This window comes from Suncus etruscus (genome assembly GCF_024139225.1).
Source record: "Suncus etruscus isolate mSunEtr1 chromosome X unlocalized genomic scaffold, mSunEtr1.pri.cur SUPER_X_unloc_2, whole genome shotgun sequence".
Lineage (NCBI taxonomy): Eukaryota > Metazoa > Chordata > Mammalia > Eulipotyphla > Soricidae > Suncus > Suncus etruscus.
Window position 1 is genome coordinate 2,418,959 of NW_026060315.1, and position 72,089 is coordinate 2,491,047.

The 72,089-nt window shown below is 36.4% G+C and overlaps 1 protein-coding gene and 2 non-coding genes across 3 annotated transcripts; 1 reads left to right on the forward strand and 2 right to left on the reverse strand.

The window, feature by feature from the left end:
* Positions 1-31,628: 31,628 nt before the first annotated feature.
* Positions 31,629-31,761, reverse strand: LOC126000603 (small nucleolar RNA SNORA51). The gene has a single exon (XR_007492811.1). It is a non-coding gene; the product is annotated as a small nucleolar RNA SNORA51 (small nucleolar RNA).
* A 2,061-nt stretch (positions 31,762-33,822) lies between these two features.
* Positions 33,823-33,955, reverse strand: LOC126000602 (small nucleolar RNA SNORA51). The gene has a single exon (XR_007492810.1). It is a non-coding gene; the product is annotated as a small nucleolar RNA SNORA51 (small nucleolar RNA).
* Positions 33,956-62,547: 28,592 nt separating this feature from the next.
* LOC126000573 (cytochrome b-c1 complex subunit 7) lies at positions 62,548-63,034 on the forward strand. The gene has a single exon (XM_049767793.1). It carries the CDS (start codon positions 62,561-62,563, stop codon positions 62,894-62,896), a length of 336 nt encoding a protein of 111 aa, XP_049623750.1. The 5' UTR covers positions 62,548-62,560; the 3' UTR covers positions 62,897-63,034.
* The last annotated feature ends 9,055 nt before the right edge of the window (positions 63,035-72,089 follow it).

Consider the following 72,089-nt stretch of genomic DNA (forward strand, 5'->3'; position numbering starts at 1 on the left):
ACTCCTGACTATGTGCTCAGAAATTGCTCCTGGCTTGGGGGACCATATGGTATGCTGGGGATCGAACCAAGGTCTGTCCTGGGTCAGCTGCATGCAAGAAAAATACCCTACCACTCTGGCCCTTGAAAGTATATTTATTTTAATGTTTTTAATATCCCAATTCTAACATAGTCAACTGTTTTTCTTTTCTAGTGTCCACTTTCATTTCCTGAATCAGTATTTTGTAGTTATCTTTCTATAGGTCTTTTGCATTTTCAGTTAACTCCATGGTTCTTAATTTTCTGAAGCACAATTGTGAATGAGATTTTTTTAAAAATATCTCTTCTCTTTCATTATTTGTATTGACTAACACCATTGTTTTTTTTTTTTTGAGTTAAATTTTTACCCTGCCATTTTCTACACATATACATTGTTTCTAGAACATTTTTGGTAGTTTTTCAGAAATTACAAACATACTATCCTATGATATACAAATAGTGGTTAGCTTCTCTGAATGCCCTTGATATTTTATCCTTCTGTGATTGCTATGGAAATTACTTCCAGCATTATGTTGAATATGTCTTTTGACATATGACTGTCTTTTGCCAGGTCTTAGAAGAAAAACTATTAGATTTTCTGTTTTAAGTATTAAACTTTCCATAAATTTTTGGTAAATAGCCTTTATTATATTTAGAAAAGTTCCTTCTATTATCATTTATTGAAAATTTTTATTACTGATGTGTGTAGATCCTTGTCAAATGTTTTCTGAATGTCTTTTCATAAGATCACAAGATTTTTATTTTTTCTTTTATTGCTATGGTGTATTACGTTGACTGACTTTGCATGTTAAAACATACTTGCATCTCTGGAGTGAATCATACTCGGTCATGGTGAATATCTACCTTGATAAGCCATTAGATTCTATTTTCTAGAATTTTGTTGAGGATTTTTGCTTCTATGTTTATCAAAAATTTTGTCTAAATGTTTTAAGTATAAAAATAAAGAAGTATATTTATTTTGGGCTGTGATGATGTAAATCCCTTGCTTCGTTTTGGCAGATACCAGACTGTATTCCTAGAAATGCACATAGCCTTAAGAGCATTGCCAAGAGAGCTTCCCTGAGACACCAAGGTTAGGTATAAGTCCCAAATATAAACAGTGATAACTGAACAAAAGCACCATCGGTCTGATAACTTCCATTAGAAGAAAGTAAAGACTAAATTACTTTGAGATATTTCATAACCTTGGGAAGGGTCTTGGGTTTGTTGATTCCCTTTCAAGATGTCTTCCAACCAACCTCAGGCAACATTTCCCATTTTTGACATAAATCATTCCCTGATTTTCTTTAGACCCTTACAAGCGAGGGGTATTAATATGTGATTGCTCTCACATCCTTATTTTAATATCATTTTTCTGTCTAATAATATTTTACATGGCACAGAAAGGGTATATTTCTATTAATCACTTACAAGCATGATCTGCAGATATTTTTATATGTCTTAAATATCATGGGAAACAATTTCACAGACAATTCCCTGTAAATAAATGTATTGTTTTTTCTGTGGGTTAAATTATGATGAAAGGTTCACTTGCACGAAAGCCCCTCTATACTTTTGTGTGTCCATTCAATGAGAATGGGGATCTCTAAATCTCTAAATCCAACCATGTTTTCAGTTTGCTCTATATCTTTTATTTCCTGAATATATAAGGATTTTTATAAAGTTCCATCTGTATTGTTCACTATTGCATTTCAGTAAGTAAATGACTTCAATATTTTTTTTGTGGTTTTTCCTGGCTCCAGGCTCAGAAATTGCTCCTGGCAGGCACGGGGGACCATATGGGGCGTCGGGATTCGAACCGATGATCTCCTGCATGAAAGGCAAACGCCTTACCTCCATGCTATCTCTCCGGCCCCGACTTCAATATTTAATTGAAAGTCAACCATGTACAATAACAATAGAGAGGAAAAAAGAAAAAGAAATAAGCAAAGGAAGAGAGAAAGAACGAATGAATAAAAGATAAATGAGAAAAATAAGAGGAAATAAGAAAAGAGAAAGAGAGAATGAAAAGAGAAATGGAAGAAATTAAGGAAAGAGAGAGAGGGATAGGGAGGGAAGTTAGGATTAAATAAAAGGAATATAGGAAGGTAGAAAGGAGCAAGGGAAGGAGGGCAGAAGGGAAATTCTTAGGTCAGTGTATTTTAGTTAGAGACGATCAGAGAAGCACAGAAACAGAAAGACAGACTGACAAAAAGATCCACCATTTGCTTCTTGTTCTGATGGTCCATCAGAATTTGTTACCATTTCTATCATTCTGTCCGTTTTTTTTTACATTATTGATTGTTTACATCATAAATGTGGGTAACTGTTTTGTTTTGTTTTTTTTTTTTTGCTGGTATTTGTATAAGGCCACCACTGGCCATAACACTCTGTCCAAATAACTGTGGGAAAGATAAATATGTTTCTGTCCAACTTCACAGATTATAATAATTGTCACTGTGCCTTGTTGATTCAAAAATACCAGATCCGTTTCACATAAAACAGTTTATGTGTAGATAGCTAATGAATAAAGTACATAAATTTTTATTCCAATATGTCTTTGCAATAATATGTCTTCTTTCTTGATGAGTGCTTGGAAAGGTATAGATTGACTTTTGTAATCGATTTATTCTGTGTCCCATAAAATATGATCATTCATGTCTTTATTTTCATTTGTTTCTAAGAGTGTTTCCGTTTCCTCCTTGATTTTTATCTCTAGCCAACAGTCTGTTGCATAGTATGTTGTGTAAAATTCAAGTGTTATTTTTTTCTCTATGTGTATTTGTAATTACTCCTAATTTTAGTGCATGAGCATTGTTTCAATTTCTCTCCACTTGATTTTAAGGAGCTAGGTTTTGTGGCCTAGCATGTCATCTATCTTGGAGAATATCCCATATGCTTTGGTGAAGATGTGTTTTTTCAGCCTTTTAGGAATGGAGAGCCTGATAGATGATAGATAGATAGATAGATAGATAGATAGATAGATAGATGATAGATATAGATAAATAGAGATAAATAAATAGATAGATAGATAGATATAAATAGATATATAATATTACATATTGGCATATATATATTTCCAAGCTGCTTAAGGATACTTGCAAGATGTACAGTTTTAGAAAAACAATTACTTTATCTATCTGATTAAAAATAATTAATTATTGGGTAGCAAGCAATCTAGTCACTCAAAGGAAAAGATATAGGTATATTTTTCTACAGATGACAGTCCCATAAAAGAGACTCACTTTAAGAACCCAAGTGAGGAATTCGCTTCATTTTCAAGCATTTCAGATCCATTTGTAAATTTCATAGGAATCAGAATGTAGTTGTTTATATTATTGACTCACTCAGAATTCAATATTGTTATTTTTTTCCTATCTACTATTAGGTAGATATCAAAGAGTGAAACACAGGCAAATTTCTTTATCAGTGGAAAGTAGTCAGTTTCTAAAAGATCAAAATCTTCATTTTTGAGGTGTCTTTTAACATTTGCTCATCTGCTTTTAATGGAATATTCCAGAGTCTGATGTTTATAAATGCATAATTTTAATCACAGATGTTAATCTGGTTTTATCGAACTTTAAATTTCAGCTACACTCTCATTTTGGGTAACTACCACACTGGGGTACAACAAAATTCTCATTCTGGAAATATCTTGTTGTTTTTTTGTTTTGTTTTTTTTTTGGCCACACCGGGCAGTGCTTACGGGTCACTCCTGGCTGTCTGCTCTGAAATAGTTCCTGGCAGGCACGGGGGACCATATGGGACACCGGGATTTAAACCAACCACCTTGGGTCCTGGATCGGCTGCTTGCAAGGCAAACGCCGCTGTGCTATCTCTCCGGGCCCCATTCTGGAAATATCTTAGAAAAAAAGTTCTGATTGCGGGGCCATCCTCAGAGTGATGACTCTGGACCTCTGTTGTCTGTCAACCCCCAATACCCTCTCTCTTCCATAGATATTGATGCTTTTCCAACACTCATGGATTTGGAAATCTATGGCAACAGAAATCAGGACATTATTCTTGACATATGGTCAAATCTTTATCACATAATTGGCTGTGACTCTTCGTATACCATGATTGAGAATTTTAATTAATCAATACTTTTTTTGGGGGGGAGAGTCACACTCGGCAGTTGCCTCTACACTCAGAAATCGCTCCTGGCAGGCTCAGGGGACCATATGGGATGCCAAGATTTGAACCACCATCCTTCTGCATGCAAGGCAAAGGCCATACATCTGTGCTATCTCTCCTGCCTCGCAATTAATAAATAATTTTATGAGTAAGATTTATATATAAATATTTACTACTTGCCATACATTTTTTACATGGACCTAGATGCTTCTGAGCATAATTCATTTTAACTCATCTGTATAACTTCCAAGACAATCTGCTTTTCCTTGGTTTTTGCAATCAAGGAGATATTTTGGTGCATTCCTCATTGAATATTTTCATCTCAAACAGGTGTGGGTGGGTAGGAGGAAGATAGGGGCATCAGTGAGTGGAATGATGCACTGAGAAAGGGGGTGTTCTTTTTATGACTGAAACCCAATTACAATAATGTTGTAACCACAGTGTTTAAATAAAGATATTATCTTAAAAACAATTTCTTGCATGCATTAATTACTTTATTAATTTAGTAATCGATTTGAGAATAGAAATTTAAGGGACTAAATACATGGGCTGATCAACCGTTGATTATAGGAAAAAGAAAAATCTGAAAGACAATAAAGTTGATATTCTGATATTCTGATTTCTGATTCTGACATTCGAGATGATGATTCATCTGCTGTAGTCATCATGATTTCTTTAAGCACCTACAAGAATAAAAATAGGAATAGTAAAAGAACAATGGTAAATAATGGTGAGCATATGTGAGGAGGGGATAGAAACATAAAAATGTTTTACTAAAGTAATATTAATGCAGAATTTGATGGTGCCAATTAATCTTTTATACATCTTTGATATTGTAAGTTCTTCACTACTATGAGGAGATCTGTTGTTGTGACTGTTGTTGGATGTTGCTTAGAGTCCTTTGTCCTTTGTTTGAGGCTTTCACTCCTATAGGAATATCCAATGGAACGAATGGACAGTTCCCAACTACAGCTTAATAAACCTTCTGCCATTATATTAATGACTTCATTAGATTCAATAATTACAAAGAATTGCTCATCTTTATTTCTTTTTTGTTTCTTTCTTTTATAAACTTTCCTTACTATATTATTATTTTTAATATATTTCTCTCACTTACTAAAAATAAATGTATTATGGTAAACTACGGTAAGTATATAATACATTTTTTAAATAAAGTAAAAAAGATATATTAAGTGGCTTAATTTTAAGACACATCCAGAATATCTAAATCATATCTTTGTTCAGCCCCTTCTGATATAGAAAACTATACACTGCAAGTGTATTTATATTTATACATCTACATTTAAATCTATAAATTTATATTTATGTCTGCAACTTTCGTGGGAGACCCCCAACCCGCGGGGGTGTGGAAATGAAGGTTGCTAGTTATTAGTGGGTTCACTCGAGCAGAACCGACCTGTAAAGAAGAACTAGAGAAATTAGTAAGAGAAGCCTTCAAGACAACGCATGCTGTTCAAAAAGGGAAGTTTATTGTTGGGGGATCAGCTTTTAAGGGCTGAAATACGTCAAAAGGTGTTACAAGTACTCCACCAATTACAGTTACAAGCATTCATTAGCATAAACTGGGGCAGGTAATAGGGAGGGGCAAAGAGGTAGACCTGAGCACGTTTTACTAAAAGGCATAAGATTCAAACAGAGTTCTATAAATTATACTCAACAAGTATAAATAGAACATCAGCTATAATCTTAATAATGTTTGCTAACACAAAGGCAAGTTCTATATCTTTCTTTCTGGCTGGATATATTGGGCTGCTCTGAGTTACTTTGTCTATTTCCTTTGTCCTCAAGGCATGGGCGCTTTTGGTCACGTGGGTGACCAGATTAGGAATTACTGAGGTGTCTTTATGTTCTAGGTTTATCAGCTAGGCTCCCCACATATATCGATGTTTAAATCTATAAATATTAATTTATGTCTATAAATCTGTATTTGAATCTATACATTTTCATTTATATCTATACATATTATTTAATTATAAACATATAAACACAAACATATTTGAATTTATAAATTAATTTTTTCACAAAATTTTGAATTCCAGTCAATATCTAGCTCAGTCTTATAGAGCTATATGTTATAAAATACATATGATAGCACTTATATGAGTTATAGTCATTTCCACACTGTCATCAGAATATTTTATGATTATTCTTTGCTTTTCTGGATCACAACTAGCAAACCTCAAGGCTGACTCCTGGCTTCGCTCAGGGATGACTCCTGATTCTGGACTCAGGAATTTTTCTTCACAGTGATTTAGGGGAACATGTGGTATGATGGTAAATAAAACACTTGTACACATTGAAGATAAATGCACTGTCTATACTACCCCACCAAACCCTTGTATCTTAGGCATGAAGTCCCCAAATATTAGATCATCAGGAGCTATAGAAGCATGTTGTCACTCACCTGTCATGGTTACAGAAAGAGCAGATTTCTGTGAAACAGAAAGGAGATGAGGGTCAAAAAGATTGTTGATATTTGCAGAATTTGTTAGACTGATTTCATGATAATTATCTAAATAAACTTTTTTTTTATAACTCAGACTCTACTGGATAATTGAACAAATAAACTGTGTTAAAGATAATGATTAAACGGACAGTTAACCCTAATTAGCTAGTCCAGGAAGCATGACTTCATTTCGGACAACTGGTATACCTCAGAATCAAGTGTGGTAAATTTACCTTCTTGCTTGATACCGGAGACTCTATTCACTGGAATGAGATATCTATTCATCACCCCCAGGAAATGTGCATCGTCGTCTTCCGTGAGATCATGTTCAGGTCTTGCTGCAATTTTTATATAAAACCATTCATTAGAATGCCTCCTAACTCTGAGAAGTTGACACAGCCATTCAAGGAAAATGGACAGATTTCATCATCTTTAATTTCTGCTCTCAAGGCTCGTTAGGTTAGTACTCATCAGATGCTTCCCAGTGACATAATTAAAGCCATTCCCGATCTAATGTATTTCTTTGCTGGATTTAAAACTTGATTTACTTGGGTGAGAAAACAGACTAGGTTTATTATATAATATGACAGATATTATAGACTACTAATTATATCATTATAATATATAATTATAGTACTGTTATGTTATTAATATATTATATGACATGTAACATAATAATGTTCTCACATTATCTCCAAATGATACTTTTGGATCTCCAGAATATTCGGATTTAACTTTTTATAACTCATCTCTACTCTTTGCTTGTGTCTCTCTTTCCTGTCAGTTCTGTTCTTTATTCCACATTAAGTTAGGGTACATACTTGCCATCCAAAGCTCAATAGCATCACCACTTTTTTCATCATTTTTCAGATTGCAGATGACCATCACAGTCCTTGATTGGTAACAGAAGTCCATTTTATGTTTTCCTTCAACTGCAAAGGAGAATAAAGATAAGATCTCAGGATAAGTAACAGATTCCCATAGCACTTCATCCTGTGTTATTTTCTAAATGTAAAAAAACAACTCTTGAGCCATCATTCTTTCAGTAATATTGACATCATTATTTTTTTGGGGGGGTCACCCAGTGACACTCAGGATTTGCTCTGGTTCTGCTCACAGAAATTGCTCCTGGCAGGCACGAGGGACCATATGGGATGCTGGGATTTGAACCATCATCCACCCTGGTTCAGCTGCGTGCAAGACAAATGACCTACCGTCGTGCCATCTCTCCGGCCCCATCCACATCATGTTTAGTAATCTGTGACAAAGCTTCTGAAAGATGGAATTGATCATATTGCCTTTGAGCTGAAAATATTCCCCCTCTTTCAAATTTACATAAATATCAGAGGAGATTGCTTACTTCTTAATAGTTTAAAATCATGTAAGACCTTTTCGTTAGACCCGGAGGTCTATGCAAAGTTGGGGATGGAAAGCTTCTCTTGGTTGCACATGTCTTGTGTGTCAAAACGAGAAATATTGGGAACTCGTTCTCACTCTAACCATAATCTACAAATTATTATTTTATGTGCTCTTTATTCGAAGCTAAACGTTTAACAACATTTATTTTATTGTTTCATATGCAATCAAAGAAAAATTACTAGAGTAGCTTGAAGTACATACACTTTATAATTATACTACTTTAGTACTAATTGCCATATTTATTTTTATAGTTTATGAAATCCCATCAGATGAATATCAAAAGGCCATAGTATTCCTTGTTTTCTAGATCTATCCATTATTATTATCTGGGTATTTGTTCTCTTGCCAAGATCATATTGATGAATAAATATTGAAAATTCAATATTAAAATATTAGAAATATTGCCATATAAATCATTAAACATTTAATTGTGTTACTTTAATTAATATAGATATAAACAATTCCTACTTACTTTCTTTTCATTGAAATGCCAATGTTTGTTGTTGTGTTCTCCTTTTAGAGATTTTCAATTAGCTTATTGCATACCCTTCTTGAGCAGTTCATCTAGCAGTAATTTTAATACTTAGCATTTAAGCAAAATAGTTATTTGACGTTGTGGTCAAATCAAAGAACTCTTCTGAGAAAATTAGTTTCTGCGTTTTTAGATTGTAAAAAAATCTATGATACTCAGAGCTTATTTCAGGGTTGTGCACAGGGAAAACTTCTGACATGACACAAGAGATATTTTGGGGTGATAGAATAGAACTATGTTCAATAGTAAGAATTGTAGTCACCCTACTGACTGTCCTTCCTTTCCCGCTCAGTATTATGTAACATTAAGAAATTCTGTCCACTACTCTGCCTAAAATTAGGGAATAAACTATTTGAGTAACTTGAGCTAAAAATGTTTGCATCGTCCATTAACTTTATCTTTTGTGGAAACGAGTAGGTTGCAAAGTGTGCTCGACCTTGTGTCAGATGTCATTATCTTTCATCGGAAGAACTGGCTTATAGAATAAAGATGTCTGGAAAACTCAGCTAGTTGAAGAGATTGATAACTAAAATCTATGTAGCTGTTGTAATACATGGAAGAAGAACTCTGAACACTCTTTGGTGTGTTGTGTCCCCCAAAACGCAAAGAATAACAGCAAAATATAGATAGTCACTATCTCCGGTACATGTACTCACCATCTAAGCTGTATACATCTGAATCTTCGTCTTTAACTGCCAAATTAGAGACCAATCTGCACCTTAGACGAATTCTGCAAAGCAAATCAACACAAACCCTTATTGTTGTTCCACCAAGCCACAAGAATATAGCTCAAATGGAGTCTATAGCATAACTCAAAAAGAAACAACTCCAATCTAATAGAAACGGGTAATGTATCATTAGGTAAATTAAAATCAAGCTGAGAAAGGAGATACCAGTGCGAATTTCATGTCTCAAAAAATAGAAGGATCAATCAGTGCTGGTGGGAATGTGGTGAGAAAGAAATAGTGACCAGTTGTTTATGGAAACTGTCTGGATAAATCCCTGTGAAAACTGGTATGGAGAGTTCTCAGTCAACTTATAACTGAGCTCCATGTGACCCAGAAATTTCAAGTGGGGTATTTATACTCAGGACATGAAAATAGTTACTCAGCAGGGCTTAAGGAAATCGTTATTCATGGTTGTTCTGAACACAATATCTCAGAGATAGAGTCAATCTCTCTGTCCAAAGGTGGATAAGTGGATTATGAAGATGTCATTCAAGGAACAATGGATATCCATGTATCTGTAATGATCAATTAATTCACAAACTTTGCTACACCTCGATTGGATCTATAAGGTATGTTGAGTGAATTAACCTAGAATAAGAAAGACAAGAAGGATAATGTAGCTTATGCGTGGTCTATAGTTAATTATATTAAGAGAAATTGTGAAGCAAACATGAAGCCTAGATAACCCTTAACTACAAAGCTTAGGGAGGAGGAGAGAAAAAATTAAAGAAGTTAAGCAAGAAGAAAGAAATGTGAAAGGGAAGTCCTGGGAAACACGACTCTTGGCTTCAGTTCTGTTGGAAAGCAGGAGAGAGATCCAGCTGTACCTAAAAGCAATAACTAAACAACACTGACAAGAGGAGAACTCAGCTCGGACCATCCAAATCTAGTTGCCTCTAAGGGAGCAGATAATGGTGGAGGATGGGGGATGACAAATTCTGGGGGCCCTAGTGAAACGAGGTGACACTAGTGATAGTTTTGTTTTGAAATATGAAATGCCTAAAACTCAAGTATCAATTCCTTTGTAAACCATATTTCTTTAAGTAAAAACTTGAATGGAAAATCATAAGGAGCTAATCCTGAGTTTCTCTGGGATTAACCACAAATCAAGCAGAAAACAGCAAATTATAGATTATTCATTAAAAAAACCCTGATTTGCAAACAACTACTCCTGTCCAATGGACTATGATTCAATGGTTAGTAAATAAATAAGATCACAGCAATGCAGCTCTGTGGAAGAGTCATGTTGAATGAAATGAGTCAGATCAAAGGGATAGACCCAGAAATTTTCTTTCCTATCTTGGATATAAAGGACAAAATCAGGGGCATAACAAATTTCCATCGAAGAGAAATAATGAGTGGAAGAAAAAGTTCTGGTAGGAGGCTTCACGGGGACTGAAGAGGATGTTGGAGAGGGAAGAATGCAACATTGGTGCAGAGGAGACCAGAGAGCTAAAAGAAGTGTCTACTACAGAGGCAGGCTGAGAAAGGAAGGAAGCACAACACTGAAGAACAAAAGTAGAATCACGTGAGCATAAGGTGCTGAATATTGTATTCCCAATAATCAAACATGACTCACTTTCTCTTTTTGTATGAACTGGAAGCTTCTCTGAAATAATAAAGAAAGATTTTAAAAATATAAGTGGTGCTCCAAATAGAGAAAAATTATAAGACAAATATACACACAGATATAATAATAAAAACATATGCTCCAACATCAATCAGCATATCATCAACTGCATTATCCAATGACTGCCCCTTCTTTGATATATCTTGGAAGATTTGCCCAACTGTGTTTCTACATTTTTATATACTTTGCCCCTGAGAAACTCCATGTTCTCGCACATGGACTCTCAGTAGAATTTCCCATTTAAACTTGAAAACAAAATTCTCTGTTATGAGAGGAATCATATTTCATCATTTCCTCTTCTGAACATTGTAGGTAGTTGACTTCATTGCTAATAGCAGTTAAGTCTATTTTTCCCAAGTACCCACTACCACAGAACCTTAAAAAACAGGTACTGATAAAGAAAATTAGGACTCTGTCCTTTTTAGGCCAACATCTGCATCTTCAGGTTTGATCATCATTTCTGATAACAAAGTTCAGGGTTTTGCTGTGAGTTTAATTTCAGGTTTCCAATAGAGAGGGGGTATTCAGCATATACTAAATTTATAATTATCTTTACTCAGATCCATCGTTATCCTCATAGGGTTTCCTCTCAGATCTCTGATTTCCCTGTCTACATATCCCTCGCTCTTTCTGGTAAATATTGCATGCCTTATATGATCTATTATTTAGAAGTCACTATTTTCCAGCTCATTGAACACTTATGCTATATTTTATAAACACTGATTAAATATTGGTCAAGACTTTACTTAATTTGATTCTTATAAATTGTAGGTAAATAGAAGTAGTTCCATAGAATCAATATGGGAAAATCATGTCACTGATATCTGTTGTCAAAGTCTCCATTAATAATCATTTGTGCCAATGGGCCACAGTGACGAACAATTCCAAATATTCAGAAACTGTGAATGAGTAAACAGTCATTTGTGAAACAAACAGATTGCTGACATTCAAATATCTTTTACTTACATCACATAGTCGGATATGACTATTCTGTGGCATTTTGGATCCACACACTGAAAGTTCCTTAGAGAACTTCCTGGGGGGAAACTTTCTGAAATTTGCTCTTTATTGGTCCCTGATACTTTGACAATCCGCCATTCCCCTGAGTTCTGGAAAGAAAATGTTCAATGTAAAGGACAGTCATATACTGATTTTGTGTGTAGTTATACAAAACAAGATTTATATTCAGAGCATGATTTCTACTCAAACATAAACTGGCCACTCAAAGATTATTGAAAAAGCTAACACACACACACACACACACACACACACACACACACACACACACCAATACAGACACCTCATCTTTCTCTTCCTGTCAGATCAACCTGTCCTCTAACCTGAAGTTTCAAATCCGCATAAACCAGTCAGAGTAGAAGAGTCAGCGTCAGCAATTTCATCTTGGTGCTGGTTGTCATAATTCCTCGGGAGCAAATCAGAGTGTGAAGTGAGGACAGACTTGTCCTGTGTCCATTTTTATGGAATGTGTCTCTGTTAACACAAGGTCCCATGGACCAATGACTGATAAGTTCAGAGCTTCCCTTACTCCTCAGAACATTTGGTGCTAGAATCAACATCAAACTATTTCTTTATGTACATAAAATATTGACTTGTTGTCCTGTGAGGATATAAATCACTTGCTTCCTTAAGGCAGATACCAGACTCAGTTCCTGGCACTACCAATGAACTAGGAGGAGGAGAGATCCCTCAGGCACAGAGGTCACGTATAAATCTAAAGCAGAGAATGAACCCCCCAAAATAAAACTGGCAACTGAATGCAAGCTCCCTTATCAGATGATGGCCATCAGAAGAAGAGGAAGTTAAAAAGTTTTGTTTTGTTTTGTTTTTGTTTTTGTTTTTTTATTGTGCTTATCGATATAGCTGGAGTCCTCACTGGATATTTGACACTTCTTTTGGTACTGGTGGAGTGTTTCACCTTCTTTTTCTCCTTCATCTCCCAAATCGATGATGAGAGCCTCTAGAAGGATTCCGCCCATTTTCGGTGTATTAGACTCTTACCCCAGTTTATTACTTTTCTCTTTTTACGGCAAAACCACGCAACTTGAACTAGCTAGTCCTGCCTCCAGTTAGAAGGGGAAATAAGGGAGGCATCAAGACCAAACAGGTGCAAGACTACTAAGTTGTGGGTTAGATACAGAGGGGACCACATATTCTAGCCGCCCTGGGGGTGAGGGAAGAGGATATGGGAGGTAGGACAAAAACGGAGGTGTAGGAAGGACAATTTGGTGATGGGAATCCCCCCTGATTTTATGTATATATGTAACTAAAATATTATTGTCAACAATATGTAAGCCACTATGATCAAAATAAAAATTATATAAAAAATCCTTGTGAAGTGTTTTATCAGCCTTTGATAGGGACCTGGGATTATTGGATACCCTTCACCGATGTCTTCCAACCATTCTTAGACACCAATTTCCATGATGTCATAACATTCCTCGATATTCTTTAGACCCTTTCTTACAAACATTGAATATGTGTGTAATTACACTCCTTTCATTTGACCATCTTTTTTTTTATCATATTAATAAAGCTCTATCAGGCAAACAGAGTGTATGATTCCATTGATCCCTTAGAAGCAAGATCCTTCATTAGCTTTATCCATCTAAATATCAATGGGAAAAATTCCATCAAAAATTTTCTATACATAAATGTATCGTTATATCTCTTGGTTAGATTATGATTGATGGATAGGTTGGGTGAAAGCCAGTATTAAAGCACCAGCAGAAATTTTAGTAAGCTCTTCTTTTTTTTTTAAGGGATAAGAGTTGGGGTAATGAGTATATGTGGAGCCAGGGGTTGATCCCATGGTGGGATGCTTCAAGAATGGCGAAACCCTGAATTTCTTTTTTTTTTTTTGTTTTTTTTTTTTGGTTTTTTTTTGGGGGGGCCACACCCGGTAATGCTCAGGGGTTACTCCTGGCTATGTGCTCAGAAGTTGCTCCTGGCTTGGGGGACCATATGGGACACCGGGGGATCAAACCGCGGTCCGTCCAAGGTTAGCGCAGGCAAGGCAGGCACCTTACCTTTAGCGCCACCGCCCGGCCCCAACCCTGAATTTCGTAGGCCACAGGAATTCCTTTTCTTCCTCAATGCTTACTGTGCCTATGCAAAAAAAAAAAAAAAGAAAAAGTGGGGGGAACACCAAACCCTGCCACTCCAGCATCCCTTCTTTTTCTTGTTTTGTTTTGATTTGTTAGTTTTTTTCTTTATTTTCCTTCTCTTTTTTCTTCCATTTTTCTTTCTTTTTCACACTTGTGGTTACTATTTGGTGATTTATTTTTTGCCAGGTGCATTTTTTTCTTTTTTCTTCCACTTTTTTCTCTTCTTTCTTTGTTTGATAGTTGTTACAAATTTTTTTCTTCCTTTTTTCTTATCCTTTTTTATCCCCAATGATGGCGGAATGGATGCTCAATCTACAGCAAACTGTAAAGTGGAGACCAGTTGCACTAGCATTCTGGGGGTAATGGAGGGAGATATGGGAGAGATGCTGGGAAAAGGGGTGGAGAAAAGACAGCACTGGTGGTGGGAATGCCCCTCATTCATTGTCACTATGTACCATAAATGATGCAGTAAAAGACTTGTAATGCACATTGGTCACAATAAAAATTATAAAAAAATGATTACGTAAATAACAGTGTGAGAGTGGCAATTGTTGTTTGCATAGGCCCAGCAAAATATGGGGAAAATGGAAAAAAAGCCTTGGTCTAAGTACAAGGAGACCATATCTCTGAAGTATTCTGGCATAAGACCGAGTCTGGGTTCCAGACATACTAGGTTGTCCATTCCCTGAATCATTCTTTGTGATCCCAGGTGAATTTTTTTCACACATTAGCTGTTGTTGGTGTCAGGTTTCTGTAGTTAAAGATTCTGGTTTCTCTGTATTTCCTTCATTGAAGTCAGGAGGATGTGAAGCGTCCTCTAGTCTCATCTCACCAATAGATGCAGAGAGCCCTGCCCTGCAAGCAAGTTGTTACTGAATCATCTGGGTGTTAAGAGAACACTCTTTGGAATAAGTTAATGCCAGGGCAGTGGTAGGGTCTTCCCTGGTAGAGGTTTGCTTCCAGATGATGCTGTAGACAATTGTGGTTGTTTCCGTAGATAATCCATGGTTCAGGGGTGTATGGGCAATGCCCCATTTATCTGAGGCCTGAGCCAAGTAATTATGCCAGTGCTCAGGGTGTCAGGCCCAACTGCATTACAAAATTTGTGTTCTTATCTCTAATAGAAAAGAAATTCTTTGCATATGTAATATTTTCCCACTTTAATGTGCCTATGCAAAAGAGGAACAATGCCACAAGGTATTATTGGTGCATCTGGGGGCCAAGGGAACAAGTCCAACAATCCCCATAACTTGGTTCTAACACGCACTCTAAACAGAAAGACTCTTCTACCAAAATTCCTTATTGAACAGATCACAAAGAGAAAAAAAATAAAACAAAACAAAAAATTGGGCAAAATTGTCACTATATAAGAGGATATTCAATAAGAATTATAGCTGTTAAGGGAGGAATATATATATATATATATATATATATATATATATATACACATAGGGTTTTTAAAAAATATAATGCTACGTAAGGACTATTGTTTAATTTAGATGTTTAGTCATTAAACATCTAGGCTAGATTTTGCTAAAATGGATTAAGCTGTGGTCAGGTCTTTTCTTTTTTGATTCTCATATTTTATAAAATAAATTAAGTTCCTTAGAATAAATAAGGAAAAAATCATGTATTGCTGATTTCTATTGTCCAAATCTCTGAATGACCCTTCTATCTATGGATTCACAATGGGTAGGGTTTCTAAAATATTCAAAAGCTAAGTAGAAAACAGTATATTGAGAGAAATACTGAGACCCTGGTCTTTCCATTTAGGCTCAGAGAAACAATCTTTTCCTGTTTGTAAAACTAGTAGATAATTGACATGCAGATAAGTTTTACTTACTTCCCAAAGACAAAAATGAGCAGAACTTTAGAAGTTCTGGAAACACTGATTCTTATATTAGCACTCAGGAGGGGAGATTCTGAAATTTCTCTTCTGTTGCTGTATCCTCGTTTAACCAGTTGCCTTGGTCCTGTGTTCGGGAAGAAAACTTCAAATAAAGGAGGATATTTCTAAAGGCTATTTTATATAGCTACACAAATCAAATTTATAGTCAAAGTAGGATTTATTCTCAACATAAGGCATGCCAAGGAAAGAATCATGATATAGACAACAAATACATACACACACCTTTTGTTGTTCCTATCAGATCCACCAATTCTGGTTCTTGAGAATTCAGATCCGCATAAACCAGACAAACTAGAAGAGTCAGCATCAAAAATTTCATCATGGTGGCGCTAGAGGTAAGGTGTCTGCCTTCCAAGCGCTAGCCAAGGAAAGCACCCGGCGTCCCATATGGACCCCCCAAGCCGGGGGCAATTTCTGAGCGCTTAGCCAGGAGTAACCCCTGAGCATCAAACGGGTGTGGCCCGAAAAACCAAAACAAAAAAATTCATCATGTTAAGGGTTATTCCAATTTCTCCATAGGAGATGAGAGAACAAGGTGAGGACAATTTACAGAATTTACTGTGTGCTCCATTTTATTTTATGTGGCTCTGTTTTCCCATGATGCAATGGGCCAATGACTAATAAGATGGAATATTCGCCAACCCAATAGAATATTGGGGGCAGAATTAGCGTGTGAACTGTAACTTTTTGTTCATAAAAAATATTTATTTTGGGTCCTGTGAGGATAAACATCACTTGCTTTCTTTTGGCAGATACCACATTGAATTCTTGGCATGCGCATGGTCTTTTGAGCATGGCCAGGAGAGACTGCCTGAGGCAGAGAGATTGGGCATAAATTATGAGCCCTGAGTTTATCCCCACAATAAAGACAACTGCACAGAAGCACCAATGATCTTCTAGAATAGCAGCATAAGGGAAGGACTAAATCTTTGTGAGGTCTATCATAACCTTGCGTTTGTTGATTCCCTTTCACGATGCCTTCCAACCAATTTTAGACACCATTTCCCGTTTGTCTCAAAAATCATTCCCTGAGACACAATAATGGAGTATGAATGTGGGACTAATCTCACACCTTTACTTTAATATAACTCCCTCTGTTTAACCCTTTTCTAGATGCAACAAAGAGGTTCTACTTCCGCTGAGCTCTTACAAGCATAATCTGGAAACATCTTTTTATCTGCTTATATATAAAAGGGAACAATTACACGGACAAATCCCTGTAAATAAATATATTGTCAACTCTGTAGGTTAGATTCTGATGAATAAATCCGTTGGATGAAAGAGCCTCTCTGATTTTGAATGTCTATCCACCAATCATAACAATTTTATGAAATCTCAATCCTATTTTGTTTTCACTGTTGTTGTGCTTATCGTAGAGATAATTAGTTTCTCTCTGGAGAGGAGGTGATTTTTTTCTTGAAAGTTTTCCCTGTTTTTTGTTTATGTGAAGTTAAGAATTCACAAGACAAGCATAGTTGATCATTTCTGTAATGCACTTTTCCCAATTAAATAAGGATTATTATAAATATCCATCTCATCTTCACACTGCATTTTCAATATGTAAGTGTCTCCAATATTCAATTGAAAGTATCTAATGTAACTCACAATGAAAGAAAAATGTAAAGGAAGCAGTAATTGAATAAATGAAGAGTGGAAAGAATAAAAAAAATGAAAAACAAGGAAAAATAAAAAAGTAAAAAATGTAAAGGGAAATAGAGAATGAAGAGAGAGCAAGTGAGAGAAGTAAGAAAGCAGAGAAAGAGGAGGAGGGAGGGAAGTAAGGACCAAAGAAAGGAAATGAAGGAAGAAAGAGAAAAGGAAAAGAAGGCAAAAGTAAAGTTCTTAGGAGTTCAGTTGTATTACTTTTAGACAAAGAGGCACAGAAACAGACAGACAGAGAAAAACTGCTCCATTTTTCCTCTGTTTGCATCTATTTCTGCTGGCCCATCAGAATCGTTCACTTTGGCATCAGTATATTGCTATATTTGCTTTGTGTCATTGCCTGTTTGCTTCTTAAAAGAATGTAACTGGACTCCTTTGCTAGTATTTAAGTGAGGCTACTTCTGGCCATAATGCTTTGTCCAAATATTGAATTTCCAAGAAGATAAATATATGAATGTCCAACCTCACAGATCACTTTAGTAGACAGTGTGCTTTTAGACCTCACTATACAAAAAAGCCCAGCCCCTTTCACAAAAACCATTTTAAAATGATCTTTTTAATTTTTTCCTATATAATTGGAGATTTTCATGGATAAGGTACATAAACTTTTATTGGAGTATGTTTTTGCAATAAAGAGATTTTTGAATATTGATATTAGTTAGGTTTGGATCTCTGCTCCTGAAATTGTCAACAATTATCTTGACCCTCATCCCCTTCCCTGCCTTTACTAAGATTAAGTTGGGTGAGTTTCTCCATAATCTATAATTCCTAATATATTTTGAGACTTCAAAGAGTAATATCTAATTGGACTGGAGGGATTGTAGATGTAGTTTAAGAATGACAAGGAAAGGATCTGACAGAGCAGTGAGAAGTCTGCAGAGAGGAGAATGAGATGAGAAACCTTCTCGTCAGAGGGTCAAATATCTCCTTACACCTAGGTTCTGAAAATAATGTAATTCATAACATTGGAGTTACTGCGATATCATAACAGGGAGGGACTTTCCTCACACACATACAGTGTGGATTTCATCTTGCATCAAGGATGTCCTCTGAACGTCAGCAGAGCTGATTCTTGAGCAAGGATAAAGGAGTAATCCAGGAGCTTCATTGGGTGCGACCCCTACCATGAAGGAAAAAAATTTTAATATACTAAAGCCCTTTTACAGAAAAAAAGTCTTCGCTACGAGAAATATTTTTATATTTTAGTACAAGCAGAAGTTAAATTGTGGATAGGCTATGTGGGGCAGTAAAGGTAAATAAAAATGATAAATATAAATATAAATATAAATGATTGTGTAGCATTGTGTGACTGAAGAAATAGTATATTGGGAATATTACTTAACTCTATTCTGTTATATATTGTCACTAATGTTGGTCTTATCCAAAGGAAACCATAGGGATAGGAGAAGACCAGGAGGAGAGGTTTTTTTCATAAGACAATAGGAGCCAAAATTCTGTTAAAGGGTTTATTAAGCAATTTGTCAAGAAGCAATCTGTTCGGAGTGGCAGCGGCACTCTCCTTACTCATAAAGCAGTTATTCTTAGGCTATATAGACTTTAGGCAAACTGTCATCCTATTGCAGTTACAGGCTTCTTGCAACTGATGTCTTTTATTTTATTTTATTTTATTTTATTTATTTATTTATTTATTTATTTTTGTTTTTGGGCCACACCCGGCGGTGCTCAGGGGTTACTCCTGGCTTTCTGCTCAGAAATAACTCCTGGCAGGCACGGAGGACCATATGGGACACCAGGATTCGAACCAACCACCTTTGGTCCTGGATCGGCTGCTTGCAAGGCAAACGCCGCTGTGCTATCTTTCCGGGCCCGAATATTCACATATAACTGTGAATGGACCTGTTCAAAAAGATGTAGAGTTTCTGAAAATAATCAATTCATCTATCTGGAGGGAAATTGATAGAGATTGTATAGTAGACATATTCGAGGGAAAGTTTTTATGCTTATATTTCTACATAGGGTGGTCCCTAAAAAAATCTCAGGGTTCCATTATGCCTCTAAGTATCTTAGATACTTAGAAAACTTTTTAGCCTTGTCATAACTTTAAGAATGCATGTAAAGGATCCTCTTAGTTTTCAAGCAGTTCAACTTCATTTATAATTTTGTATAAGAAACAGAATATAGTTATTTATATTTTCGTTTCAATAAGAAATCAATATTGTTATCCCACATGCAATTAGGTAGATATCAAAAACTGTGAGTATGGCAAAACTCCTAGAGTCTGTGTAGGCAAGAAATAGTAAGGCCTTCTTTTGGCACAGTTTCTAAAAGATCTGTGTTTTTACTTTGTGAAGGAAGATAAATATAAGATTTGCTTTTTTGTCTGGATTTTAAGTTTTGCTCAATTTCTCTTAATGGGTTGCTATAAATTGTGGAATGTCTGAGATTTATAATGTACATTTTTATTCAGAGATTTTGGTATTGTTTCGTCTGACCTCAAATCTCAGGAACTTTTCCAGTTGGGTTAAATAATAAACACAATGGGATACAACACTTCTCTCATGCCAGAAATATGATCTTAGTAAATATGTTATGAGTATTTGACATATCTACAGAATGATGTTTCCAATCCTATCTTGTGTTTCATCTTCTAATTCTCTCTGTATCCCCCAGAAGATAAATGCTGTTCCAAAATTCATAGTATTGGATGTCTATGGTAACAAAATAATAACAACAATAACTTGGACACGTGGTCAAGTTTTGATCAGATATTTGTCTCTTTTTTCTATGCCATGCATGGAATTTTAAAATAATAAAAAATTTCACGAGGAAGTTAGTATTAATGTTTTGTCTATTGATCATATGTTCTCTCATGGAACAAGATGCTTCTGGGATTGATTTTATTTGATCAAATGATAATTTCACTCCCAGAGTATTAAGAGAAATTTGATTTTCTTGGACTTCACCCTCACGGAGATATATCTGTGCATTTTTCCAAGGGGATTATTTTTATGAAAGATACTTGGTTGCACACAATAATTATTTTATTAATTTAGGATTCAGATATAAGTATAAAAATAGAAGGACTGATAGATATAGGCTGATCTACTCATGACTTTAGAAAAGAAAGAATAATAATTTGAAAGACAATAAATGTTGGTGATTTGATTCCTGATTCTGACATAGGAGATGATGTTTCATTTGCTGGAGTTATCACAATTTCTTCAAATACATACAATATTAAAATAACAGCATTGTGAGCTCCTATCAATAACACAATTTTCTCAATCTTGTGTGTGACAGAGATGAAAATATTTATAAAAAAGTAATTTTAATATAAAATTTGACTGAAAGAAAAATAGTTGGTTTTTATTTTGGGCCACACTTTGGAAAGCTCATGGATAAATCCTATCATTGGTGAGGGTTCACTCCTGCTTCTGAACATATGAATTCTTTTTTTTTTTTTTTGGTTTTTGGGCCAAACCCTGCGGTGCTCAGGGGTGACTCCTGGCTGTCTGCTCAGAAATAGCTCCTGGCAGGCACAGGGGACCATATGGGATACCGGGATTCGAACCAACCACCTTTGATCCTGGATTGGCTGCTTGCAAGGCAAATGCCACTGTGCTATTTCTCCGCAATGGTTATTTTTACCAATCGGATTCCACTTGAAGATTAAGATTGAACTGACTTACATATTACTAACAGATGAAAATGTTTGTCAATGGATTATCCTTTGGAACTCAGCTAAAACATTTGTGAATGGCATCAAGAAAGACTTCGCAAGTCAGAATATATTTCTTTGCTAGACTCAAATATTGATTTACTTGAGTCAGAGATCCTGATCATTTCACTATGTAATATTGGATAATTTACTCTCAGGATCTATAAAGGACCCTTTGACCTCCATAATAGGTGAATTTAACTTTTCAAAATGTATTCCCATTCTTTCTTTGAATAACTCTCTGTCGTTTCTGTAACTAATTTCACGTTGATGTAGTTAACGTACATACCCAATATCTCAACCATGTCAGTGACGACACCTTTTACATAAGTGTACTTAACACAGAGACTTTCACCTTCTCTGACTGATAATAGATGTCAACATTCCAAAAGCCATTACCTGCAAAAGATAAAAGAACTCAGAACTCGAGGTGAGTAACATGCTTTCTTAGATTTTTTTCTTGTGCTTTTATGGTAGACTCTTTTTTTGGGGGGCGGGGTGTTTGTTTTTGTGCCACACCCATTAGACGCTAAGGGATTACTCCCAGCTATGCGCTCAGAAATTGTTCCTGGCTTGGGGGAACCATATGGGACACCGGGGGTTCGAACTGCGGTCTGTTCTACACTAGTGCTTGCAAGGCCTTACCTCTAGTGCCACCGCTTTGGCCCCTACGGTCGACCCTTGAGCCATTTTTTGAATCAATATTCCTTATCATCTTTTAAAATGCATGACAAATATTCTAAAAGATGGAATTGATCACATTGTATCTGAGTGTAAAACTTAATTTTGCCTCTGTGCTCAGGAAAACTCATGTTGCAACAAAATTCACCTCTCATAGTACCTAGTTATCAAATTGGGGTCTGTATGAATAAATCAAGGTACCTACACACTGTTCTTTCTCCTTGGCCCAGTATCATGTAATAGTAAGAAACTCAGTACATTCCTGTGCCTAAAGCTTTAGGGAATAAAATATTCTAATAACTTGGCCAAAAAATATTGAGCCTTCCATTATATTAACTTTGTGTGGAAAACTAATATTTTTGGCCTCATTATAGGTGATGTTTTCATTCTGTGGTAGAACTGACTTGGGGAATAAATATCTCACAAAATCTAGGGCAGAGATAATACCATGAATTTGAATACATTTCATTTTTGATGAAGTCGGATAGTTGAGGATATAGATAGCCCAAAATGATGAGCTATTGTGGTCCATGCCAGAAGAGCTCTCAGCAATGTTAGCCATGGTCTCCAAAGCAAAACCATGAAAGCAAAAGTATAGTCACTTCCAAAATCATCTGCACCCACAAAAAAAAAAAAAAGTTGTACACATGTGAATTTTTGTCTTTTGCCCCACCACAGTGACGATTTCACAATCTTCAGTAATTCTGGAATGGAAATCAACACCAACTTTCATTATTACTCCTCCAAGCACAATCATTTCTCTCAAATGGGTTAAAATAGTAACCCAGGAAAGAAACAACACTTAAAGGTAATATAAGTGGGTCATGTGTAATTCAGGAAATCCATATCCGGGTGATGAGATGCCAGTGTGAATTTCACATGTCAATCAATAGTAAGAATAACCTGTGCTTGTGAGAACATGGTGATGAAGTAATTGTGACCAGCTGTTTGTGACAATATTATCCAGAACAATCCCTGTAAAAATCGGTAAGGACAGTACTCAGTCAACTTAAAATTGAGTTCTGCATGACCCTGAAATTCCAATTTTGAGCATCTATAAACAGAACATATAAAGTTTTACTTAGACATATATGTGCAAACCACTATTCATAGCTGGTGGGAGTACATAGATATATATGGAATTACTCTGGCTGTCCATTGACATTTTAATAAAAATGTGGTCCGTAGTCACAATAGATATCTATGGAGCTATACTAACAAATGACATAATGAAATTGACTGGAACTCATTTGAAAATATAAGTATATTGAGTGAATTAAGTCATAAGAAAAAAGACAAGTATAATGACCTCACTTCTCTGTGGTCAATAGAATGATTTTATTAGCAGATTTAATTGACTAAAGGGAGACTGCTTAGATCACCTTTAACTACAGATATTAGCAAGAGAAGGAGAGAAAAGGAGAGAAATTAGACAAGAATAAAGAAAGGAGAAAAGAATTCAGGGGGAAACATAGGTCAGGGCTTCGTTTCTGATGTGGATAAAGAAGATTGGTTGAGCTCTCCATCCAAAGCACAAATTCAACAACACTGAATAGGAGAGTTTAGCTGGAACAATCCAACTCTGTGCTTGTCAAACGGGCAAGTGGCAGGGGGAAGGATGCGAGGATGGAATATGGGAGCACTAGGAGTTGGTGGTGGGATTGATGTTGAAATATGATATGCCTAAAACTAAACTAGCAACTAGTTCTTAAATGACATTTCTTTGATTCAATAAAAACTAAATGGAAAAACTAAAGAATGACCCCAGAGCACTTCTGGTGTTACCTTGAAACAAGCCATAAAAATAAGCAAATGTTAAATGATTCACCAAGGTCTGAAACTCAAAACAACTTAAATGTCCACGAAGTGGTTCATGGATAAAACACTCCAGTAAAACATAATATTAATTATCATAAGGACAAAAGTTCTGTATTTTATTCAGCATAATAATCTCAATATTTATCCATGTAAAAGCAATTTTATGATTTCAATTTTTTTTCTTTTTTGGGCCACACCTGTTTGATGCTCAGGGGTTACTCCTGGCTAAGCACTCAGAAATTGCCCCTGCCTTGAGGGGACCATATGGGACACCGGGGGATCGAACCATGGTCGTCCTTTGGCTAGCGCTTGCAAGGCAGACACCTTACCTCTAGCGTCACCTCACTGGCCCCGATTTCAATTTTTTTTTTGTTTTTGGGCCACACCCAGTAACGCTCAGGGGTTACTCCTGGCTATGCACTCAGAAGTTGCTCCTGGCTTGGGGGACCATATGGGACACCGGGGGATCGAACCGCGGTCCGTCCAAGGCTAGCGCAGGCAAGGCAGGCACCTTACCTTTAGCGCCACCGCCCGGCCCCGATTTCAATTTTCTTTTTTTTTTTTTTTTTTTTTTTTTTTTTTTTTGGGCCACACCCGTTTGACGCTCAGGGGTTACTCCTGGCTATGTGCTCAGAAATCACCCCTGGCTTGGGAGGACCATATGGGACACCGGGGGATCGAACCGCGGTCCATCCGCTTGCAAGGCAGACACCTAACCTGTAGCGCCACCTTCCCGGCCCCAATTCAATTTTCTTAATAGCTGCAATATATTTCATTGTGTAGATGTGCCACAGTTCCCTTAGCCACTCGTATGTTGTCAGGCAACTGGGTTGTTTCCAGATTATGACAATTGTATTTCATGCTATAATTAACATGAGTGTCCGTGGCTTTTATTTCTTGTGTTTTGCTGATTTGTTGATGGGCATGGAGTGGATTATGCTGAGTAAATTAATTCGGATGGAGGAAATAAACTCATAAGTATTTGTCACATATCAGGATTATAGAGAAACAAAATAGGAGAATAAAAACGTCTAAAGAATGAGAAATAGTAAACAATATTTAGTTTCAGTAGGATTTTGGTCACATGGGAGAGAAGGAAAGATCAGAGATGGAAGAATGCAACACTGGTTCAGGGAAAAAGAACAGAGAGCAAAGGGGAGAGATCAAGTGTCTCCTAGATCGGCAGGTGGGGTAGGAAAAAAAAAACAGGACACTGGAGGACAGAGTAGATTTGGGGGTTGGAATATTTCATGTCTGAATCTCAAACATGGCTCATTTCCTCATTTGTGCAAAAGGGAGATTTTTCTGGAAAAAAATAATAGGAGAAAATCATGTAAACACAATAAGATGCACACAAAATATAGGCAAAACTAAAAGGCAGAGACTCATAGAAACAGAAATAAAAATATATGTTCTCACAACAGACAACATATCATCAGTTGCATGATCAACTGATATCTCTCTGATATTTTTTATAATTTTTAAGTCTGTTTTTACTCTAATTTAATTCTAAAAAATTCTAAAAGAAACTCCATATTTTCAAAGATGGACCCAGTCTACAACTTTAGTAATGAACTCAAAAGTAAAATTCTCAACTCCTAGTAACATCACATTTTCTTTTCCCTTTGATTTTCACCTTCCTTTATTGACTTCATTGCTAATCGCATTAAAATATTTTTTTTCTCCTAATACCCACACTAACACCTGTATCTTCAAACGCAGGATGTTGAACTTTTAAACCCTCAGCTGTATCAATTTATCTTCGGAAGTGACAGTCTCAGAAAAATTTGGGGATTTGTTGTGAGGTTAATTTTGGATTTCCTATACATGAGAAGTTTTCAGCCTATACTAAATTCACCATTACCTTGAATCCTATACACCCCTTTCCTCATGAATTTTCATCTATGATTTGATAACTACTTTGCACGCATAATTAATGTTTCTTGAATAAATGTCTCTCTATGTGATATCTACTGTTTAGTAGTCAGTGTTTTTCAGGACATTCAATATCTAGGTTATTTTTTAAAAACATGTTTAAGCTTTAACCAGGCTTTTTCTTTTCTGCTTCTCATTTTTGTAGGTAGGTAAAGAATGAATCACATAGAAAAAAATAAGAAAAATTCATGTATTGCTGATTTCTATTTTCAAAGACTTTCTGACAAATGGTCCACCATGTGTAATGTTTCCAAAAGTGTTAGAACTGTCAACAAGGAAACACAAAGTTGACTGAAATATGCACATCCCGTTCCACCATTTAAGCTATCAAGAAAACATTCTTTCCTGTTTTTGAAACCAGTAGGTATTTGACACACAGGTAAGATTTACTTACCTATCTAATACAAAAATGAATAATTTGTTTAAATCTGCCCTCAAAAAGTCAGAATTCAATATATGATCTCTTTGAGAGTTTTTGTTTGGAAATTTTCTTCTATTGGTATAGCCTCTTTTCACCAGTTACTATGGTCCTGTGTTCTGGAAATAAAACCACCAATTTGGAAGGACTTTCTAATACATTTTGTATAGTTTTACAAAACAAGATCGATAGTCAACCTGGATTTATATTTAAACAGAAAGCATGCATGGATAGATTCATGAAATAGCTAAAAAAAACACACACACACATAAAATCACACAAATACATTATCTAAACAGTTACACGCACCCATCCCCAATCTGTTGGATCACCCAATCCTGGTACCTGAATTTTCAGATTTGCATGACAAAGTCCAAGAAATATCAGCATCACGAATATCGTCCCCATGATTCCTTGGGAGCCGTTGAAACTGTCGTGTGAGGACAATCTTATTGTGTGTCCTTTTTTTTTTTTTTTTTTTTTTTTATAGAATGTGGCTCTGTTAACCCAGAGGCAATGGACCAAATATCGACAAGATGAGAGCTTCTCCCAACGCTACTGTTCTTTTATGTTGATTTATGAGACTGTGAAGATGGACATCACTTACTTCCTTGTGGCAGACTCCAGTTTGAGTCCCTGGCACTGCACCCGCTCTTCTGTATCGCTGCTAGTAGAGGCCAGGAATAAGTCCTAAGCAGTGAGACAACACCCAAGATAAAAACAGATAACTGGAAACCAGCAATGTTGGTCTAAAGATGGCCACCCCCAAAATAAAAACAGATAACTGGAAACCAGCCATGTTGGTCTAAAGATGGCCACCCCCAAAATAAAAACAGGTAACTGGAAACCAGCCATGTTGGTCTAAAGATGGCCACCCCCAAAATATAAACAAATAACTGAAAACCAGCCATGTTGGTCTAAAGATGGCCACCCCCAACATAAAAAAAGAGAACTGGAAGCCAGCCATGTTGGTCTAAAGATGGCCACAGCTTGAAGGAAGATGAATATAACTTCCAAATATTGTAGAATTCTTTGTCAACTGCTCCTATTGGGAGACTATAGGGTGTGCTACTTTAGAGATTTATAAATGCACATTCCTATTTTTTAGCGCTATGATTCATCCGACCTCATAAATAAATCTCGTTCTTACTTTGGGTATCTAATAGACACACTGGATTTCTACCAGTCTTTCATTCCAGAAAAAAAAATTTTAGTATAAAAATGTTTTTATTTGTTTTGGGCCTTTGGGACACATTCAGTGAAACTTAGGGGTTGCTCCTGGCCATGTGCTCAGATCACTCCTGGCTTGGGAGACCATATGGGACACCGGGGGTCGAACCGAGTTCTGTTCTGGATCGACTGCATATATGGCAAGGCAAATGCCATACCACTAGGCTATCACCCCGGCCCCTTAGTACACATATTTTGAGTTAGGGACTCTTTCCAATTATAGAGTTTTATGATCTCTCTTTTTTTGTTTGTTTGGTTTTTGGGCCACACCCGGCGATGCTCAGGGGTTCCGCCTGGCTGTCTGCTCAGAAATAGCTCCTGGCAGGCACGGGGGACCCTATGGGAACCGGGATTCGAACCAACCACCTTGGGTCCTGGATCGGCTGCTTGCAAGGCAAACGCCGCTGCACTATCTCTCCAGGCCCTATGATCTCTCTTATAATGGTCTATGGTGTTGGGTTTCACCTCCTCATACTCTCCCCACTAACTATTTAGCAGATCAGGGGTCTTCAAACTTTTTAAAGTGGGGGCCGGATTACGGTCCCTTAGAGAGCTGGAGGGCTGGACTGTATGAGCTACTAATTCCTACTCACACTGCACATATCTTATATAAATAAAATGAACACCGTTTTTAAATAAACAGATCACGCACCAGTATTTCAATAGGAACTCTGGGCCTGCTTTTGGCTAAAGAGATGGTCAATGTCCGGTTCCATATTCGTCACTGCCAGCTGTAACTAGTGAGACAAGTGGGCATCAGCTAATCTTCATCTGGTTGGAGATTTCAGATGTTTCATGCTTGAAAAAGTCTGCTCACAGGCATAAGTGCTACCAAAGATGGTGACCATTTTGAGTGCATGGTTCCTGATATTTGGATATACACTGAGTGAATATGCTGGCAGGTATTTTGGCAACCAAACAGCGCTCACTGCTGGCAGGCCGGATCAGACTCCTCTGCGGGCCGCATGTGGCCCGCGGGCCGTAGTTTGAAGACCCCTGTAGCAGATGGTTGATGCTATTCCAACATACCCAGTATAGGAAACTCTTGCAATACAATCAGAACAATAGACTAGCCACATGATCAAGTCTCGAACAAACATTGGTTCTGAGTGTTGCTAAGCCATGTATGGAATATCCAACGAATCAATAAATTTATAAGGAAGTGAATATTGCCTATTGATAATCCTTTCGTTCACAGGCCTCAACACTTAAGAGTGGTTCTGTTTGCCAAAAATTTGACTTAATCTCAGGGCAACTGGAATTTTCCTAAACTTCATCCTCATGGAGATATGTTTTGCACCCCCAAGATCCTTTTCAAGAAAGACAATTAGTTGCATTAGATTAGATTAAAATTAGATTAAAATCACTTTATTAATTTAGAAATTATCAAGGAGTATGGAAATGTAAGAGAATGAAGGCTGGAATTTTCCTAACCTTCATCCTCATGGAGATATTTATTGCATCCCCAAGATCCTTTTCAAGAAAGACAATTAGTTGCAGATTAAAATCACTTTATTAATTTAGAAATTATCAAGGAGTATGGAAATGTAAGAGAAAGAAGACATGGACTAGCCTACTCATGAACATAAGAAAGAAAGAAGGATAATTGGAAAGAAGGATAATTGGAAAGAAAATGTCAATGATGCTCTGATTTCTGATTCTTGCATCTGAAATGATGGATCATTGGCCAGAGTTCTTGTCATATCCTAAGGCATCTACAAAAATTAAAAAAAAAATCATTGTTAGCTGTTGTCGATGTAAAGTATTAGCTTGCTGCATGCATGTTGGGGTAAGGGAACGATAAAGATATTTTATGAAAGAGTAACTTTAATGCAGAATTTGCTTTGTACAACTCAATGTTTTATTTGCAGATTGAAAATTCAAAGTTTTTTTTGTAGGATACGTATGATTGTGACTGCTATTAGGTGAGTGTGTGTTTTGTCTTCTTCCTCTTTGTTTTTCTTCTTCCTGAGGCCTGGCAGCTGAAACCATGACCCACAAAGCCACAGTAGTAGTTGTGGAATTTATAGACAAAATTCCTTTACGCTGTCAGCCCTAGATGAATGCCCCCAGTTTAACAGACTGGAGAACTTCACAAGAGCTTACCAAAACTCTGCCATTGTCTCAATGACTTAATTGGAGAGACCATCATTTTCAAGAAAGTTTTTGTCTCTGTTTTTTTTTTTTTTACTTTTTACATTTTCTTACTTTCAATCTTGTTCTATTCATTAAAATAGCTTTGCGCTCTCTTATCTGGAAACAAATACATTATGTTCAACTCTGTCAAATATGTGATACATTTTCTTTTAACAAAGTAAATATGTATTTTTATAAGTTCTTAATGTTAAGACACATCAAGAGAGTCTTAAGTTATGTCATACTCTGAAAAAGTATTTATGCCTACACATCTAAGTTTATCTAAAAATTTATATTATATCTATTTTAAGTCTATAACTTACATTTATAGATACAATTTTATAATTTTTATATTTTATAATTATGTACATAGATATTTAAACCAAGACATCCATATTTAATCTGTATTTACAACTATATATACATTGAAATATACAAATTTATTTTGTTCAAATCAAAAATCCCAGTAATAGTTTACTTCAGCGTTTTATTTTTACATTATAAACACACACTGTCTTTTCTGAATCATGGATGTGTCCACAATTTGATCCGAATGTTTGTAGGTTACTATTTGTTAGTTTGGGTTTTTTTTGTTTGTTTGTTTTTGTTTTTTAAGGTCACATGGACAAAAATCAGGACTGACTTCTGGCTGTGCTCAATGCTGAATCCTGGACTCAGCAATTACTGCTGATGGGTCTTTGTAAACATTTGTGATACTGAGTTCAAACATATGAATGCATGGAATTTAAGTACCACCACCACTTGACTGTTCTTCCAGCTAACTTCTTTCTTCTTCTTGATGTCGCAATCTATCTCCTGAGTCATAAATCTCGGATAACTCATCCAGCAGAGTAGTAAGTATAGCACGTGTCTCTGAAAGAGAACAGAGATGAGGGTCAAAATTGTTGTTGCTTTCAGTATTTCTTAGAAGCATGACTTGTCAAAAATCCAAAAAAAAATTTCTTAGCACATAATGATAAGGTTTGTTGGAAAAAACCATTTTTTTCTTTAAGATCCTTTCTTGAGAAATATTGATTAAAGTGGCATTTAAATAACTAATTGTCTATTAAAGGGCATGATATATATATAGCATGCGTGTGTGTGTGTGTGTGTGTGTGCGTGTGTGTGTTTATAGTTCACACCCGGCAATGCTTAGGGTTCCTCCTGGCTCTACGCTCAGAAATTGCTCCTGGCAGGCTCAGGGACCATATGGGATGCTGGGATTCGAACCACCATCCTTCTGCATGCACGGCAAACGCCCCACCTCCATGCTATCTCTAAAGCCCCAGGGCATGAGATTTCACTTAAGACAACTATTATAGCTCAGATTAAATTAGGGACTATATACCTTCTTGGGTAACTTCAGCAATGTTACTATCTGGAGTGTTGAAACTCTCTAACGACTTCTTGAACACTGCATTTTCTTCTTCGGTGGGTTCATGGCCATGTTTTGCTAAAAAATGTAGAACACCAATCATTCGAACGATTCCTATGTTTGAGTAGGAGACAGTCATTCTATCAATGGATTTTACTGTTTTGAACATGAGTTCTCAAATGTGCATGGATGGGAGAGGTAATGTGTGGATTTGGGGGAGGGGGCTGGAATTCTTCCAAACTCTGTAACATTTTTCCGATACTACATCCTAGAATCACCAAACCCATCCCTTGTTTCTGACATGCAGTAGCAAGCAGATTGTTTCTTCAGATCACAGTGATTATGTTCCATTTGTAGAAATCCTGGATAAAATTTTATTGGATCCCTGTAGATATAAACCCTTCTAAATTACTTAATTTGACTGATTATTTGGGAGAGGGAATTTTTGTTCTTATGATAAACAAGTTCAGTTTTGTAGGTGCTGGGGATAGACATGGGGTCCATGGTAGCACACTTTCCACTTTTGCAAATCAATCTTTGTGTAACTTCACGAAGCTTGTTGCATTGCTCTGCAATAAAAAACAAAAACAAAAACAAAAAGAAAACAGAAACAACTAGGGAATACACTATTCAAGTAAATCAAGCTGAAAATTTTTGCACTTTCCCTAATCCTGAGCACATGTGGAAAACCAAATGATAGCATTATTAGTTGGGTCTATTCCATGTTGATATTTTTTGTCCCCCAATTCACAATACAGACAAGGCAAAGGGCCTGGGTTGAGGTGTATACAGGATGCATTTACTGTCCGTCCTCTTTCTATACAGTCAGTGTAAAGAACACAGCCTGTGGTAAGAATTGGGAGGCTTTATATTTTTTTCTTTTCTTTTTTTTTAGTATTTAATCCCATTGTAGAACTATCTTGGAGAACAAAATGCCTCAAAGTCCAGGTAGAAATAAGACCATGAGTTTGAATGCATTTGGTGGGTGGAAAACTAGGCACTTGTGGAGTTTGATTGCTAATAAGACGGGGCTCTTTGATGGAAGAGTGAGCAATGCCATAAAATGCCTTGACCACTCTCTAGTATGGCTCCCCAATGTAAAACAATGACAAAAATAGGGTAGAAAGTCACTCCATACTCACAATAAATAATGTATATGCTTTAGTCTTCTTTCTGAACCATGAAAATTTTGACATTTAGACAATTTCCAGTCTGTCTGAAAATCAAATCAACCCAGACATCCATTACTGCTCCTCCAGGCTTCAAAAATATCCCCACATAGATGGTCTATCTTTCACTCGAGAAAGAAACAGCAACTCAAAAATAATAGAAACAGTGATTATGTTCCATCTTTAGAAATCATGGATCACATATGACAAAGAATCAAAATCGTTCGTTAATGATTTACATAAGAATCCATTTGATGACTAAGATTTACCTGACTTAAATATTATCGATTGATACAATTTTTGCTCAATGGACCACCCATTGGAACTCGGTTAAACATTTGTGGAAGCACAAAGAGACTTCATGAGTCAGAATGCATTTCTTTGCTGTACCGAAGAATTGATTTTCTTGGGAAAAGATCTTGATTGTTTTAGTATAAAATTCTGAACAATGTACGCAAAGACTATCGCAAGAAAAATTCAGACCTCATAACAGGTCACTTTAACTTTGCACAATTTGTCTCCTAATATTTCCTTGAATATCATTCCTGTAACTGATTCTATGTTGATTAAGTGAGTGTACGTATCTGTCATTTCTACCATGTAACTGGTGACACCTCTTTCATTTGTACTTATCCCGGGTGACCATAATCTTTTCTGATTGATAACAGAAGTTGACTTTCCAAATTCCCTGGTTCATGAGAGAGAAAAGAATCTTGAATGATGCATGAATAGCGGGCTTCTCTATGTTCTTTTCCTGTGTTGTTTTCAACATGTAAAATTGATTTCTGAGCCATATTCTTTGAATCAATAATGTTTCTCACCATAATTTATGATCTGTGACAGATTCTAAAACATAAAATTGATCACATTGTGTAGGTGTTCAGAAGTAAATCTTTCAAATTAAAATACATAGGAAGATTGCTTATTCCTTAAAATTTATAAGTAATACCTAAGACATTCATTGTCAGATCTGAACATTTATGCTTTGTTTGGTATGTAAACTATATTCTGCCTTTGTATTTCTCTTGTTTCAAAATTATAGAAATTCAGGGATGTAGTCTCGCTCTAGCCATGGTCTACAAAGTCATTCTATTATTTGCTCTTATTTAAAACAAACTTTATTGCAACATTTTATATCATTTTAAAAGGTAATATGAAAATAATTACGTTTTATGAGATAAATACACTTTATAATTATAGATATATTTTTAGAATTCATTGCTGTAATTTTATATTCATAATTTATGAGATTTTGCCAAATGACTAGCCCACAGTATTTCTTGTTTCCCACAGTTTCTGAATGTCTGTGTACTTTTCAAGTTGTCCAGATAATATTAAAATGAATTATAAAAATTCTATATTAAATATCACTTATATTACTAATATTTAACATAAAACATTAAATATTTAAAGTTTTATATGATTCCTATACATATAAACCCTTCTATATTACTTAATTTTACTGATTATTTGGGAGAGGGAATTTTTGTTCTTATGATAAACAAGTTAAGTTTTGTAGGTTTTGGGGATAGACATAGGAGCCATAGTAGCACACTTTCCATTTTTCCAAATCAATCTTTGTGTAACTTCATGAAGCTTGTCGCATTTTTCTGCCAAAACAAAAAACAAACAAAAAAAACTAGGGAATAAACTATTCAAGTAAATCAAGCTGAAAATTTTTGCACTTTCCCTAATCCTGAGCACATGTGGAAAACCAAATGATAGCATTATTAGTTGGGTCTATTCCATGTTGATATTTTTTGTCCCCCAATTCACAATACAGACCAGGCAAAGGGCCTGAGTTGAGGTGTATACAGGATGCATTTACTGTCCCTCCTCTTTCTATACAGTTAGTGTAAAGAACACAGCCTGTGGTAAGAATTGGGAGGCCTCATCTTATCTTTTCTTTTCTTTTTTTAGTATTTAATCCCATTGTAGAACTATCTTGGAGAACAAAATGCCTCAAAGTCCAGGTAGAAATAAGACCATGAGTTTAAATTCATTTGGTGGTTGGAAAACTAGGCAGTTGTGGAGTTTGATTGCTAATAATGACGGGGCTCTTTGATGGAAGAGTGAGCAATGCCATAAAATGCCTTGACCACTCTCTAGTATGGCTCCCCAATGTAAAACAATGACAAAAAATAGGGTAGAGAGTCACTCCACAGCGCATGTACTCACAATAAATAATATATATAGTTGAGTCTTCTTTCTGTACCACGAAATTTTTGACCTTTTGACAATTTCCACTCTCTCTGAAAATCAAATCAACCCAGACATCCATTACTGCTCCTCCAAGCTTCAAAAATATCCCCACATAGATGGTCTATCTTTAACTAGAGAAAGAAACAGCAACTCAAAAATAATAGAAACAGGTCATAATAGAAACTAGTCATTCGAGAAATCCAAATCAATGAGAAATAAAACAACACGCAAACTTCACATCTCAAAAGAGTAGAAGGAACACATTGTGCAGGTGGGAAGATGGTGAGAAAGAAATTCTGAACCATTCCTGGTTAGAATGTTATATAGAACTATCATTGTAAAATTTGCAATGGAAAGTCTTCAACCAACATAGAATTAAGTTATAAAATCTTAGAATTAGGGCCCGGAGAGATAGCACAGCGGTGTTTGCCTTGCAAGCAGCCAATCCAGGACCAAAGGTGGTTGGTTCAAATCCTTGGTGTTCCATAGGGTCCCCCGTGCCTGCCAGGAGCTATTTCTGAGCAGACAGCCAGGAGGAACCCCTGAGCACCGCCGGGTGTGACCCAAAAAACAAAAAAAAATTCTTAGAATTAAGATATAAAAATATTCTCCCAGAAGGGCATATGGACATCAACATTCATGGCAATATGGATCAATATTCATGGCTGCTGTGAATACAGTAGCTAAGGTATGGAATCAATCTGGGTGATCATATCTAGATGAATGAATTGAATGAATTATGAAGATGTGGCCCATAGACAGAATACATTTTCATACAGCTGTGATAATTAATGAAATCATGAGACTTGACGCAAGTCAAGTTGCATCATATATACATAAGATTTATGGTTTCAATAAAGTTAGATGAATTAAATCAAACAGGATAAACTCACTTATTCATGCTCTGTAGAATAATTTAATTGGGAGAGAAAATGGAGATTAGAAGAATTCTAGATAACATTTAACTACATAACTTCATAACTTAGGGAGGAGGTGAACAGAGAAAGAGAGCAATTATAGCATGAAGATAATGGATGAGAAAGTAAGTCATTGGGGAAGCAGGGTCTGGTATTTGTTTCTGTTGAGATGCAGGACAGTGGTCCAGCTCTACATCCAAAACAACAAACTCAACAATACTAAAAACACGAATACTCCCCTGAGACCACAGAACTCTAAAATGCCTGTCAAGGGAGCAGATGACGGGGAGAGGTAGGGGGGCACAAAATATAGGAACACTGGTGAATAGAACTGTCACTTGTTTAGAAATTGGTGTTGCATGGGGCCGGGCGGTGGCGCTAAAGGTAAGGTGTCTGCCTTGCCAGCACTAGCCTAGGACGGACCGCGGTTCGATCCCCCGGTGTCCCATATGGTCCCCCAATCCAGGAGCGACTTCTGAGCGCATAGCCAGGAGTAACCCCTGAGGGTCACAGGGTGTGGCCCAAAAACCAAAAAAAAAAAAAAAAAAAAAAAAAAGAAATTGGTGTTGCCCAGAAAACTTCAGGGGTCAGGTCTCTTTGTATTTAGGCCAAGATTATTTCTTTCCATGTCCCTCATATTTTGGTGGGCCTATGCAAACAACAATTGCCACTCCAACACCATTTTTACTGTGCTCCTTTGACTCTAATCCTTAAAAAGAACCCACTTAAAATTTGAGGTTAACTTAAGCTAATATGCATGTATTTGGAAATGTAAAAAATACTATGCCTGTAATGTTTAAGGAGTTACGTATGTTTTATGGCTTTAGATTGCCTTGTGTGCTGTTAAGAAATATTATAATGTGTTACAATCTGGGGACTTGAGGGACAAAATAATTGTACATGGATTCTGCCTTATTTATCTTAGTGTTCTTTGGCTGAAATTTCAAAGTTAAGATATCAGCAAGGGGACTTCTGAGAATTATGTTATGGGTGATTGTCCTTCCACTGTAACTTTACCTTGTCCTCTTTCTTTGCATCCTTGTTCTCATAATTAAAAATAAAAAAATTTATATATAAAAAAAAAGAAATTGGTGTTGAACTATAATATGCCTAAAGCTCAACTATCAAGAACATGTAAACCACATATTTCAGTAAGTAAAATTAAAAAAAAACTTAAAATTAAACCCAGAGCTTTTTGGGTATGACCCCAAAACATGCAAAAACAAAATAAACCAATAGCAATTCGCAAATGCCTAAATCTGGAAACTCAATGTTCAGGAAAAGAAGAGCAACTAAACTCAGAACCATAGAACAAAATATTACTCAGCCATAAAGAAAAAATTCTGCATTTAACCCAACATAATAATATCCATTTTATTGTAATATAACAAAATTTCTAACTTTGTTGGCTGTATAACTTTCAATTGTGAAGAGGTACCACCGTTTCTATAGACACTTAAAGTTGTCATGTACCTTTTTTTTTTCCTGATTCTGTCTGTTATAAGCATGCTAAGACGAATATAGAATTGTAGAGAGTATTTTTAATGTGTTTTGCTGCTTCATAGAAGGATCCGGATAGGATTGTGCTGAGGAAAATAAGTCAGAATTTAAGCAATAGACCCAGAATATTAATATTAACAGCCAATTAGGGGAATTAAAATATAGAAATTACAAGAAACATTAAATGTCAGGTCTGGTTTCTCTAGAATGCTGGTCACAGTGAGAGAAGGAAAATCAAGGGTTTTAGAAATGCAGCACCAGTTTAGGGAAGAAGTACAGAGTGAAAAGAAGAGGAAAATTGATTTCTACAGAGACTAGCTGGGGTGGAAAAGATACAGGTTATTGGAGGATGGAAGTGGACTTTGGACCAGGGATGGGTATGGGAATATTTTGTGTCTGGAATCTATGCATCCTTGTAGTATAATTAATCACATATTCAAAGTTTGGAAGTAGTCTAAACTTTTTATTTATTTTTTCTTACAAATTTTAGTAAGACCTGACTAAGAACCCAAAGAAGAAAATAGAGAATTTAAGAAGTGGTTAGAGAAATAAACCTTCCAGATTAAAAAACAAACAAACAACTTTGAAGTGACTCACTTTTTTATTTTGAACTCTTTCAAATTTCCTCTATAAAAAAAAAGATAAAAAAAATGTTAATATGATAGTTGTGCTAGGAATAAAAGTAAAACTCTAAGATAGAGACTGACTTATAGAGAGATAAATTAAAATACACACTCCAAATCATATTATAAGCCATAGTATCAAATGATTGCGCTCTGTGGCTTATTTATCATCATTGTGTTTCTACACATTGTTCTCTTTTTTCTCTAGCTATTCTGAAAAACAAACATTTTTTCAGTTAAATCATGCTAGAACATTTGCATTTAACTTGAAATACAATTCTCCATTTCTAAGAAATCATGTTACATTATTCTCTTTATGTCCTAATACATTGAATTCATTGCTAGTAGTACGAATCAAACCTAATTTTTTCTCCAGTACTCTAACACCTGTATCTTAAAACAATGATAGAAATACAAGAACCCAAGGACTTATACTTTACAAGCCATCGTCTGTACTGATTAATTTTTGGACAGGAATTTTTCAGAAAAATTTGGGGGCTTGGTTGTGAATTTAATTTTGATTTCCCATTTATAAAAAGTATTCAGCATAGACTGAATTCACCATTATCTTGAATCCTGATGACCCCTTTCCTCATAAATTATCCTTTACAATCTGATTCTCACATCGACAACTTCAACAAGGTTTCTTGAAAAAATGCCCTGTGACCACTATTGTTTAATCAATATTTTTCAGGTCATTGAACATCTAGCTAGTTTTTTTATATCTTTATTTAAACATCTTGATTACAAATATGATTGTGATTAGGTTTCAGTCATGTAAAGAACACCCCCCTTCACCAATGCAACATTCCCACCAGCAATGTCCCAAATCTCCCTCCATCTCACTCCACGCCCACCTGTACACTAGACAGACTTTCCAGTTCCCTCATTCATTCACATGATTATGGTAGTTCTCAGTTCAGTTATAGAAATAACTTTATATATTATTTTCAAAATCTCTTTGAATGACCATTACTATCAATGGTTTTTCCATGGCTCATGTTTTTAAACATTCAGAAACTGCCAACTAGAAAACACAACATTGATTGAAATATGGAAACCTGATCTTTCCATTCAGATTCTTAAGCCACTTTCTCCTTTTATTAAACCAGTAGATATTTCACATGTAGAAAATTTTACTTACTTCTCAGTAGAAAGCAACTTCTTTATGAACATTCGGGAAAACAATGAGTATTAGATTAGCACTTTGGGTGAGAAATTCTGTCCTATCCCTTTCATTGTTTAACCCACTTTCCGATGTTATACAAAACAAATCTCTAATCACCAGGATTTATATTCAACCATAAATCATGACATGAAGAGATTCATAAATTAGAACAAACACAAAAACAAAATAAAAAACCATTCCTCCCATTCCTGTCTGATCAATAAATCCTGTCTGATCAACCAATCCTGGTACCTCAGATTTCATATCCGCATACACCAGACCAAAGCAAAGAGTCAGCATCAGCCACTTCTTCATGGTGATTGTTACCACAATTCCTCAGAAGATGAGAGTGTGAGGTGGGATGATCTTAATGCGTGTCTTATCTTATTGATATGATTCTGTTAACACATGATGCAATGGACCAATGACGGACAGGCCGAGAAGATTGCCTACCCCTTTGAACACTAGCTCCAGAATCAGCCTGAAGCTATAACGTAACATTCATGAGAATATTTATGTTTGTCTTCTTGAGTTGTGAATCACTTGCTTCCTTGTGGCAGAATCCAGACTCTCTTCCTGGTGTTGCACAAGATTTTTGGAACACTGTTGGCAGAAATCTTTTAGATACAAATGTTAGGCATAAGTCCTAAGCACAGAGTATGCCCCCAAATGAAGACAGACAACTGAACAGAAGCTCCATTTGTCTGGTGACTTTCATCAGATGAAGGAAAACACTTGTGAGGTATTTCATAATCTTGGGAAGGGTCTTGCGGTTCTTTGGTTCCCTTCCAAGATGTTTTCTAACCAATTGTAAACATCATTTGCCATTTGTGTCATAACTCATTCCCTACCTTCTCTAAATACTTACAAAAGTGGATCATGAATGTGTTATTAAACTCAAATCATTTAGTTAATATCACCCTTACCGTTTAATCATTTTCTATCTGGCACATTTTCATGGATCCGTTTTAGAATGATCTGGAGGCATCATTTATCTGTCTTAGTATCAAGGGGGCATAATTTAGTGACAATTCCATGAAAATAAATATACTGTCATCTTTGCTGTTTAGAATGAAAGCCCTCTATAATTTCAGTAAATGTGGGAAAATGTGCTCTCTGTCATATCACAGAAATGTGTTCACCAATGTAAACTTAAGTTTTGACTAAAGGAAATAAACTCAGCTAATTATTTCTATAAGTAAAGTTTATTTACTGTTGTGTATGTAAATATTTTGGGGGATTACTATGTTGCTCACCCTAATCTGATTAGGTGATTGTGCCCTACCCTAGGGTGTGACCTGGCATTCTGCCCCCACCCTAGGGTAGGACCTGATTCTGCTTCCACCATTGGTTGGTATCTGATCCCACCATTGGGTAGGACCTGACTCTGGACTATAAGAGCAAGGGTCTGTGGAAGGCGAGGGCTTTTTGCTGGCTGGAACTGAATCTGAGTCTTTGGACTTCAGTTTTGTCCATCCGAATAAAGCAAATATTTCCACGAGCCTGATTGTCTGCGAGCTGTTTACCCGCCGTTTCACCTCAGAACCGTGGGCTAGACAGGGTGGCAGACGCGTGCTCCGAGCTGGAAGAAAAGGGCCTCATTCTCCATCCCTCCATCAGTCAACCCCATCAGGGGCTGATTTGCAACAATTTACATTTCATAAAGTTTTGACTGTGTCAATACACAGAACTTAGAGTTGGTACCAGCCAACCTTATGAAAATATCCTTGACCAATTTCTCCTCCTCTACCACCTTAGGAATATCTTCTTGAAAAACCAATGAATCAACATTTTACAACTTATCAAGATATGTTGTCCTTGCCTGGCTCTGAAGAGAAACTACTCTTCTCTTAAAACTTGATTTCCACTAAAATTCAGACCAGATGAAAGAGATGGTTTGTGAGATAATTTCCATTCATGGGCTCTTCCTGGGGTGATGTGACTTTGCAGTGGTGAATGTGACGTTAGAGACTACAAATAACTTCATTATTGGATCTTGTCCTTTCTATGATTTCAGATATCTGTTGAAACAATAAAACCTGTTAATGTTGGTCTGATCCTGATTTTGCTTTCAAGCCCTAATTACAGTACCTCTGTGGAGTCCAATGATAAAATGAGTTTTCAAACAGCAAGAGAGAAAATGTTTTCATCTGTTCCTCTGAAACTGGTTTTGCTGGTCCATCTGAATGAAGTATGATTGGCATCAGTCTCAGTTCTTTCTTTCTTTTTTTTTTTTTGGTATTGTTTTATTTTATTTAATTAATTTATTTATTTAATTATTTTTTGTATCTGGACTTGATTGCTTCTTAAGAGAAAGAGCCTGAATTCATTTGCTGGTATTTTAGTGAGGCCAGCACTGGCCATATCTTTCTGCCCAAATATGGATTGTCCTATAAAAACAAATATATTTGGGGCAGACTCACAGCTCACCTGAGTTGACTCTGACCTTATAGTCAAGTTGATTCAAAAGTACCCAGTCACATAAACTAGTATATGTGTATTTTTATACTTCTATTCTAAATCACTCCCCACATTACACAATTACATCACACACCATATGTCCAACTCCAGGTGAAAGGAGCTGAAGAAGGGTAACCAGGATGAAATAATAAACAAAGCTAGTATTTCCCACAGCACTTGCCTGGCTTTTGGTTGACACTTTCCTTGCAAGTCAACATCACTTGTTTTGCTGTTGTCTGACTCAGCTCTGGTAACCTCTATTGGATTTCACATACCCTGATTCAAAACAGAGAATAAAGGATTCCATCAGTGTCGCTGTAAAGACTCAGTGATCCAAGTCAGACATAAGTGTGAAAAACATAGGATCTGAAGACTTCCAACCTCTTGTTGTCAATAATCACAACTTTTATTCCCATTCAATCCACTCCAGGACAGGATGATCCAGAAACAAACCTAAATGAAACTAATGCAATCTAGGTGGATTTAAACATTTTGAAAGCCTTGGGAATGGGCTGAGGATGTGAGGTCAAAGTCTTTGATTTGGAATAAAATGGATTTGACAAAACACCCAGCACCAAAGGAATGATCTCTGATCACAGAACCTTTGAAGATCCCTTGAGTGCTGTAGGGTTGGACCCAAAAAGCAAATGAACAAGTAGTAAAACAAAAAAAGTCATAGAATTTGATGCCTCAGAAATATGTTGTGAAAGACTTTCTGGTGCAACATATTTGGGGAAATAAAATTGTTCTTGTTATGTCAAAGGATTCTGTTCACCAATATAAAATTGAAGGACTGACTCCAGAGAATTAAGGCAGTTAATGGTTTCTTTAGACCGACAAAATCCAATGACCTTTGATATGTCTACCTGTATCAAGAGAAAGAACTTGGATGTGGTAACAGGCAGCTTCCTGAAAACAGCCTTCACCAATTTTTCTCCTCTGTTTGTTGAACAACAATTGTAGAGACATTCTTCAACATATCTAGTTATTTTTCCTTGCCTGTATGTCTAGGCAGTGAAGGAGAACTATTCTTTGAAGCTAGAAATTTGTGTAAAAAATCGGGGCCGGAGAGATAGCATGGAGGTAAGGCGTTTGCCTTTCATGCAGGAGGTCATCAGTTCGAATCCCAGCGCCCCATATGGTCCTCTGTGCCTGCCAGGAGCAATTTCTGAGCGTGGAGCCAGAAATAACCCCTGATCACTGCCGGGTGTGACCCAAAAACCAAAAAAAAAAAAAAAAATTCAGGCCAGTTGGAAGACGCAGTGTGAGAGACAGTTTCAATGAGTCGAACAGTTCTGGCATGATGTGACTTTGCAGTAGTGAATGTGTCACCAGAAGCTATAGATACTTTTATTATTCATTCTCACCCTTTCTACCAGATTTCCACAGAAAGAATAAACCCTGAGAAAGTTGGTCTAATAAAATTGCAGACCTGGAGATAATCTGAGATTCTAAATGCAGCAATGTTTGTTTTTACACTGAAGTACTATCCATCTGTCCATGAAAAGGTAGACTGATGGGCAGTGGATAAAGACTGAGCGATTTAGAGGTCCTGTAAATCTATAATTATTCTCCAACCTTCAATGCCAATCCAGGAGTCTTGGGAGATCCTGAGACAGTGTAAATCTTATTTTATGAATGTCCTCAGAAATAGTCATGAGATCTTCCCAGAGTTATTTTTAGGACTTCAGGTAGAAAGGTTTATTTTTTTAATTGTAGTAATTTTTACTTTGACCCAAGTGAATTACATATCTTTCATGTTAATGTTTTAGGTACATATTAACATTCAATCAGGGGAATTCCCATCACCAAAGTTGTTCTCCCTATACCTCCGTTCCCAGTTTGCGTCCCATATCCCACACCCTTACCCACCGGGCTGCTAGGATAAGTGGTCCCTTCTGTGTCTAGCTTACTACTTAGTGATCATACAACTGTTTAGTCTTGTACCCTTCATTATTTGCCCTCAATTTGAGAGGCGGTACTAGATGGTTCAAGTTATGCGGTTCTGTTGGAAGAAAAGAAAAGCAATAAAATGGGGTAAAAATCAAATAAGCCAAAAATGGGCAGAATCCTTCTAGAGGCTCTCAACATCAGTTTGAGGGAAGAAAGGGAAAAAGAAAGAGAAACACCACAGCAATTCAAACAGAAATATCAAATTAAAAATTCAATGAGCATTGCAGCAATAAAGACAAGCAACACGTAATAACCATGGTCCTGAAATAAAAACAAAACAGAGTGCAAAAAAATTGAAAGCAACAACAATATCAAAAACAAAATAAATAAATAAAATAAAATAAAAATAAATATATAAATAAATAAAAAGTTTATTTTGTGCTGGTTTTTTAACTCTCCTGCATAGTTACAGTAATTACTGGAGATATTAGAAAGAGAACTGCCTTGGCCTAAGAGATACAGGGTTTCTCCACTCTTTAAGTCTACTGTCATGGGAATAAATACAGACTCCATGAATTTTCATTTACTCTCCCTTAGGAGCTTTTTGTGGCATATGAAAGAAGCTCCGTCATGGGTGGTAAAATCAGACCTCTGTCTCTAGAGATCTTGGTATCTGCACAGGTCAAGGAATAGAGCTTATTATGAAATCTTTGTGGTTCTAGAAGTTCTGTTGCTTCACTGTCGTTATAATTCATCTTTTGTAGTTGGTGGTCTTGGTCATTGCGCTGATCCTAGGATGGACCCTGGGATAGAGTCCTTTGCTATGTTTCCAGAAGACCCGTTCAGTTGCAATTGTCTCAGTCAGACCTCTGGAACTAGAGATCTTGGTTGTTGTACAGATGGTAGACCAAAACCTAGAATAGGGCTTTTTTATTGGTCCCAGAATACGTACTGTTCAGTCATGATTGTATCAGTCATATGTAGATAGTGATCTTGGTTTTGAACAAATCAAAGTGTGACAAGTCTTCTGATTTAGTCTAATCGTTAGCTGGTGAGGTAAGACAACCTGCTCTTAGATCAAGTTGTTCCCATTTCCTCTTTGTCAGGATATCATATTAAAACTGGCACATGTTGGTGACAGAGCAATATTAAGGATTTCTCGGAGGGGATTTGGTTCTTGGAACTGTTGTTGAGAACTGTGTCGTTTCTATGTCTGGGATCCAGGGTTTAACAGCCTTAAAACATCTTAAAGCTTAAAGTCTGTGTTGTATGTTTAAGCCCCTTTTTAAGGAAGTTGCTTGCTTGAATGGTTATCAACCAACCTTTGACTGTGAGTCTATATTTACTCTGACAATTCAGATAAGTTTTGTTCAAGACCAAAATGATAAATTTAACATTTTAATTCATTTAGCCACTCTGTCTATCTTTGTGCATGTGTTCCATTGGTGTTGAGATGTTGAGAGAGATGATTTTCATGAGATTCAGTGTCATCTTTTGGTAGGAGTTTGTTTCATTTCTGAGGTTTGCCCTTCATTAAAGTAGACCATTCAGCACTTCTTTTAAGATGGATTTGAGTTTGTAAAATTTCTTAGCTCTTGGTTATTCATGAATCTGTGTTTTCTTCCTTCACAACTGATGTGTGAAGTATCCTTAACTACAGGTTTGCTGGGTTCTCTTTGTGATTTTCTATTCGTGCATTTTGTTTTTTGGTACAGTTATTATTGTTATGGTGCAGCTCTTTCACTGAAAGAAATTCACAGCCACAGAGAAAAAGCATAGGTTCTGCATTCTTGCTGATCTCACACATCTGATCTCAGTTAAAATCGGGCATATTCCCCACAAAATCTGCCCACAGTGGAAGGTTGTAGGGGCTGGTTTCACATACCTCGGGTCTGATGCAAATTGTTGCTTTTTAAATCCAAGCATGGGCCAATTCATTTGGCCACTTGGGCTATTTTCATAAACTTCAGTTCTTTGCAAACTGGATATTTTTCTGAAAAAAATTTGTCCTCAACAGATATATTTCTACATCTGATTTCATGTGCCCTTTTGTTCTCTTGACTATGGAATATAGATGAACAACTATAAGACTTAGGAATTTATTTTTTGTTAATGAATATGGTTAAAAAATTCTCATGATTAAGCTTTAGTCATACAATGTCTGTCCAACATCCTTCATGAGTGCAGATTTTCCACTAAAAATGTGGCCACTTTTTCTGCCACCCTCCCCATTGCCTGCCTATAGAGTAAATAATTCTCTTCTCTCTTTCTTGTTGTTATTTTTTTCACTAATGTTTTCATTTTTGGACTTTTAAAAAAGTATGAAAGATCATCATTATTATTTTTAGGAGATTAGTTTATATTAGCTTGTGAGAGAGACATAGAGAGAAACAAAATCATAGATAGGCACACATACAGACAAAGACCCTTCATCTGTTCCTTCTTTTTTGTGCCTGGTTCAGCTTGTCTTTAGGAATGTGTTACCATTGGAGTCTGTCTATTTTCCTTTCATTTGGTATAGTATAATTTTGCTAATGAGGGAAACTAGTTTCTATACTGATATTTCAGTGATGCCTCCTCTGGCCATAACACACTCTCCAAATGTTGATTGTTCAGTCAACAGAAATATATTATTGTCCAATCTCAGAGCTCAACTGAATTGTCACTGTGCCTCTGATTCATGTTGAGTCAATAGCACCTGATCTCAAGCACATAAACCAGTTTATTTTTTATTTTTAGATCTTTTGTTTTAGTGTAGTTTGAAGTTCTCATTGTTAAGGAACATAAACTTTTATCCAAGTATATCTACGCAATAAAAAACCTTTTGTAAAATTTCTAGTACCCAATTTTGTATTTTTGCTAGCAAATAATTACTCTGTGATAGAAGTGTGACATCACAATTAGTTGTCTTCAGAAAGGAGACAGACATGAAAAGAACTCTTTTCATAGGGTCAAATATTATCCTTACAACTAAGTTCTGGAGTGTGAAATAAAGTAATTTAAAACTTAGAGGTCTTGAGTATTCGTACAACAGTGTGGGTACTTGTGAACACACAACCATTGTGTGTCCCATCACCCACATCTCCTATGGTCCCTGATGTTCCGAGTTCTGATTCTGACACCAGAGATGATGTTATGTTTACTGGAATATAATAACTTGATGTTTCTACAAAAGTTTATAAAAGAACATTGTGAGCAACTATGATTGGTACAATATTGACCAGGTTGTGTGTGAGGCAAAATGTTGATGAAAGTTAAATTACATTGCATAAATTGATTAAAATAACTTATTTATTTTGAATCACAACCTGAAAGGTCATTCATGATTTTTTTATGTGGTCAAGTTTGATTTTTGAATCTGTACTGATGAATCTGTGATGCTGGTGTTCAGACACATGGACACATGGAAGTTAAGTGTCCTCCCTGCTGTACTATCCTTGCAGCCCTCTTATATAGTAATCTCAAAGTATCAAACTATACCAGGAGTTACAGAAGCATGGAGTCATCCAGTATGGCTTAATAAAGCACAGTCAGTGAAAGAAAATGAAAATAAGAGTCAAAAAATTTTGATCCTTTCAGTATTTTTTGAAAGATTTCATGACAATTTCCAAAGAAGTATTTTCATAACACAAGATTCTATGGGATTGTTGGAAAGAACATCTCTTAGCATTGGTTAAACTGCAGAAATACCAATGGGCCATTACAAGTGTCTAATTTTACTTCTGAAAACTGGTTTATCTCAGAACAATGGACAGCAAATTCACCTTCTTTGCTGACATCAAAGACATTACTTTCTGGACTGTTATATTTTTCTAACCATTTCTTGAACTCTGCATACACTTCTTTGGTAAGAACATGTCCAGGTCTTCTGCAATTTGTAGAAAACCATTCAGTACAATGCTTCCTAACTTTGAGTAGTTGACACAGTCATCCTATAGTGAAGAACTAATTTTACCATATATACATTCTGATTTCAATTCACAGTAGGCAAGAGCTTGTCAGCTACTTCTCAGTGACATATGATCAAGGGCACATTTGGCCATGACTATATTCTCACTTATGTGCCTTATCAACTGCGATATCGTAAATCAGAGGCAGGTGAAAGAGAATCAGACAAACTTCCATATGTGCAGTCCAATTTTTAGGCCTTTGGTCTCAAGATAAAATATTCAGTAATAATCACATCAGCCAAAGATTCGTGTGATGACATGGTCAAATATAAGATCTGTGTATAGGCATTGTAAATTTTTGTAAGATACTGTTTAAATCAAGACCTCAGTGTTATTAGAGCTTATACCTTGCTTGGAGTTCAAAATTTTGCCTGGTTTTACTCAAAAGATAAAATACAAACTTCTGGGGGATAAAAGTGGAGTCAGTAGCATAAATGTATGTGCCATACAATCTATTCTTTCTCTCAGGTACACTATTAAACAACTGTAAGATGCTGTATATATTTCTATGCCTAAATTTATAGGGAATGAAGTAAGTAATTTGAGCTGAAGTATGTCACACCTTCCTTTACCTTGGCCTTGTATGGAAAAACAAATGTTTGCAGAGTAAGCCTAGCCATCTCCAAGATGATATTTCCATTCATGGTAGAAATGTTTTGAGAATAAACATGTCTTTGGAAGGTTTCCTTTCAAATTGCCATCCACAAATTTAAACAAAAAATTAGTCATATACTCCCGAACCCTGCTTCTACCCATGTTAGGGATCAATAAACATTGTTTAAATGAGTCAATGCTTTGCCTTGTGGGGTCAGTGTTTGCTTAGAATTGATTTTTACCATTGCATGTTATGCCTCACCAAAAATAATATATATAATTATAATAATAATAATATTTCCCTGTATTTTAAATAAAATTTGTTTAATAACAAAAAAACATGTCTCAAAATCCCAGGCAGAAATAAGACTATGAATTTGTGCTAATTTTGTAGTTGATGAATTAAGATAGTTGAGGATACAGATAACTAAACTTTATGGGGCTGTTGCGTTTCATGCAAGAAAAGCTCTAAAATCTTTCAGTTGGCCCCTAAAAACAATACAATAGCAGTAAAAGTGTAGACATTGATCATCCAAAACACATATACTCATAATAATTGATGTACCCATATGAATCTACATATTTCCCAGTACAAAGTTTAATTCACACCCTCCAATGGTTCTGAAAATCAAATCAACACAAATATTTATTATTGCTCCTCTACTCTCCAAATTATACCTCATATAGGGTCAATAGTAGAATCTAGGAGAGAAACAACACAAAGATAATAAAAATAAGTCATATTTCATTGAGGAGATCCAATTGAAGACAACAAACAAGCCACTAGGAAGATTTTTATATCTCAAAAAATTAACAGATATAATTTGCACTGGTAGTGACGAGGTGAGAAAACAATTGGGACCTGCTGGTGGTGGCAATGTTGTCTTGTTCAATCTCTATAGAAATTGGTATGGATAATACTCAGTCAACTTAAAATTGAGCTGCCATATGACTCTGAGATTCCACAATTTGGTATTGATAATCAGGACTTAAAATCTTTCACCCAGAAAGACATATGGGGATTATTACTTTGAAATATGTTATGGGTATTTAATGGGGTTATAAAAATATGAACACTGCTTTGAAATGTATTGACTGGTAGTGTTTTTTAGTTTTAATATCTGAAAAAGATCAGATCAATTAGACAGGGAAATCTTACTTGAACCAATCAGGCTCTCCCTATTCTTGAGAGAAAAGAGCTCCCCTAAGAGTGATAAAACAGATAAAGTAAAAGAAACCAAATTATCATATAATTATAACTGTTTTCTGAGCATTTAGGCATCCTTGTGAGGTCAGTCTTCCTTCCTTGGGACATGCTCTATAGTGCTACAGGTGGAGGAATCTCAGTAGGTCCAATAACAGCATGTAAAACACAGCTCCGAGTTACTTCTACTGTCCTACTTAGCCTAACTTATCCCCTGTTAAAGTTCTGAATTCCACTATTCTAGTCAAACTAGCTATAGGTTGTACAGCTTTTAGTTTATATGAGTAATATTACAACCAGTAAGTACAACTCCATATGAGATATCTATATCTATCTATATATATGTATATATATGGATATCTATATCTTTAAGGTAACTCTACTAGACTACATTTAATTCAATTAGCTACAGAAAATTTTTTTCTCTACACCTTCATATTGGACTTTGCCAGATAGTTGAATAAACTTGGCTTGTTCCTTGTCATAAACCCAGTAAGACTGGACGAATCTCCTACTTGGGACACCCCATTATTTACAGAGAATTTCTGATGATTGGTCAATAAAAGAGTAGGTAATTTACCAATAAAGGCATGAAAATTTACCTGTCACAACAGGATTACTCAGGCCTGGCTAATGTAAAGATCATATCAACACCATGATGACCTTGGACATCCTCTGTAAGAGTCCTTCTATAGAAGTGTCCTGCAGGGATCTTGTCCCATCCCTTTCTGGGGTTGGGAGAGATGCTGACCTCCAGAACTTATCTCAAGGCTAAGAGCAGGACTCAGTCTTCAGCCATCAAGCACAGATCTAGACACTCCCAGATGATCTCTGATATCCTAGGCCAGTTAACCACTATAATATCCCTGGTTAGCAGAGTACTTGTAACAGTATAACTTATTTTGGAGCCTGCTTCCTTCATTTAACTTCAACTCCTTTATATTTGTTTCTCATAGTTTCACACTACTCTGCTCAATATAAACAGGGTTTTGTCCAACAAACAATGGTCTCAACCCAGAAGCAGAGAATCTTAGTTGAATTACCTTTTCTTTCTCTTTATAATGTAATATAAATGGGAAATTATAAGATTTGAACATTTCTTGTTTAATTTTTTATATAAGATTTGTGGTTACAAGTGTCCCCAGTTTTCCTACCATTCTCTCAAATTGCCTTATGTGCAGCATATAATTTTCTCTTCCTTTGTTTATGTTATTTGACACTATCATTAACCTTTTGGACTTATAAAAGCACAAAGGTAGGAGAGCTCTAAAGATGTCAGTTTAGGTCAATTAGAGAAGACAGAGGAAGACGAAGACAAAGTTTTTTCATCAGTTCCTTTTGTTTGTATCTGGTTCTTCTTTTCGTTAGGAATACATTTTTTTTGGGGGGGGCCCACACCTGTTTGATGCCCAGGGGTTACTCCTGGCTAAATGCTCAGAAATTGCCCCTGGCTTGGGGAAACCATATGGGATGCCGGGGGAATCGAACCACGGTCGTTCCTTGGCTAGTGCTTGCAAGAAAGACACCTTACCTCTAGCGCCACCTCATTGGCCCCAGGAATATGTTTTTATTGGCATTTGTCTGTCTATTTTCCATGCATCTGGCCTACTTTGCTTTTATAAATGAAGTAAACTGGTTCCGTTGCTAATATTTTAATGAGGCTGATTCAATCCATAGCTGCTGTCCAAATATTGACAGTTTGATAAACAAATATATTTCTGTCCACCCTTACTCTTCAACTTGTTCTCTGAGCATTAAAGTTCAATAGATTTAAGAATATTTAATCCCGGGGCCTGGAAGGTGGCGCTAGAGGTAAGGTGTCTGCCTTGCAAGCCCTAGCGTAGGAAGGACCACAGTTTGATCCCCTGGTGTCCCATATGGTCCCCCCAAGCCAGGGGCGATTTCTGAGCTCATAGCCAGGAGTAAACCCTGAGCATCAAATGGGTGTGGCCCAAAAACAAAACAAAACAAAAAAACAAAAAAAGAATATTTAATCCCAATCACATAAAGCACTTTTTGTGTATATATGTATATGTATGTATATATATATTATTATTATTATTTTCTCCTATTACAGTTTACGCTTGACCCTCATTGGGTGCATATGCGTTTAAAACTGTGATTCGCTTCTATTGTACATATCGATTAATTATTAAGAAATGACTCTTTGTCCCTTATAATATTTTTGATTAAAGTCCATATTTTCTAATATTATTGTGGTAACCTCAACCTTTTTAAAGGAATTTTTTTTGCTTGAATGAATGTTCTGCAACTTTAGACTTTGACTGCATTTTTACTCTAATTATTCAGATTAGATTCTTGCAGGCAGAAAAATTTGGTTTCTCGATTTTGTTTAACTTTGCAACTTTATTTTATTTAATTTGGTGCATTTAGTTAATTGACTTTGACAGAGATGCTCACCATGAAATTATTTATCATATTTTTGTAGGAGATTGGTGTGTTTTTTTTAATCTGTCTTTCATGAAAGTAGAACATTAAGTTATTATTTTAAAGTGGTTTTGAGTTTGTAAAGTTTCTGAGATTTTTATTTTAATGAAGCTGTGTTTCTGTTCTTCAAACCAGAATGGTATTCTGGCTTTGCCAAATATCTGTTTCAAAGCATTCATTTCATTGAGTTTTTTCACTACATCTCAACATTGCCTTTTGGCCTTGAGGGTTATTTTTGACATATTAGCTGTACATTTGAAGGCTATCTCATAGAATCTTCCTTTTGACCTTGCTGTTTTCAGTAGTCTATCAATGTCTGCTATTTTCATTCAGAATTGTGAGTAGTATGTACATTGCTCTACATTTTATTTGATCTCTTTATATGGTATTCTGTGAGCATCCTGGGTGTGGTAGTGTGAAAACTTCAGTTTCGAGTACTTCTCAGCCATAATGTCTTTGACTGGTGTTTCTAAATCAGGGTTTCCTTCTTGGTCTCTAGTACACCAATAAAATTTAGTTTGTTTATATTGAATTAATCCTGGGCTTTTAGTGTCATCGGTTCGCTGTGTTTTAGGATAATTTCTAGTCTCTTCTTAGCAGCGAGCTGTATTGCAGCTCATCTTTTTTTTTTTTTTTTTTTGTTTTGTTTTGGTTTTTGGCCACACCCAGCAGTGCTCAGGGGATACTCCTGGCTGTCTGTTCAGCAATAGCTCCTGGCAGGCACGGGGGACCCTATGGGATGCCGGGATTCGAACCAACCACCTTTGGTCCTGGATCGGCTGCTTGCAAGTCAAACGCTGCTGTGCTATCTCTCCGGGCCCGGAGCTCATCTTTTATTTGGACATTTGTTGTTCATAAACCAGGCAGTAGAAGAGTTAGATTATGGGTAGAGAACCAACCCGTAGCACATGTACTCACTATGAGTAATGTACATATTTGAATCTTTCTCTTTTACTGCCACCCAAGTGACATTTTGACACTCTCCACTGTTTCTGAAATGCAAATAAACACAAACATTCACTATTGCTTCTCCAAGCCCCTCTAGTATTCAATATGGAGGGTTTATACACTAACTCTAAAAAGAAACAACTCAGAGATAATAGAAACGGGTTGTGTGTCATTAGGGAAATCCAAATCCATGGAAAATTAGATAACAGTTTATATTTCAAATTTCAAAAAAAAAAACAGAAGAAATGATCTGTGATGGTTGGGACATGGCGAGGAAGGAATAGTGGGTCTCTCTAGGTGGGAATGTTATCTAGATCGATCCCTGTGGAATTTGGTATGGAGAGTTCTTAGTCAATTTAGAATTTAGCTCCATGTGAACCAGAAATTCCAATTTGGGGTATATTGACTCAGGATATAAAAACATTCACTCAGAAGGACACATGATACCATTATTAATGGCAGCTATGTATACTGTAGCTGAGATATGGAATCAATTTGAGTGTTCAGCTCTGGAAGAATGAATTATGAAGATGTGCTTCATAGGCAGAATGTTTTTCCATGCAACTGTGATGATCAATGAAATCACGAAACTTGCTGCAACTCATTTTTAAACATAAGATACATGGTTTGAATACATTTATATGAATCAAGACAAACAGGATAACATCACTTATTAGTGCTCTGTAGAATAACTGAATTTGGAGATACATTGAAAAAATTGGAAAAGTCTAGATAAGCCTTAACTACATACCTGGTGGTGGGCAAAGAAAGAAATTCTGGCATAAAGAAAAATAATGATAAAGGAGTCATGGGAGGAACAAGTGTCTATTCTTTGTTTCTGTTCAGATGCAGGATAGTAGTCCAGCTCTACGTCCAAACATTTAATTCAAAAACATGAGTGCTCAGCTGAGACCACACAACTCAAAAATGCCTGTCAAGGGAGCAGATGATGGAGAGAGGGATGGGGGCACAGAATATAGGAACATTGGTGATGGGAGTAGTCATTTGTTTGGGGATTGGTGTTGAAATATAATGCGTCTAAAACTAAACTATTAATTACATATAAACCTCATATATGACTAAATAAAAATTAAAAATAAAAAACTAAAGATTAAACTCAGAGCACTTTGGGAATGACCCCGAAAGTTGCAAAAGCAAAAGAATGTGAATGCTAGAAAATTTGCAAATGCCTTAATCTGGAAAGAACTCAAAAGTCCAGGAAAAGAAGGGTAGCTAAAGACACTACAGTACAACAGAATATTACTTAGTCATAAGGAAAAAGGTTCTGCATTGTAATAAGCATAAAAATCTCCATATGTGATGACTGGAGCAGTGGCACAAACACTAAGGCATCTGCCTTGCCTGTGCTAGCCTAGGACAGATCTCGGTTCGATCTCCCAGCATCCCTAGCCAGGAGCGATTCCTGAGCGCATAGCCCTGAGCGTCACTGGGTTTGGCCCAAAAACCCAAAAAAAAAAAAAAAATCTTCATATGCATCCATAACTTTGTTTTTAATGGCAATATATAAAAAAATTCATAACTTCATTTTTGGCAATATATTACTCAATTGTGAAGATACACCACCATTTTATAGTCACTCATTGTCAATGGGTACCCAATTGTTTTCTGATTCTGACTGTTAGAAGTTTGCTGAGATGACTAGAAAAGTGCGGAGGGCATATTTGATGATTCATGGAAGGGTCTTGAAAGGCTTGTGCTGAGGGAAGTTAGTCAAACTGAGAGTGATAGATCTAGAAGGATCTTTTGTAACTGGGATATTAAGGTCCAGAATAGAGGAATAAAATATAGAAATGAAGAAAAATTGAGTGTAAAACGTGATTTCTCTAGATTGCTGGTCATAATGAGACGCTAAGGCCAGGGATGGTAAAAATGCAACACTGGTGTAGGGAAGGAGAACAAAGTGTGAAAAGAAAGAAAAATTTGACTCCTACAGACGTCTGCTGGGGTGAAAAAGAAACAGGTCACTGGAGGATAGACGTGGACTTTGGACACTGGATGGGGGTGGGAATATTTTGTGTCTGAAATCTTTGCATCTGTAAAGAAAGAATTTGTCAAATATTCGGTATTTGGAATTATTTTAATCTGTTTTTCTAAAATATTCAGTAAGACCTGGACATGAACTCACAGAAGAAGAAAATGCACAGTGCAGGAAGTGGTTAGAAAAACAAAAAATTTCAGGTAAAACACCTTTGAAGTGATTCACTTTCTTTTATTTTATTTTTTTTATTTTTTGGTTTTTGGGCCACACCCGATGGTGCTCAGGGGCTACTCCTGGCTGTCTGCTCAGAAATAGCTCCTGGCAGGCATGGGGGACCCTATGGGACACCGGGATTCGAACCAACCACCTTTGGTCCTGGATTGGCTGCTTGCAAGGCAAATGCCGCTGTGCTATCTCTCCGGGCCCAGTGATTTACTTTCTGATGTTGGGCTCTTTGGACTTCACTCTATTAAAAAGATAAAAAAAAAAGGATGTTAACAAATAGTTGTGCTGGACATAGAAGTAAAAATATAAGTTAGAGACAGAAAAAGAGAAAAATCATAACATATGCTCCAATTCATCCAGCATATCATAAACTGCATTATCAAGTGAGTGTCATTTCTGAATTATTTATTTGTGTTTCTACACATTGTTCATTTATCTCCTCTACATTGATTCTGAAAAACACATTTTTTTCACAGATGGATCATACCAGAACTTTTGCATTTAACTTGAAATGAAATTTTACATTTCTAGGAAAATCACGTTTCATTATTCTCTTTACTCTACATCTGAAGTGAATTGAATTCATTGCTAATAGCATGCAAATCTCTATTTCCCTCAAATACACCTATATGTTAAAAAAGTGGTATGGGGCCCGAGAGTTAATGCAAGCCATAAGGCATCTGCCTTGTGTATGCTAGTCTACGACAGACTACAGTTTGATTCCCTGGTGTCCCATATGGTTCCCCAAACCAGGAGCAATTTCTGAGCGCATAGCCAGGAGTAACCACTCAGTATCATCGAGTGTGGCCCCACAACAACAACAACAAAAAAAAAACAAAACAGACAAATAAACAAAAAACAAAAACAGTGGTATGAATACAAAAAACCTTAGGACTGTACTTTATAAGTCATCATCTGTACTAATGTATCTTTGGACATGACTTTCTCAGAAAAAAAATCGGGGGGTTTGTTGTGAGTTTAATGCTGGGTTTCCCATATATAAGGAGTATTCAACATACACTGATTTTACATTAACTTTTTCCCTACTAGCCCTTTTCCTCACGAACTTTCCTTTCCAATCTAATTCTCACATCCACAACTGCAACAGAATTTCTTGAAAATAATCCAATGCCCTGTGAGGACTATTGTGTAATCAGTGTTTTTCAGGCCATTGAAAATCTAGCTAGTTTTTATTAAAATGGATTAAGCCTTTTCTTTTTATTTTCATATTCAATTGACAAAAGAGTTTCATAGAATAAATAAGGAAAATCCATGTGTTGCTTATTTCTGTATCAAAGTCTCTATAAATGACCTTTTCTATCAATGGATTTATCATCACTATCATTTCCAAAATATTCAGAAACTAGGAAACACAACATTGATTGAGATATATAGAGTATCTGGTCTTTCCTTACAGGCTCTTCAGAAAGCAATTTTGCCATTTATAAAACCAGCAGATATTTGACATGCAGATAAATTTTACTTACTTCACATTATGAAGATATGAGAAAATAATGACTCTTACTACAGGTCTCGGGATGACAATTTCTGGAATATTCATTTTAATGCTGTTGGCACTTTTCTCCAGTTCCGATGGTTCTCTGACCTGAGAAGAAAACTTCAAATTGGGAAGGTCATTCTAATCGCTATTTAAATAGTTATATAAAACAAATTTATAATTTAAAGGGTTTACATTAAACCATAAAACATGATATGGAGAGATTCATAAAATAGAAAATACACACAAAACAAATTTTTTTTCCTCCCATTCCTGCCTGATCAACCAATCCTGGTACCTCAGAGTTTAGATCTGCATACACTAGACCAAAAATAAAGAGTCAGCATCAACAATTTCTTCATGGTGATTATTTCCACAATTTCTCAGAAGATGAGAATGTCAGGTATGACTATCTGAACTTGTCTCTTATTTTATTGATATGACTCTGTTAACACATGATCCAATGGACCAATGACATACAAGATTGGCTGATCACCTACCCCTTAGAAAATCAATGATAAAATCAGCCTGCATCCTATAATGTTCATAAATATAATTTGAGGGGCTACTCCTGGCTCTACACTGAGAAATCACTCTTGGCATGTTCGGGGGACCATATGAGATGCCGGGATTCGAACCACCATCCTTCTACATGCAAGGCAAACACCTTACCTTCATGCCATCTCTCTGGCCCTAACCTAAGAATATTTCTTTCTTTTCTTTTTTTTTTTTTTTTTTTGGATTTTGGATCACATCCATTTGATGCTGAGGGGTTACTCCTGGCTAAGAGCTCAGAAATTGCCCCTAGCTTGGGGGACCATATGGGACGCCGGGGGATCGAACCGTGGTCCTCCCTTGGCTAGCGCTTGCAAGGCAGACACCTTACCTCTAGCGCCACCTTGCTGGCCCCCTAAGAATATTTCCTTTTGGTCTTGAGATGATGGAAATTACTTGTTTCTATTTGGCAGACACCATATTAAATTTCTGGCACAGTACATTTTCTTTTGAGCACAGCCAGGAGAGATTCTCCGAGGCAAAGATCTCATGCATAAATCCTGAGCCTTAAATGTACCCCCAAAAATTAACAAAGACAACTGGACAGCAGCACCATTTGCTTCATGACTTCCAGCAGAAGAAGTAAAAGACTAAGTCCTTGTGAGATATTTTATAACCTGGGGAAGGGTCTTGGGGATCATTAATTCCCTTTCGAGTGGTTTTCCAAGGAATCTTAAATATCATTTTCCATTTGTTTCATAATTGTTTTCCTGACTTCCTCCAAACCCTTACAAAAGTGAATAGTGTGTGTGTGTGTAGTGGAGTATGTGAGTGTTATTAATCTCAAATAATTTAATTAATATCACTCCTACTCTTTAATTATTTTTTTTGGGGCACAAAGGGAGTATATTTCCATTGATCTCTTATAAGAATGGTCTGGAGATATGCATAGAAGTATCAAGAGGCATCATTTCAGTAACAATTTATTTGGTTGGTTAGATGCTGTTGGTTAGATTCTGTTTAGTGGATCTCTTGAATAAAAACTTTTCTATACTTTTCAGTGTCGATACACTGAACATAAAATGTTTATGTTCTCCCAATTCATCTTTTTTTTCAGTTTGTTGTAGTTGATTGTAGTTGAGTTTGAGTGGAGTTGAGTTTGAGTTTATTGTAGTTGTTGTAATTAGTTTCTCTAATGGGAATGAGAGGGATTTATTTAAATTCTTTCCCAGACTTAAATGTTTTGGAGTGAACAATGTACATGACACATATAGTTGGTATATTTTGTAGTGTTCAATTCCTGAATAAATAAGGATTTTCATAAATGTACATCTGCATCATTTAATACTGCATTAATAATATATAATATGACCCCAATGTTTAATTGAAAGTCAATCATATTAGATCACAATATAGGAGGGGAAAAGGAGCAAGGGAAGGGAGGCAGCAGGGAAGTCCTTCGAAGATCAGTATATTTCAAGCAGAGAAAGAGCAAAAAAGAGACACAGAACAGACAGAGACAAAGACCCTCTGTTCTTCAGATATCCCGTGGTTTTCTCAAAATATGTTAACGTTAGTATCAGTCTGTCCCTATCTTTTCATTGTATCATTGATTATGCCATAAATGAAGGTAACTAGGTTCACTTTGCTTGTATTTAAGTGAGGCCAACTCTATCCAAAGATTGGTGGTCTGGTAAAGATAAATATATTTCTGTCCAACCTCACAGCTCAACCTAATTACTTGATGCTGGGCCATATAGCCATATTGATTCAAAACATCCGATTCCATTCACATAAACCATCTTATGTGTTTCCTTCTTTCTTTTATCCTATATGGGTTATCCTCAAAAACAAGCTATATAGGGGCTGGAGTGGTGGTGCAAGCAGTAGGGCATCTACCTTGTATGCACTAACCTAGGACAGACTATGCTTTGATCACCCAATGTCCCACATGGCCCCCCCAAAAGGAGCAATTTCTGAGAGCATAGCCAGGAGTAACCCCTGAGTGTCAAGAGATGTGGCCCAACCCCCCCCCCAAAGCTACATAAAATTTTATCAGAGTATATCTATGCAATACAAGAGCGTTTTGTATTATTCTATTACCCAGTTTTGGGTACTTGCTCTGAAAATCTGACTTTAGTGTAATAATGACAAGATAATCATCTCACAGAACAGTGAGGATTCTGCAGAGAGGAGACAGAGATGAAAAACTCTCTCACCAGAGGGTCAACTATTCTCCCTTCATCTAAGTTCTGGAGTGGAAAATAAAGTAGCTCAAAACTTTGGGGTTGAAGTGATAAAACTTCAGAAAGTACTTTTTCCTTATATATTTCCAACCCCGATACTTCAACAATCTGAGCCACCAAATGCAAATAAATATAATTAAACGAAGGAAGACATTAGCAGTCAAGGATACAGAGAGTATCCCTAGCAAATTTCTAAGTCCACCAAAATGCACTTGCCTAATAGAGAAGGAACTAAATGTGGCAATGAATGCAATAGCAATAAAATTCAAGGAATAATGAGACAGCAAGATTAAGAAATATATAGGCGAACAATTCAAACAATTTAAAGAACATTTACAGAAGATGAGAGAATCTGAACAAATAGAATTAATGGAAATAAAAAAGTCATAGTAACTCAGAACAGCAGAATTATACAGTTAGAGAATTGCATAGAAGAACCTTGAAGAAAACCAGGGCCATAGCAGTGGCAGAAATGGTAGGGCATGTGGTCAACCTAGAATGGACCGAAGTTCAATGCCCTGGAGTCCCATATTGTCCCTCAAACAGGAGCGATTTCTGAGCTTATAGCCAGGAGTAACCCCTGAGCAACACCGGGTGTGCCCCACCCCAAAAAATAAACTTGAAGAAAGAATACTAAGCAAAAATGATAAAGAAGTCAATAAGAAAACAAGAGGTCTAGCATTGGAAACAAATGTAGGTATTTAATGAACAAAGAAAAAATAATTTATGAATTGTGGTAATACCAGAAGGAAAAGATATAGAAAAAGGGGAAGAATAAGTAGTGAGGGAAATAATAGCGGAAAATGTTTCCAGCCTCTTCAAAGAGGGATTGGTAAAGATTCAAGCAGGGAAAAGAGTTTCTAATAAAATAACACTAATAAATCAACACCAAGGCATATAGTTATGCAAATAGCAAAAACCAAAGAGAAATATGAATTCCTTAAAGCAATAAGGGAGAAAAAAATCCTCAAGTGCAAAGGAAGGAACATAAGAATCAAAACAGATCTCCGATTTGAAAATATTCAAGAGAGAAGACAATGAAATGACGTATCTAAACTACTTAATGAAAGAAACTTCCAAACTAGAGTCCACTACCCAGAAAAACTCTCATTCATATGAGAGGAAGGACTAAAAATATTCTCAGACATAAAATAACTCATATATATACATATATACATACATATATACATATATACATACATACATATATATACACTCTAAATGAACTACTCAAAGATAAATCACACTATAAAAACACACAATTGTAACAACCACTCTACACAATACAATACCACAACAGCCCTCTCTGTCAATTGTGTCCTTAAATTTCAATGGGCAAAACTCCTCCATCAAAAGACACATATTAGAGGGTTGGATTAGAAAACAAAACCGGATTTCTGCTTCCTGTACGAAACACACTTAAAAGGACAGGATAGACACAGGCTTAGAATAAAAAAATGGAAATCTTTATCCAAGCCAATGGAAAACAAGAAAATGTGGGGACAGTCATCTTTATCGCAGACCAAATCGCATTCAACCTCAAGAAATGGATCAGAGACAAAGAGCGTCACTACTTACTGATCAGGGAAACAGTAGATCAAGAAGTACTAACTCTTACGAACATTTATACACAAAATTCAGAGCCAGCAAAATATGTAAGGCATTTGCTCGCAGATATTTAGAAACATATGAAAGGAAATGTAATAATAGTAGGAGACTTAAACACACCTTTTCCACCACTAGACAGAAAACTAGCAAAGACATGAGCCCTACGTGAGAAACTAGAACTACAACTCCATTGGTGTTTCTTGTAGAAATGCCACATTATGTGATCAATTATTTAGTTCTTAGTATCTTCAGGTTATTGAAAATTTACACTATATATATATATTTTTTGGTTTTTGGGCCACACCCAGCGGTGCTCAAGTGTTACTCCTGGCTGTCTGCTCAGAAATAGCTCCTGGCAGGCACGGGGGACCATATCGGACACCGGGATTCGAACCAACCACCTTTGGTCCTGGATCAGCTGCTTGCAAAGCAAACGCCACTGTGCTATCTCTTCGGGCCCCAAATTTAGACTATTTTAAAATACACTCAAACTTAGCTCAGTTTTCACTTAAGAGTATTCTCATAATTTTTAGGAAAATAAAATTATTTCCATATAATAAATATGGAAGATTTGGTGGATTGTAAAGTTGGTGTCAAAACTTTTCACAAATAACTCTATGTCAATGGGTTACAGTTCAAAAATATTCAGAAAATGTGAACTAGGAAACAGAATGTTGAGTGGAATGAGAAATATGGTCTCAAGAATGCATCTTTTCTGCTTGTGAAACCAATATATCGTTGACATGCAAGTAAATTTTACTTACTTCCTATAAAAGTTAATAAAGTGTGACAATCTAATCTCACAATTAATGTTCCATAATTGAAATCTCTGGGATGCATGTTCTAAATTTTTTTCTTTATTTTGTCTCCTATTTTTATACGTTTCCATGGCCCTGTATTCTGAAAATAACTTTTGATTAGGAAGGAATTCTAATTCATATTTGATTATACAAAACAATATTTGCATGTAGAATATAATTTACATCCAAACATAAGGTTTGCCATGGAAAAACTATTGAAATGACTAAAACACACACACACACACACACACACACACCCTTCCTCCCATTCTGTTATATCTCCAATCCTGGTACCTGAGGTTTCAGATCTGCACAAACCAGACCAAGTAGAAGAATCAGCATCACAAATTTCATCTTGGTTCTGGTTACAGCAATTCCTCTGAAGCAGACGAAAGTGTGAGGTGAGGACAATCTTGCCATATGTCCTTATTTATAGGATATGGCTCTATTAACACAAGATGCAAAGGACCAATGTCTAGTAAGATTAGAACTTCGCCTACCTCTTAGATCAACTGATGACAGACTCTTCCTGCAAGCTTATAACTTTATTTTCATAAGAAAATATATTTGTGGGCCTGTAAGGAAAAATATCACTTGATTCTTTGTGGCAGATGCCAGAATGAATTCCTGGCATTACAAATGATCTCCTGAGAACTGCCAGAAGGAAAACCTGAGGAACAGAGATCAGGCATAAATCCTGAATCCATAAATCCTGAATCACTGAATGTCTACCCAAAATAAACACAATTGAACATAAGCTCCTTTTGGTGTGATGGAGACTGTCAGAAGAAGGAAAGCACTAAAGCCTTGTAAGTTATTTCATCATCCTTGGAAATGGTCTTGTGGTTTATTGGTTCCCTGCCAAGAAGTTTTCCAACTGCTATTATATATCAATTACCATTTTTCTCACAATTAATTCCTTGATATTCCTTAGACCCTTATTAACATGGTCTGTGTTTGATTGCTCTTTCATCCTTCCTTTTATTTAATTTTTTTGTTTTTTTCAGGCCACAGTCATTTGATGCTCAGGGATTACTCCTGGCTAAGAGTTCAGAAATTGCCCCTGGCTTGGGGGACCATATAGGACGCCGGTGGATCGAACCACGGTCCTTCCTAGGCTAGCCCTTGCAAGGCAGACACCTTACCTCTAGCGCCACCTCGCCGGCCCCTCATCCTTCCTTTTAATATATCTTCTTCAGTCATTATTAAATGGCAAAATCACTGTTTTCCTTGATCCTTTTGAAGCAAGATTTTTAAATAACTCTTAACCACCTAAGTATTAATGAGTTCAATTTTATAAACAAGTCCCTGTAAATAAATGTATTGTCAACTCTTTTGGTTAAATTCCTGGAAGAGAGCCCTGCTATAGTGTTTCCTGTTCATGAATCGAGATTGAGAGTTTAGGATCTTAAAATCCATCCAGTTCTCAATTTGCTTGTGTTTATTAGAGATGCTCTCATTAGCTTTCTCTCGGATTGAGAGAAGAGGTTCATTTCCATCTCATTTCTCTTTGTTGTTGTGAATCAACAACAGCCAAGAATCACATACTTGATGCTTTTCTAATATTCATATTCAAAGTACTATGGATTTTTACAAATTTTGAACTGCCCTTTTCACTCGTGAAATTTTAGTAGGTAATTCACTCCCAATATCCAACTTAATGTCAATCTGTTATTTCATTAAAAAGTGGAAGAAAGAGGCTTCGTCCCGGGGTCAACATGGCGGGCCGGCACACAGTCGCAACCTCAGGCCGGTGGCTGGAAGGTCTTCGGAAATGGTACTACAATGCTGCAGGATTTAACAAACTGGGGCTGATGCGTGATGACACGATCTACGAGGACGAGGACGTAAAAGAAGCCATAAGGAGGCTTCCTGAGAACCTTTACAACGACAGGATGTTCCGCATCAAGAGAGCCCTGGACCTGACAATCCGGGCACAGATCCTGCCCAAGGAACAGTGGACGAAATACGAGGAGGATAAATTCTACCTTGAGCCATATCTGAAAGAGGTTATTCGGGAAAGAAAAGAGAGAGAGGAATGGGCAAAGAAATAATCTTGGAATCTGGATGCAGCTGGCCTCAGCGAATTTTGGAGAAGTTGGTCCAAGCTGAAATATACAATTTTTGAGATTATTTAAGCTGCAGATGTATGTCTCTAAATAAATATCTATCGTAATCATTGAAAAAAAAAAGTGGAAGAAAGAAAGAAGCTAAAAAGAAGGTAGAGGAGATAGGAAGATTGGAATGAATAAACAGATATAAAAGAGACAAAAGAAATAGAGACAATGAGAAAATTAAGAGATAGAAAGTGAATGAAAAGGTGAGAAAGAGTGAAGGATATATGATAGAAATTAGAGAAGAGAAGGCGTAAATAGAGGAAGAGAGAAAAGAGGAGGGAATGCTATAAGGAAGGAGGTATAGAAGTAGAGTGAAAAAAGAATGAAGTCAGTGAAGGAAGGAGAGCAACAAGGAGGGAAGTGGAGAAGCACAGATGAAAGGAAGGTTAAGAAAAGAACAGAAATGGAGGAGGAGGAGGAGGAAAGGAAGGAGCAATGAGAGAGGGAGGAATGAGCAAGTAAAAGAATTCATTAGTGTTCTCCCCTCCCTTCCAATGGACATTCAGGACTCTCATGAAGACAGGAATCCCGAAGTCTTTCTGTATCCCAAGCCCAGATGTGAGCAGATGTGCAGATCATGGATTCTGCTCATCAGTCTCCACTGGTCCCAGGCCGCTCTGTTATCTGGGCTGGGTGATTCATCTCCTTCTTTTCTTAGAAGAGTCTAAATGCGTATCCATTTGAATCGGTTCTCTTGGGTTGTGGCACGAAGTTTCTCAAAGTAATCTTTGATTAATCTCTGTATTCTATAGTAATCCATCCTTTACTTTGTTAACTAGTTTCGTTAATTTTCTCTTTCCTCCACTGAGAGTCTTACTAGGTATTTATCAACTGTGTTTATTCATTGCTTCAAAGAACCAAGTCTTGCTTTAATTAATATTTTTATTGCAGATCATTCATTTCTGCTCCACACTGTTGTTTTCTTTTCTCTTTGACCATGTAGTTCATTTTATTGATCATTTTCCAATTTTGAAGCTGTGCCCTTAAATGATTTATGTATGCCCCATCTTGCATCCTGACGAATGCTGGCAAAACTATAAACTCTCTTAAATACTTTTTTTTTTTTGCTGTGCTCCACAAATTCTAACAATCCGGGTATACATTCTAATTTGTTCCTAGTAATTTTTTATTCCCTCTATATCACTGGCTCTTGGCTAGTATGCTGTTTTATTTCCAGGTGTTAAATTTCTTTTCTGTGTCTGGGATTCACTACTAATTGAAGTACATCATGATACGGAAGAAAGTTGATGCAATTTATTTCCTCCTGATTTTAGGGAGCTATATTTTGTGCCCAGGATGTGGCCTATCTTGGAGAATCTTATGTGTACTCATAAAGAAAGTATATTCAGATTTTGAGAAAATGGAGATCCCTGTAGAAATTTACTAATACACTCTGTTCTATTTCTCCCTTCAAGAGTCCTTTTCTGTTGAATTGTTGACTGGTTGAACTATGAAGTAGTAACAAAACAGTGTTACTATTGATGTTTTTATTAAAATATATGTGCAATTGTTTTATATATTTTGCTGGCACATTTTCATATACATATATATTTCTGTCTGTTTTCTTAGTGCTGTACATATCCTGTAATTGTTTTTTGTTTGTTTGTTTGTTTGTTTTGGAGTCACACCAGGCAGATCTCAGGGGCTACTCCTGGCTCTTCACTTAGAAATCGCTCCTGGTGGGCCGGGCGGTGGCGCTAAAGGTAAGGTGCCTGCCTTGCCTGCGCTAGCCTTGGAAGGACCGCGGTTCGATCCCCCGGTGTCCCATATGGTCCCCCAAGCCAGGAGCAACTTCTGAGCACATAGCCAGGAGTAACCCCTGAGCGTCACGGGTGTGGCCCAAAAACCAAAAAAAAAAAAAAAAAAGAAAGAAATTGCTCCTGGTAGGCTTGAAGGACCATAAAAGATGCCAGAATTTGAACCACAATCCATCCTGAATTGGCTGCTTGGCAAACGTCTTATCACTGTGCTATCTCTCCAACCCCTTATACCTTAATTGTTAAAAAATATCGGTCTCTATTCTTAAAACATTTTTAGGATGAAAGTCTGTTTTGTCCGAGATTACTATAGCCATCCCCCTTTTCAAGAGGGTTTTTTGCTTGGATTATTGCTCTCCAACCTTTCACTTTGTGTCTATAATTAAGCTAACTATTCCAATGAGTTTTCTTCTAGGTAAATGTTGGACTCAACATTTTATCCATGTAGACACTCTGTGTGCATTTAGTCCATTTATTTTGAGTGAGAGGGTAGTCGTGAGATTCAGTCTCATCATTTTGTAGGAGTCTGGTCTGTTTTTTGAGTCCGCCTTGCCTAAAAGGACACCCATCAACTCTTATATTAAAGTTGGTTTTGAGTCTAAAAATTCCCTGTTATTTGTCCATAAAGCTGTCTTTCTCTCCTTCAAACCAGAATAAATGTCTGGGTGGATATTGTATCCTTGAAGAGGTCTCATTTATTTGAATTTTGTAAGTATGCCTTTAGGCATTGAGGGCTGCTTGTGACAAATCTGCTGGGTTTTTTTGTTTGTTTGTTTGTTTTGTTTTGGTTTTTGGTTTTTGGGCCACACCCGTTTGACACTCAGGGGTTACTCCTGGCTATGTGCTCAGAAATCGCCCCTGGCTCAGGGGACCATATGGGACACCGGGGGATCGAACTGCGGTCCGTCCTACACTAGCACTTGCAAGGCAGACACCTTACCTCTAGCGCCACTTTTCCGGCCCCACCTCTTTGTATGTTATTGCTTTTATTTATCTTTCTGTTCTCTGTATTCTGTTCATATCAGTGGTTTACATCATTATGACAGGTATGTGGCTAGATCTTTAAAATGTTAGCTGGTAATATTCAGGCATAGGTGATGTGACTGCATACACAATTTATCTCTGGGATTTTCTCAACAATGATTTTTTTTTACTTTTTTTTTTTGGACAAGAGATACACCCTGTTATACACAGAGGTTACTCCTGGATATGTGCTCAGAAATCTCTCCTGGCTTGGGGGACCATATGGAACACAGGGGGATCAAACCGTGGTCCATCCTGAATTGTATGCTTGTAAGGAAAACGCTCTACCACTTTGCTATTGCTCCGGCCCCACCATTGATTTTCTTGACCACTGATTCATTGTTAGGGTTTTCTTCCTGGGCTCTGGGATTCCAATGATATTTATGTTATTTCTATTGAATTATCCCAGAGTTCTGTAGTTGTCTCTTCGCCTCTTTTAGTATTTTTTCCAGCCTTTTATTTTGTAGGGAGTGAAGCTCATCTTCTACTTGGCTTATTATGTTCTCAGTAGTTGTTATTCTTCTGGTGAGATTTTCCAGTGAAGTTTTTATCTAACCTTACAGGGTTTTAAGTCCCTAATTTTCTGTTTGGGTTTGCTCAATTTAACTTTCTTAGTTTTTGATTCTAATAGGCTTTCTATTACATCATTTTTAGTTCTATGAGCATCCTTAATATTTCATCTCTAACATCTGAATATTTTATGTCTAAAAATCACTCATTACAGTTTTTCAGCACACTTTTTAAATAAATTATTAAAAAAAAAGTTTGGGGTTTTGTACAAATTGTAGTGGGGCCTAGGATTTGTACAATAAGCAATATCTCTGAATTCAGAGGTCTGACTGACAGATGAGACTGAGCAAAACTTCAGGCACCACAATGAAAGACTCTATCCTAAGTTTCATCCTAGGATCTCTGAAAAACCAGGACCACTAATTACAGAAGACTGATTGCAACAACAGTGATGGAACACAACTTCTAGAACCATAACAAAAGTCTCCATCATAAGCTTTGTTCTATGACCTATGCAAATTCCAAGGTTTCTTTTTACAAAGGCCTAACTTTATCATCCACAACTGAGTTGAAATTTTCCTGGCACCATAAAAAGACCTTGGGGTGTGAAAATGAGTGTGTATGGAATCTGTAATTGTTCCCATGGCAGTATGCTTCAAGGATGGAGAAACCCTCTCTCCCTTAGGCCAAGAAATCTTCTTCCTAATTTCCCCCAATACTTACTGTGCCTATGTGAAAAAAAAAGCACAAAACTTTGCCATACCAGCCCTGTTTCCTTCTTTTATTCTCATGGTTATTATTTGGTTGTTGTTATTGCTGTTGTGTTTTTTTGTAGTTGCTAGATTTGGCATTTTGTTTTATTTTTTGTTTGTTTGACTGGTTGTTTTGTTTAGTATGCTTTTCATTTTTTTCCCATTTCTTCTTTTGAATTGATGTTTACTACCCCTAGAAGATTGCCTCCCATTTTTTCTTTTTTTTGTCTTTTTTTTTTTCAAACAGAACTACATAACTTGAACCATCATTTCCTGTCTCATAAATTGAGAACAAATAAATGGTACCAGGACCAAATGTATGAACATTGAGTAGAAATTAAAAATGATGAGACTTAAACACCAAACCGAAAATTAATGACAACACTATCGATACCCAATCTATAACTAGCTATATAAAGAGGGGACCAGTTACACTAGCAGTCCGGGGGGTAAAGGAGTGATATATGGGATGTATGTTGGGAACAGGGGTGGAGGGAGGACAAAACTGGTGGTGGCAATGCCCCTGATTCATTGTCACTATGTACTTTAAATATTACTGTGAAAAAATTAATCAGAACCTGTAAAATATATAAATACATAAAACCTTTTATTTCTGATATCTACAGAAGCTCTTCTCTTTTACATAGTCAAGAAAGAAAGAAAGAAAGAAAGAAAGAAAGAAAGAAAGAAAGAAAGAAAGAAAGAAAGAAAGAAAGAAAGAAAGAAAGAAAGAAAGAAAGAAAGAAAGAAAGAAAGAAAGAAAGAAAGAAAGAAAGAAAGAAAGAAAGAAAGAAAGAAAGAAAGAAAGAAAGAAAGAAAGAAAGAAAGAAAGAAAGAAAGAAAGAAAGAAAGGGTATGTTAACTCAGACTCAGCAAACTTCGAGTTAATCAGAAATATTGTGTAGGAGCCTGGTGTTGCTTGGGTCTCCAGAAATACCAAATTCACTCACAATTTGTGGTGGGGTTCAAATCTTTTTGTTTTTTTTTTTTTTTTGAACATTTTTTATATGATACTATTATATGTTAAGGTGCATCTTCTTGAATGGTAGAAATGCACAGTCACAGAGCAAAGCAAAAGAGGCTGCTCTCTTTCTGGTCTCACACACCATGGCTTGTTTCAAAGTGTGGATTTTAATCCAAAAACTCTATTTCAAATGGTTAGACTACTGATTCTGGTTTCATGTCCCTCAAGTTCTATTAAAATGACATTTAATTCCAAATCTGACCACTCCCTATGACTGTTACTGATGGTTTCAAACACCACAGCAGCATTTAAACCGGAACATTATTCCCCCAAATCCTCTCTCATCTATCAAGAAGATGCATTTTAGTTCACCAACCTTTTCTTTCTCTTGATAATATTATCCCGACTAGCTGTTATAGGTCTTAGGAAGTATTTTTTTTATTTAAGCAGGTGGCTACAAAACTTTATTATTGAGAATAAGTCCTATAAAGTTCAATCCCTTTCCCAGGCAATATTTTATGTCAATAATGTTTCTTTCCCAACGATCCACTTCTTTCTTGTAGAGCAAATGTTTCACTTTTCCATCTCTTTCTCACTATCTTTATATCTCTCTCTCATTTTTGTTCTTTTTTAAAATTATGATTTACATTATTAGACTTTTAAAATCACAAAGGTAGGAGAGAAGGTCTTAGAAGGTCATTTATAGAAATAAAGAGACACAGAGAGACAGACAGATATCAAAGATCTTCATCTGCTGCTTCTGTTCGCATGTGGTTCAATTGGTCCTTAGAAATTCGTTATTCCACTTTTTCAGAATTTCTTTGTTTTCCAAACATAAAATCTTGATGAAGAAGATTTTGAGAAGGATTAAAAATGTTCACTGGGTGGCCAGAGGGAGAACATGCAGATCGCCTACTCAGGGGAACCATGAGTCATGGGAGAGAGGCCAGTAGGAGCATGCAGGGGGTCACCAATTTGCCAACGTGACATAGGCAGCCCGGGGAGAAAGAGAGACAGGGGGACCTATGACTAGAGGGGCAAGAATGATGTGCCAGCTGGACCCAGGTGGAGGAGAGTGGGCAAATGATTTAGGCACAACTGTGCCATCTACTATTGTGGCTAGGAGCGGAAATGCACTGGCTGGTAGGAAGAGGGGAAGGCAATTGACCCAGGCTCAACTGGAGGATTTGTGAGGAGCCAAACATCAGAAATCTCAGCCAACATACCCACCTAGAGCCTATTTCCAGAGAAGGGACCCAGCCCTACCCCACAGGTGGCAAAAGAGGTCTGAAATTAGGAGGCGCTGCACTCCAAACCAAACCAATAAATTCAAAGAAATATGGGTAAACCAAGGAAGACACTAACAAATAGAGATTAGGAGAGAAATCCTAACAAGTTTCCAAGTTCACTAAAATGCACAGTACCAATAGATGAAGACCTAAAAGCAGCAATGTTACCAGGCAAGCCATGGTAAAAGAAAGTAAAGAATCAATAACCAATGAGTACAAGAAATCCATAGATGAACAAACGAGCCAACTTAAAGAAGAAATGTTACAAAACATGAGAGATTCTATACAAATGAAATTAAATAAAATAAAAAACAGCTTAGAAAGCCATAATAGAAGAGTCACAAAGTTGGAGAATCACATAGAAGAACTCGAAGAAAATCTGCATCAAAAAACAAAGAAGCCGGGGGACTGGAGAGATAGCATGGAGGTAAGGCGTTTGCCTTTCATGCAGGAGGTCATCGGTTCAAATCCCGGCTCCCCATATGATTCCCCATGCCTGCCAGGAGCAATTTTTGAGCATGGAGCCAGGAATAACCCCTGAGCACTGCCGGGTGTGACCCAAAACCCACCCACCCACACACAAAAAGCCAACAAGAAAATAAAATGTCAAGAACTGGAAGAAAAAGTTCAGTATTTAATAAACAGAGACAAAAGAAATAATCTAATAATCATGGGTATTCCAGAAGAAAAGGAAATAAGGAAATGGGAAGAACAAGTAGTCAGGGAAATAATAGAAGAAAACTTTCCCAATCTCTGGAAAGAGGCTTCAGTGCAAATCCAGGAGGTAAAAAGAGTCCCTAATAAAATTACTGAACAAAAGAAATTTCCAACCTAGATTCAACTACCCAGCAAAACTCTCAATCATATGGAGGGAAGACTAAAAACATTCTCAAACAAAAACTAACTCGCATAATTTGCCCAAACAAAACCGATTTTAAATGATTTACTCGAGATGAATTACACAATCCAAACCCCGATTGTAACAAGAACCACCCTACAAAATACAACTACACATTAGCCCTCTCTATCAATAATCTCCTTAAATGTCAATGGACTAAACTCTCCCATTAAAACACACTTAATAGAGAGTTGAATTAGAAAACATAAACCGGATTTCTGTTGCCTGCAAAAACAACAACAACAACAACAAAAACAAAAACAAAAAACAACTACAAGTACAAGATAGGCACAGGCTTGGAATAAAAGGATGGAAATCAATTATTCAAGCCAATGGAAAACAGAAAAAGCAAAGAAGCCATTCTTATATGAGACTAAATTGCATTCAACCTCAAGAAAGTGATCAAAGACAAAGAGGGTCACTACTGATCAGGGAAACACTAGATCAAGAAGAATTGACACTAGTCAATATACAGAAAATCAATGAGACCAAAATTGGTTCTTTGAAAGAATAAACAAGATAGACAAAACACTGGCAATACTCACCAAAAAAAAAAAAAAAAAGAATGAAAACACCCTAGAGGAATTACTACCACTTATCCACAGGCTATTGCAAACCCATGAAAAGATAGGAATCCTCTCCAATTCCTTTTATGAGGCTCATATCACACTCATTCCCAAAGATGTCAAAGACACCTCCAAGAAAGAAAAGTACAGACCAATCTCACTAATGAACATAGAAGCAAAAAAACTCAATAAAATCTGAGCAAACCAAATCCAGCACTACATCAATAAAAAAAATTTTATTGAGAACCATTGTGAATTACAAGTCTTTTATGGTTGTATTTCACACATATAGTGGCAGTGAATTTGGACATTCCCACCACCAGTGCTAACCTCCCTCCAACAACATAGTTCCCAGCATGCAACACTCTAAGCTTCTTGGATTACTAGTCTAACAAATTCATACTGTAGTTAGCTTGTTAGAGTTTGGTTCTCTTGATTCTACTGTTGTGGACTTTTGTTTGGGTTAGCAGGTCTGACCACCTTTCCCAGTCAATGTTCTTGAGCCCACTTGCCACCTTACGTGTTTTATTTAAGTTTCACCTTTTAATCTAGGGTTTAATTTTTTTCCCATCTGCTCTTTATGGGACATTGTAGGGTATGGAACCCTAGACTTTACAAATGCAAATTCTTAGACAGGGATGTTGATTTGGTTTCACAAAAACTCAAATTTTATCTATTCTGTCACTGTGGGTGACTAACAGCCACACTAATATCCAACACAATTCTCATTCTGGGGGAAAAAAGTTCCAGCAGATATGTTCTAAGTGGGGGAATCATCTCTGGAATCTCTGGTCCTATAATGTCTTCTTATATATCCTAATTCCCTCTCTCTCCCCCAGAAGTTTTTTCCAACACTCATAGTATTGAAAGTCTTTGACCAAAGAAATCAGAGTGATATTATTGACACATTGTCAAGTCTTGATCAGAGGATCACTTGGGCCTTTCCTGTCTCATGCATGGGATATCTAACTGATCAATAATCTTATGAGTAAATTATTATTAAAATATAATCTTTGGTTATTCTTTCTGACACAAACATAAATTCTTCTGATAATGATTCTATGTGCCTAATCTATAGAATCTGTATAATTTTACTTTTAGGAAAAATCTGATTTTTCTTGGTCTTAACTTCAAGGAGATATTTCTATGCAACCCCAAGAGGATTCTTTTCATAAAAGACGCTTGCTTTTGTATGTAGTGATAAATAATTGATGATGGTTCTGGATGGAGATGGATGGATGGAGAGACCTTTATCTGCCATCCCAGGCCAAGTGGCTCTGCAACCCCCTTCAGCCGGTGGGTCTGGAGTTCATATGAGCAGCGGGTAGAAATCTCACTCACAGTCAGGCTTCAGGAAGTATCAGCTTTTTT

Coding starts and splice junctions, on each gene's coding strand:
- LOC126000573 (XM_049767793.1), top strand. CDS start 62,561: ATGGCGGGCCGGCACACAGTCGCAACCTCAGGCCGGTGGCTGGAAGGT.